The 72,089-nt window shown below is 46.4% G+C and overlaps 1 protein-coding gene across 1 annotated transcript; it reads left to right on the forward strand.

Moving 5' to 3' along the window:
• The first annotated feature begins 3,886 nt into the window (after positions 1–3,886).
• On the forward strand, positions 3,887–31,437 carry LOC119391092 (uncharacterized). Its single transcript, XM_049415077.1, has 12 exons — positions 3,887–4,113; positions 12,514–12,546; positions 14,302–14,478; positions 19,715–19,866; positions 20,113–20,205; positions 20,760–20,990; positions 21,591–21,624; positions 25,756–25,935; positions 26,412–26,569; positions 27,603–27,692; positions 28,686–28,994; positions 31,302–31,437. Exons 1-12 carry the CDS (start codon positions 4,038–4,040, stop codon positions 31,416–31,418), a joined length of 1,650 nt encoding a protein of 549 aa, XP_049271034.1. The 5' UTR covers positions 3,887–4,037; the 3' UTR covers positions 31,419–31,437.
• The last annotated feature ends 40,652 nt before the right edge of the window (positions 31,438–72,089 follow it).

Genomic DNA, 72,089 nt, shown 5'->3' on the forward strand with positions numbered 1-72,089 from the left:
AACATGAATGAGTGCCTGTGAGTGTGATTACACATGAGTATGAACGTGAGTGAGTGTCTGAGTATAAGTAGGCGTGAGTATGAACATGAATGAGTGCCTGTGAGTGTGATTACACATGAGTATGAACGTGAGTGAGTGTCCTGAGTATAAGTAGGCGTGAGTATGAACATGAATGAGTGCCTGTGAGTGTGATTACACATGAGTATGAACGTGAGTGAGTGCCTATGAGTGTGAGTAGGCGTGAGTATGAACGTGTGTGAGTGCCTATGAGTGTGAGTAGACGTGATTATGAACGGGAGTGAGTGTCTATGAGTGTGAGTAAGCGTGAGTATGAACGTGAGTGAGTGCCTATGAGTGTGAGTAGGCGTGAGTATGAACGTGAGTGAGTGCCTATGAGTGTGAGTAGACGTGATTATGAACGGGAGTGAGTGTCTATGAGTGTGAGTAAGCGTGAGTATGAACGTGAGTGAGTGCCTATGAGTGTGAGTAGGCGTGAGTATGAACATGAATGAGTGCCTGTGAGTGTGATTACACATGAGTATGAACGTGAGTGAGCGTCTGAGTATAAGTAGGCGTGAGTATGAACATGAATGAGTGCCTGTGAGTGTGTTTACACATGAGTATGAACGTGAGTGAGTGTCTGAGTATAAGTAGGCGTGAGTATGAACATGAATGAGTGCCTGTGAGTGTGATTACACATGAGTATGAACGTGAGTGAGTGCCTATGAGTGTGAGTAGGCGTGAGTATGAACATGAATGAGTGCCTGTGAGTGTGATTACACATGAGTATGAACGTGAGTGAGTGTCTGAGTATAAGTAGGCGTGAGTATGAACATGAATGAGTGCCTGTGAGTGTGATTACAGATGAGTATGAACGTGAGTGAGTGTCTGAGTATAAGTAGGCGTGAGTATGAACATGAATGAGTGCCTGTGAGTGTGATTACACATGAGTATGAACGTGAGTGAGTGTCTGAGTATAAGTAGGCGTGAGTATGAACATGAATGAGTGCCTGTGAGTGTGATTACACATGGGTATGAACGTGAGTGAGTGCCTATGAGTGTGAGTAGGCGTGAGTATGAACATGAATGAGGGCCTGTGAGTGTGATTACACATGAGTATGAACGTGAGTGAGTGTCTGAGTATAAGTAGGCGTGAGTATGAACATGAATGAGTTCCTGTGAGTGTGATTACACGTGAGTATGAACGTGAGTGAGTGCCTATGAGTGTGAGTAGGCGTGAGTATGAACATGAATGAGTGCCTGTGAGTGTGATTACACATGACTATGAACGTGAGTGAGTGTCTGAGTATAAGTAGGCGTGAGTATGAACATGAATGAGTGCCTGTGAGTGTGATTACACATGAGTATGAACGTGAGTGAGTGTCTGAGTATAAGTAGGCGTGAGTATGAACATGAATGAGTGCCTGTGAGTGTGATTACACATGAGTATGAACGTGAGTGAGTGCCTATGAGTGTGAGTAGGCGTGAGTATGAACATGATGAGTGCCTGTGAGTGTGATTACACATGAGTATGAACGTGAGTGAGTGTCTGAGTATAAGTAGGCGTGAGTATGAACATGAATGAGTGCCTGTGAGTGTGATTACACATGAGTATGAACGTGAGTGAGTGTCTGAGTATAAGTAGGCGTGAGTATGAACATGAATGAGTGCCTGTGAGTGTGATTACACATGAGTATGAACGTGAGTGAGTGCCTATGAGTGTGAGTAGGCGTGAGTATGAACGTGTGTGAGTGCCTATGAGTGTGAGTAGACGTGATTATGAACGGGAGTGAGTGTCTATGAGTGTGAGTAAGCGTGAGTATGAACGTGAGTGAGTGCCTATGAGTGTGAGTAGGCGTGAGTATGAACGTGAGTGAGTGCCTATGAGTGTGAGTAGACGTGATTATGAACGGGAGTGAGTGTCTATGAGTGTGAGTAAGCGTGAGTATGAACGTGAGTGAGTGCCTATGAGTGTGAGTAGGCGTGAGTATGAACATGAATGAGTGCCTGTGAGTGTGATTACACATGAGTATGAACGTGAGTGAGCGTCTGAGTATAAGTAGGCGTGAGTATGAACATGAATGAGTGCCTGTGAGTGTGTTTACACATGAGTATGAACGTGAGTGAGTGTCTGAGTATAAGTAGGCGTGAGTATGAACATGAATGAGTGCCTGTGAGTGTGATTACACATGAGTATGAACGTGAGTGAGTGCCTATGAGTGTGAGTAGGCGTGAGTATGAACATGAATGAGTGCCTGTGAGTGTGATTACACATGAGTATGAACGTGAGTGAGTGTCTGAGTATAAGTAGGCGTGAGTATGAACATGAATGAGTGCCTGTGAGTGTGATTACACATGAGTATGAACGTGAGTGAGTGTCTGAGTATAAGTAGGCGTGAGTATGAACATGAATGAGTGCCTGTGAGTGTGATTACACATGAGCATGAACGTGAGTGAGTGCCTATGAGTGTGAGTAGGCGTGAGTATGAACGTGAGTGAGTGCCTATGAGTGTGAGTAGACGTGAGTATGAACGTGAGTGAGTGCCTATGAGTGTGAGTAGACGTGATTATGAACGGGAGTGAGTGTCTATGAGTGTGAGTAAGCGTGAGTATGAACGTGAGTGAGTGCCTATGAGTGTGAGTAGGCGTGAGCATGAACATGAATGAGTGCCTGTGAGTGTGATTACACATGAGTATGAACGTGAGTGAGTGTCTGAGTATAAGTAGGCGTGAGTATGAACATGAATGAGTGCCTGTGAGTGTGATTACACATGAGTATGAACGTGAGTGAGTGTCTGAGTATAAGTAGGCGTGAGTATGAACATGAATGAGTGCCTGTGAGTGTGATTACACATGAGTATGAACGTGAGTGAGTGCCTATGAGTGTGAGTAGGCGTGAGTATGAACATGAATGAGTGCCTGTGAGTGTGATTACACATGAGTATGAACGTGAGTGAGTGTCTGAGTATAAGTAGGCGTGAGTATGAACATGAATGAGTGCCTGTGAGTGTGATTACACATGAGCATGAACGTGAGTGAGTGCCTATGAGTGTGAGTAGGCGTGAGTATGAACGTGAGTGAGTGCCTATGAGTGTGAGTAGACGTGAGTATGAACGTGAGTGAGTGCCTATGAGTGTGAGTAGACGTGATTATGAACGGGAGTGAGTGTCTATGAGTGTGAGTAAGCGTGAGTATGAACGCGAGTGAGTGCCTATGAGTGTGAGTAGACGTGAGTATGAACGCGAGTGAATGCCCATGAGTGTGAGTTGGCGTGAGTATGAACGTGAGTGAGTGCCTATGAATGTGAGTAGCGTGAGTATGAACGTGAGTGCCTATGAGCATGAGTAGGTGTGAGTATGAGCGTGAGTGAGTGCGAAGGCGGTAAAAATTGGGGTGAGTGAGTATGAGAGAGTATTCTCTTACAGTGCCGACCTATGCCTGTCACTGATGTCTTCCATCTTTTAACGTTTGCACTGATAGCACAAGAAATATGATGAATTACATTCTGTGACGTAAACCGCAGGCGGAAAGGTGAATAGTGTCAGATTACGTGTTCCGTGGGGTGTATAGGTTTATGTGCACGGGCGCGACATGGGCATAGAACAATGCGATGTCATGCGAACATGGCACGACTAACAGCGTTCAGTCCCCGTTATGTCTTTTTTTCCCTCTATCCTTCTTTATTGTTTTGTTGGTGCCTGCCTTGCGCTGCGATGACCGCTTCCCCCACATGGCGCCCGTTGCACCGGAAACAAGAAAGCTGAGTCACGGGACGAATTGCAGCTGTGGTTTAGCTTCCACCTGCGCGTGCGGAATTGACTGCCGTTCGCGAAATAGTTAGCATACACTTCAGTTTTGCTCTTTCTTTGTCCACAATATCGGAATAAGTCTGCGCGCCACGTGATGAATAGATTAATGAGCAGTTGCGCTCCATTACTATCACCAACACCCTCTGAGTAACGGCTCCCTTCGACCGTCAGCTAAAGGCCAGCTAAGCTGGCTCGTTACTGCCACAGAGCTACTCGAGTACAAGAAATATGAGCCGTTTGTTGATCAGACCATTGTATACGACGGTAGTTTCGGTGGGCTACATTCTCATTCTGCTGGCCGCATGTAAGTAAGACTGCGAGTAGTTTTCTAAGATTCGTGGCGAACTTCCTGGTTTAGGTTGGTTTATGGAGTTTACCGTCCCAAGGCCACTCGGGCTATGCGAGACGCCGCAGTGGAGGGCTTCTGTTAATTTAGAGCACCTTGGTTTTTTATTAAATGCGAAGCATTTCTTAGCGAACTTCTGCGACTTTGAGCGTATCTATCTGTCTATCTATCTATCTAGCCCGCCTACGACTTTGTGCTCTCCTAGCCGTTTCGTTAATCGGATGTATACAAAAATCAGTATGGCATAACATGACCGTATTACGAACATAAATGACAGGTCGTAACATGCAGGGCTGGGCAAAGATACCTTGAAATTGTATCGCGATACGATACTAGGTACTCAGGCAAAAAGTATTGTACCGCAATAATTGTATCTGATACGATACTTGCCAATTGTATCTTAAGATATTTTGATACATTCGCAAATTTCTTATTACAGACCCCCATAACGCAGTAGCGACCGCCTATGCACGAAAAGGTTTTCTTGAAAATTTCTTTAATGTGACCAATTTTGTTTCATCTTAATGAAATGTCTGTTAGTATCTCTAAAGTTTTGTCCTTCTTGCTCAAAGTGCATTAGTTTACTTCCGACAGAACTTATTGGGGTTTGTTTTGGCTGCTTAACAGGACAGCTCTTCACTGACAGCGGCTCTTGCTTGTCATTTTTGTAATTGATGGGAGTCGCTGCTCAGCTTGCCGACCAGCTAGCGGGTCGCCATCTAATCACAAGAACTTCAATAATAAGCCTTTGCACGATGGCGCAAATACCGCTGCGGAGTTTTACCTTGTCTGTTAAATACCATTTACGCAACACCGAATCACTGGTGTCCAGCAGCAACAACGCTGCTAGCGACATTGTTCGTGACGCATTGCGTATACGTAGAGCTCATAAAACTGCAGTGACTTTTCATATTCTACTTATGTGCTGGCGTAAAGCGTTAGTTATCAATATATACTAACTAACGTGCAATCTTTAACCATTTTTCTTCAACCCCAGAAATGCCTAATACCTATTGTATTGTCACGTGGTGGTGACGATGAAGAAGGCGGCAGTCACTCTGGTAGAGACGAAGTTGCTCACTGGGCAAACTTGGGCCCAGAAAACTAAGTAACTCAAAGTGCAAGCAAAGCACGCTGTACCCTGATAGCGGCAGTAGGCTTCCAAAGCAACGTCGAGCGGCGGCACTGCTCTTATCGCAACTGGGGGCATCCATGGCCACAACACTGCCGCCCCCGCATTCGCGCACGCGCAGAGCTCTCGCATTGCATCTGTGGTGCGTCACAATGTAACTATTGCTGACTAGCAGTGCTCTGGGCCGAATGAGGAGCGCATGAGCGCACGTGTCCCTGCCGCCGCCGCTGGCAAATCCGGCGACAAACCGCCTTCGCGGGCAGTGTCCGCCCCTATATAAACGCATAGCGCAGCCGCGCGAGCGTCGCGCCAAAACTTGAGCTTGGGTCCCCTATAAAAGTCGTCGGCCTTCGGTATTAATTGTGATCATCGGCGCAACGCGTGGTCTTTTATACATCAGAGATCAAACCTTCCAGCGTTACCGCTGGTGCTCGCGTAAGCTCCCGAATGAACTATAGTGCTCGCCTCCTGCGCATATTTTTAATAATAACTATTGCGATTTTGCATCACAAAACCACGATATGATTCTGATGGACGCCGTAGTGGAGGACTCCGGAAATTTCGACCACCTGGGGTTCTTTAACGTGCACTTAAATCTACGTACACCGGCCTCTAGCATTTCGCCTCGATCGAAATATGGCCGCCGCGGCTGGGATTCGCGCGTAATCTTAACGGAGCAATCTGAAACAATCGCGAGGATTTCGAAACATCGCGGCGCGGCTTGAGCCTAGCGCTGCTAATATTTCTTTTGCGGTTTAAACCCTAATCACACCAAAATAAAGAAATAAGAGCGCGTGGCAGGACACCGATGCTATTCACGCTATTGCCACCTATAGCTCCGATTACCTGGTGATTAGTAATAGTAAAAAAATTAAGGAGACCTCAAAAAGAAAAACAAATATACGTACATAAAATAGAAAAGCCGTTCTGTATCAAACATTCATCGTGAATAAGTATTGAAACACCATACAGGCGGCACCCTTAATAGATATGACAATTAAGCATGAAGCATTGTCAACTTACCTGTTAATGTAAGACAATAAAAATGGTTAGTGCCTTTAAAAAATTGACTGAAACGGCTCGTTGGGACGCTCATGAGAAAAATGGATCATTTAGTATAGCAATGTTTCTCGAATCCCCTTCATAACGACTTTAAGGTGGCTCCTAATTATTTCCATTATTATAGTCCAAACTAAATTTCACTGTTTTACTAAGCAGTAAACACGATGTTGGGTACTGTATACTCGGTGCGCGCCTACATAATTACATATTTGTTTTCAAGATCGCCTTGACAACATTAAACTCAAGTGAAATATAAATGTGTAAACAGTAGCAGAAATAAAGCAGACAGTTCAAAGTAAAAATAAAGGAGAGAGCTTATTTTGGGAGCACGTTACAAGAGACATACTGCTCTGACCAAACCTGAAAGAAACAGTTCAGAGCCCTAGGTAATGTACGGGATGCAAGAGGAGAACAACTAAGAAAGCACTTGTGCTAACAATCAAATTATGATTTCAAAAACTGGGTTGAATAAAGATAGCAGGAAGATAATAATAATAATTCTTCGGGTTTAACGTCCCAAAACCACGATACGATTATGAGGGACGCCGTAGTGGAGGGCTCCGGAAATTTCGGCCACCTGGAGTTCTTTAACGTGTACCTAAATCGAAGTACACGGGCCTCAAGTATTCTCGCCTCAATCGAAAATGCGACCGCCGCGGCCGGGACTCGATCGACAGCAGGCAGAAATATATCCATTCATTAAATTGCCGCTAGCGTCCCGAGACCATGTCATGTAAATCATGCTGCACATGACATGCGTGTCATGATTTGAACGTTAGGACCTGTCATTATGTTCATCATGAACTCTCGTCACGACATACCAATTTTGGTATATATGAAATTAACGGAACGGCCGCAAGAGCCCCAAGGCCATGGAATGTAAATCATGCTGTTCATGACATGCGTGTCATGATTTTCATGTTACCAGTGCTGGGCAGTACCGAAGATACATGTATCTTAGATACTATTTTAGATACTCTTTGGATATCTTGTATCAGTATCGCGATACGTCTTGCAAGATGAGTATCTGTATCTGTATTTCCGATACATTCAATTAACGAAACCTCGAAACCGGCTTTGCAGTGCCTGCGGTCACCTCTCCGACGCGGATGCCACGAACAGCTTATGTACGAAACTCTCGAGATTCATCACTGCGTCAAAGAAAAAGGCCACGAGGTTGACTTTCAGTGGCTACCTGGTCATTGCGGGATCAGTGGCAATGTTCGTAGAAAACCCAAGGAATACATACAGCGATGCTGTATATATGGCTGGAGGTCCACGCACTTTTCCAGTCCGTGGGAGAGTGATTGGTTTCCTCAGGCTGTCCGACATGGCGGTAATCATCCACATTAGAATCGCTGTGCAAAAGTAAATAATAAGATGACATGAAAAGGTCCTGGGGTCTTGATATTTTGAAATAAGACGGCTTATATTGGCCCTCGAAAACGTCTTTCCAGCCATGCATTTGTATTCAGAATTGAAGCGGACTTTCCAGGGATTAGTGTAAGCTTAGTTGCGTGTGCTTCAGGGCAGCAGTAAACAATAACACAATAACAACAGGTCGTAGTGCCTTCATATTTTTATATAAAACGGTTGTATTGACCCCGAAAAAAAACGTCTTCTCAGGAGTGTATGCGTGTTTAGAAGTGAAATCAACTTTAAGGGGATTAGTGTAAGCAGGGTCTTTGTAAGCTGGCTTCCTCACAATGTGTATTGTAGTGAAGCCTACTCATGAAGAAAAATGTGCATGCGTGTCGCGAAGACGTGGATGCGGCCTTGTAAGTGGTCTTGGCGAGCAGACCACTTAATGAGCACCTCGATGGCGGTGTCGCCGTCTATGTGTCCCGGTTTGCTCAGCACAGTTTGAACGTTGACGAGCACGTTAACAACCTGACCTTTGATACCAAACTGGCCTCCAACATGTCACCTCTCCGTCCTGTGCTAAACAGCTTCGCTAGTGATCCACCTTCAGAAAGTAAAATGGCTTACACTTTTATTGCCTTCACTCCAAAACTACACAGTAAATCAAAGAAAAGCACCTGAATATGCCGTTGAACCTGCATTTTTAAGAGGGTGTAAGCTGGGCTAGTTGGTATGTATTCATAGTAATAAACAGCGCGAAAAACTAGAGACAAATAGGAAGAGCAACACACGGGACAGCCAAGCACGTAGCCAGGATTTTTTTTCGCGGGGGCCCAAGGTCTAATTGTTCGAAAGAAAGTCTTTCCATGGCAAAAAGAAGAAAAAAAGTTGCCCGGGAATAGAAAAGGCGCTCAGTTATTAAAAGAAAATGAGAACAAAGTGGAATGCAGCACAAGAGGCGAGTTAATCAGCGATGGAAAGCAAGTTTTTGACACTGCAGTAAAGCTAGTGCGTGTGCACCAGAAAGAATGCTTTCCAACTAAATAATCTCGACCAAGAAGGGCCATACAGAGTCAGTGACGGAAAAAGGAGTGACAAAAAGAAAAAAACGGGGGTTGGGGGAATGCAAGGGAATCGGCCGCCCACGTACGGATGTGCGGCAAAGAAAAAAAAGATGTCGGACACTTTCTCTACCGAACTTCTCACACTCTGTCTCAACAACAGGTCCGCGAGAAGAACGTGAGCCATTTTATGGCAGCAATTCTTAAACAAAGAACAGACACATTCGGGAAAACAATTTTATTGGACAACAAAGAACCAAAACACGGATGCTTTCATGACACAAAAGATGCAGAACGCCAACATTCATTTTAGCAAGCAATTTTAAGGAATGACATTGTGAATGGTTTTACCATATAGTAAAGAGGGTTGCCGAGGAGACATGTGATGACCGACTGCGAAGGAGAACGAACCGTCAGCGCTACTGTCTACGTGGAATGAATTGTCAAGCCTATGAATGTGAAAGGTGCCTCGCGCAGACCAGCGTAACAAGGTCCAGCTATGAGGTAGAGCTCGTGGTAAACATCCGGTTTGTCTTGTTTACAAATGCGACGTCTAAATCACTTCTTGGTCTTCCTGAAGTCAACCATTGCTGCATTGCTGTTTCTGTAAATAATAAATAAAGAACGCTTGAGCGAAGTGCCCTTGCACGGCGGTCGAACCGAACCCACTCATGCTCAGGCTACGATAACTTTCGTCGCCTACATGTGTCAACATGATCGAGTGCATCCAACGAGCACCGATATGGCAGAACGAAAGCATGAGAACAAGAAGCGACGCATTAACTCGCACAATGACGGAGCGGCTCGCCTTTCCCAACGAACGGCGGCGGCCCATTGCTTCCGTCGCTATTTCTCATGAGGCCTTGCTGTAAATGAGTCAAACCGTGTTGCGGGCGAGTTTTTGTAGGTCTTTGAGCACCCCACCACACAGCAATTATTTGACATCCCTTGAAGTTCCGGCCACTACACATACGACGAACGTTGCCTATTTCCTTACGGAGACGCGAACAACGCGGCAACACACGTACAACGACGTTAGTACCAACGGCAGTCGTCTGCTTATTTCCCCGAGAGTGTTGAGCAAGTTCGCCACCTATGGCGCTTCCTTCGGCGCGCACTAGGCGTATAACCGGAGAGCCGCATATCCGCTCATTCAATAGATGGGCGTCCCAACCGTAACAATTTGTTTACCCTGTTTACTCGCTCCGCCACGCGGGCGCCTGCCCATCGACACAGGCAGTGGACAAAGGGTGGTGGGTTTCGCAGTGGCTCCAGTGGGGTCGAACGGGTTAAAGGGGTCATGAAGCACTCCTTGGGCTTGTTGAAAAAACACATCATGCGGAAAGCTGACACGGCTATGAACTGCTCAGCCGAATATTGCAGTCGTGCGCACCGCGTAAAGGCTACAAGCGGAGCGCGAAGTTGCCGTTTTCTCAGGCGCCCTCTTTTCAAACAGAGGCCGGTTCTCACTCTCGTCGGTGGGCGGGGCGCCTGTTAGTTGACGTCACGGATCTGTTTTTCCGCGTCGCAAGAGACGTAGCATCCTTATTGGCCAATAGCCGACATAAATTAAGAGCGGTGTTTGGATCAGATGCGCTTGTTCCCGTTGACACTGTGTACAATAGTTGTTGTAGGTAAATAAACAGACTGAAATATGGAAAAACTTTTTCGCGAGTTTTCAAGAAGGTGACTGACTTCCGGTAGAGGCCAACTGTCGTCTGCTGAACTCAGCGCGTCCGCGCACGTTTGAGCGTAACCTAAGTTTGGCCACACTGCCTTTTCGGTATTCGCCGCGAGATCGAGCTACAGGTGGCAGCACCATCGCCGCGCTAGTGTGGATAGGCGGTTGTCGGCGCGTATACAAACGTGCACAACAGCGCTTCGTTGTGAGCGATGTGACCCGATTTCCGGCAAAGAAAATGCGTTGACTGCAGCTTTGTGGTAATATGTGCGCTCTTCATTCCCGAATTAATGCACGAAGCGCGCCGAACGTTACAATTACTTGTGAGAGAAGCTCATTCTGCCAACGAACTGGTTGCTCGCCTTCGGCGACAGTCGGCGTTTTCGCAATGGGTGACGTTTTCTTGTTGATTTAATTGTACATGTTTAGCTTGCGTTCCACCTACTACACACTGCTGTATCGCGCGACTGAATTAACTATTTACTTCTTGTTCATTTGGATGCCCCTCAACAAAAAGAAAGCCCGTATTCCTGCGCGATGAGTTGAAATAGCACTTTGTGCACTACGTGCTCAAATATTCATTCGCATTTCTTATTCAGTTCTCCCTGAAATGTAGGACAGTTTATAGGTTTATTGAGGAAAGCTATGTGGCTGACAGCGCTTTAGCGCTACGGAGACATCTAACACGCACACCCTTGTTTTTATTCCAGTAAGAGTACACAAAGGTAGCTGTACAACACGGAAATTTCTTCGATTGATTACTTGCACGACAGCAATGGAACAAAGGTCCGGTTATTTCGCGGGACCAAAGTACGCTTTTTCATACGAATAATGTCCGCTGCCTTCTGTCAATCTAAACAACGGAACACAAGCGCTCAAGATAATGTAAAGAAAAAAAGATGTGGCTTCGCGTGAAATCACTACGACATAAATGTAAACTACGCAGTTTGGATTAATTTTGACCATCAGCGCTCTTTAACGCGCACCTTAATCTAAGTACACGGGTGTTTTGTATAAATTTTGCCACAAGGTAAAATTGCGCAAGGCAACTCAGTTTTGCGATTTCCGTGTCATTTCATTTTCTGTTTTTTAGGGATCAATTTAAGTACCGAAGTGACATACGTGACTTAACAGAAATATTTCTCTCTAGTGAGACCAGGATCGTGCACAACTAAAGCTCGCCGCGTAACGTATAAACAACACCTAACCACAACGCTCAAGTACATGCGAATCTTTTGTTTACCACCGCGCCGCTAAAAGGCTATATTCACATGAGATTTAATACTTCTCATCTTTAGGGCAAGGCCAAGTGCACTTTGCAATGCGCTTGAACCACGAGCAGCACCTACACTGATAGGACTCTCGTGAACGGAGGGTACGACGACCACACACAGCACTCTCGACAAGTGCACTCTCTGATATTATTACAGTACATATACAGCCTATCAAGGCCAAATGCTTCTTTACATCGTGTTGGGCATACGTACAAGCGATTAAAGTTGCACTAACGCAACGGAACAAACCGCCTTTTGAGGATCTGCATGACTTGCTCGCACATGCAAACACAACGGGGCTAGCAGACGACGCACGGAGCAATCCACACTAGACGCGGTTCAGCCAGAAGCCGCTTGGCGGCGACTCCGCTCGATCTCGCGGCCAATAGCAGCCTCTTGTGCCTCGCTTGTTTCGATTAGTTTTGAATGTCATAACTGGCCTCAAATCTTACAAAACTTGTGTGTGACGTTGAGTTCTAACGCCACGGATCTCGTGCTGACTTGATCAGTGCGTGCACAGATCGAGTTGCAAGCAGGTTCCTAATTAACAGGCCGGAGAGCGGCCCCTCGTGAACCATGAAGGCTGAGGGTTTTAACACTATTATCCTTTTGACATTATTCTTCCACTTGCCTACGTACCTGGGGACAGTGCTTGTCCCGTGTTGTTCTCCCCTTTTGTCTCTGCATTTTTAACCACTCCTTCTAGATTAGCGTGGACTTAAGTTTTTCAGACTTTAGTTATGGCTACGTGTCCCACGCTAACTCTTTTTTTGTTTCCGACCTCAGGTCGCTGCGAGGATGAGTGGACTTATGGAGAGGGTGAGTGTCATGCTCGCTGTCCTGGTGTATAACGGTTCTGCTACTAGCGTTATGAAATAGACCACAACGAACAGGCATTGAAACGAAGCTCAACTTTAGCAGTCCTGAACAGTACCGCGCGATTCTTCTAAGTTAATTCTTGGAGAAAGTGGTCTCCTGGTAAAAAAAAATGAAATTGAACTGGGCACTTTATTTCTTGCGTATTCTCTGCTAATGACGTCAACGCGCCAGAGCTAAGGTTCCATCAGTGAATGAATGTTTAATATAGGTGTGCTAATCACGGCTTCGGCATTCAGAGCATTTCTCTGTGCCTAAACAGGCAGCAGCTGCCATTCGTCTGTTACCTGGCACCTTAATGATAGTTGTTGGGAGTGACAAGTGCCAACAGAAAAGCTAGCGACCCGTCAATTGTTGGTATATTGCTGCATGTCCGCAAATCTGCTGGCTTGCTTTTCGCTGTTAGTTTATTTCTTATGCATTATTTCTTAATGATGTCAGCATGCCGGAGTGAACTTTCCGTCGTTGCTACAAATGAGCGCTTAATATGCAAAAATGTGTAGTTTTGCTAATCGCTAGCTTATGATTCAGAGGCGTTCTCAATGCCAGAATAGACATCTGTGTTTTTCCCTGACCCTGGTAACTTCAACAGCCATGACTTAATCGCACTTGTTGTTCCAGCAGTCTGTCATTTGTTAGAATGCGTAAGCTGCCACTCGGGCGCATATGCTTCTTACCGCAAGAGGCGATACAACTGTCGACTGTGCCGACAGAATACTTGTCGTATATAGGGCATCATTTTACAGCGAAGGCTATTAGGAGACAATTTCAACGGCCGTTTTTGGCGGCGCCGCCGCCGGTGTCCGTAACCGCTGTCCCGCGAAGTAAGAAAAAATATCCAGGATCGAACGGTGTTCGAACCTGGGACCTCTGCCTGGCTGCCCAGTATTCTACCTCAGAGCCATGCCGGTGCTTGAAACTGTTCTGCAAAAAGACCCTATATAGGCTTCATGTCGGGAAGGAACCACATTAACATATGTAATATAGCACGGTAGAAAAGTAAAATAACAACCAGGCGGTCACACAACGCGAATTCTGGAGCCAGGCGTCACACCATGCGAATCGCGCAACGAGTGGGTTGTTGAATGCTTCCAACCCAATACAAAGCGCTCTGCCATAATTCTTCATCGTCATCAGGTACAGCATCAACAAAGTGCACAAAATGCCTTAAAGGTGTTTAGCAGGTACCACGGTTATCCACAGAATGACTAAAAATGGCATAGTGGTTGCTTCCGCACTTCACAAAAATTATGATGATTTATAGCGTAGTGGGTTCCTCGCAAGTGCACTCCTATTGGTTGCCAAGGAAGCCCATAAGGCCCCCACGATTCATTTCCCCAGGGTCTCAATAAATTTATTTCTCAATAAAAGTTCAAAAGTTCTCGTGTGAACAGAGCACACATAGAATCGCGGTGCATACTTTCAATAACACTTTATCATTGGAGCCTGTATAACAAAGTGAAAACACATGAACAATTCGTTAAGAGTCGAAAATATTTCGTCGGCATGGCTGTTCTTTTTAACGTATAACATGCAACATACAAAAATGTACATGCAGTGTTCCACTACATAGTTGTTCATCTATTATTAAACAAAATTGATTTTCCCCTCTAGTTTTGTCGTAAGGATCTTTGTTAGTCGCATTAGCAGAATACAGTTAGCTTCACAAGTTGAATTTCTCGCTCTCCGATATTTCAGGGGTTGCCCAATGGCCGAATCTTGATTTGGACGTGGAGAACCAGTGCGGCGGATACTATCAATCACCCATTAACATAGTAACTAGAAGGACAATCTACGACACGTACCTCGACATCAATTATTATGGGTACCTCGATCCATCGCGAAATGTGTCCATTGTCCACGATGGGAACACGGGTACGTAGTACACATTTCATTTCTCTTCGCACTCCTGCACAACTGTCGTTATTTCATGTAACGATGGAAAAGTTTAACCCAGAGTCGCATAATTACAAGGGTGGTCAAAGGTTCCCAGGCCACAACGTCCGGCCAAGGAGCAGCAGCTTGCTGCCATCGGGGCACTGCCATGTCAATCACGTCTTGGCGCACGCTGGTGTCGAGCGTGTGCGTGGAGTGGGGGAGGGCATGAAACGGTTTTACGGAAAAGGGCCCATGAAACAGTTTTAAAAAAGTCAGCTAGGGCAAACCATTCGCACCGTAATTTAAGAGAGTCCAGTGATGAATTAGCCACTTGTTGCATTTCAAGTGTTTTAGAGAAAAAGAAACTGGAAATAGAAGAAACCACAACCGGACTTGAAGGACGCTGTGTTGAGCGTAACCAGTAGGTAACGTTGGGCTGGGGGGGGGGGGGGGGGGGGGGGGGGAGTTTACGACGTCTATTTTATTAATCTGTGTTCGTGCGTTTGTTTGTGTGCATATATATCTACAGAGAGAGAGAGAGAAAATGCAGATATACCAGCGGTGGGGGGGGGGGGGGGGAGTGAAGCCTCCCCTTTTCTGGCTACGCCAGTGGGCGCTTTTTCACCTGTCCTCCTTCTCCAGTTGTATCTTCTCTATTTCTGACTTTTCTTTTTCCCTAAAGACGCTGGACATGAATCAAGCGTCACAAGTCCAACTATTCCAGCTTTTCAGCCACAATATGAAATGTAACATTCCACGACTGCCGTGCACAGATCCAAAACACAATCTCTTTATTCTTCTTCTTTGTCTTCCCCCTGTTCCCACCTAATCGGTCCATTGTCGCATCGACGCACTACACTCTCGCGTGCTTTGTTTCATCCCTCCGCTCCAAATAAGGGATGACGTTGGCAATGGCTGCTATCTCCATCGCACCGTTTTCCGTCGTGTAGCCGATGGTCTTCAGCGCTCCTTCATTTGTGGCCAATTTTACCACTTTAAACGGCCCCATAAGTTTTGTGTTCGGACCGCCGTAACCTTTCCGCACCAGAACCATATCACCTAGCGCTATTGCGGGAATATTTGTGTTATGACGTTTGTCAAAAGCTCTCTTCATCGCTTCCCTGTGCTTCTTTTGCTGTTCTACACCTTTCTTCGTTTCCTTCGGGTGAAGCTTCTCTGATATGCCAAGTATGTCTTCCGCAGGTAAATAGGCAGGCTCCCCGAAGGCGGCGTTTGAGGGCTGCATCCAAGAGTGCTTGTATGCGATCTGTTGTGGTGGGACACAGCTGCTTGAAGGCAACACTTCCACCCTCCTGGGAATCCTGGGTACATGCTTATGTATTGTTTTACATCTCGGATGACACGCTCTGCTAGTCCGTTAGCTGATGGATGGTAAGGGGCTGTAAACTTCAGGGTAATGTTTCTTTCTTTTGCCCACCTTGTGAATGCCTGGCTCTTGAATGCGGGTCCATTATCGGATACAACACATTTCACTGCTTTAAACATGTCTCTGCTCAAGAGCGATATGACAGCAGCAGCATTTTCTTTTCCTGGTTTGGCTGCTAGCATCCTTGAGCATTCATCAATGCACACCAAAAAGGATTGCGTTTTCTTCACTCCTTCGCTTTTTTCCTTCAGTTCGGCGAAATCAACATGCACAGTTTCGAATGGGATCTCTGAGTAAGGTGGAAAAATCATGCTGTCTGCTTGTATTTCGCTTTGTTCATTTGACATTGTGGACAAGAGCTAATGTAGTCGTTCATATATTTCTTCATGCCAGGCCACGTAAATCTTCTGCTCATTTTGTTGTATGTTCGCCAGAAGCCGTCATGCCCTCCTGACTCGGGACTGTCGTGATAAAGTCCGAGAAGTTTTGTTCTCAGAGTATCCGGTACGTAAAACCTTCCGTCTGCATACATCAGCTCTTCTGTGCCTTCCCACGTTGTAAGTGAGTTCACACTCTCGTCGTTTTTACAGTTACTGACAATGGGAAGTCGAGAAAGGGCGTCAGCGTCTGACAAATCTTGTCCGCTTCTGTGTGCCACCTCAAAATCAAACTGTTGAATTTCACTTATCCATCGTGCAACTCGGCCTTTAGGTTGAGAACCATTTTAAAAATGAGTAAGAGCCAGACGGTCAGTGAACAGCTTGAATTTCGTGCCTTCTAGGTACGATCGAAAATACCTAATTGCTAGCACAACAGCCAATGCCTCCTTTTCAGTCGTGCTGTAGTTTTGTTCAGCCTTCGTGAAAGTATAGGAGTAATATCCAACTACGTGTCTTTCTCTTTCGCTTCCACTTGTGGCTCTTCGTTGGTACAGGACAGCACCTGCGCCGTAGTTCGATACATCCGTTGTAAGTTCAAATGGAACAGTGAAGTCCGGTAGTGTGAGTATTGGGTCCGAGGATATGGCTAATACCAAATCTTTATACGCCTTCTCACATTCTTCAGTCCATATGAAATCTGTGTCTTTACGGAGCAAGTTGTTCAACGGCTTTGCTCGTGCTGAAAAATCCTTTATGTAACTTCTAAAATGTCCTGCGAGGCCAAGAAAAACTCTGATTGCGTGCACATTGTCTGGCTTCTTCATCCGTCGTACACGTTCTACGGACTCTTCTTTCGTGCTTTTTGTGAATCCGTCCAAAATGCGTCCGAGAAATGTAATCTTGTGCTTAAAAAATTCACTTTTCTTAAAGTTCACTTTGAGTTTGGCGTCACGTAATGCCATCAAAACAGATGTCAAGTGCTCAGCGTGTGATGTTTCATCCTTGGAGTAGACTATGATGTCGTCCACATACACATTGCAGAATAATCCGAGGAATGCCTTGAGAACGCTATTCATCATCTTCTGGAACCAAGCCGCACTGTTTTTTCATCCGAAAGGTAAACGATTGTATTCGTAAACGTCAAATGGTGTGACAAAGGCCGTGTACATCTTATATTTCTCTTCCAGTGGAACCTGCCAAAATCCTTTGCAGAGGTCTATACGAGAAAATATCTTGCAACCTCCGGTTTCTTCAATTATTTCGTCAATCCTTGGCATTGGAAAAGGAAGTAGGTCTGTTTGGTTATTTAAAATCCGGTAATCAGTGCACAGTCGCAAAGATCCGTCTTCTTTCGGCGCCGAAGTAATAGGCGAGGCGAATGTAGACACCGATGGCCGTATTATTCCGGCATCTAACATATTTTGGATTTCAGTTTTCAACCACAGTTTTTTTTCACGGGACACGCTGTAAGGCTTTTTTCTGACCGGCATAACATCTCTCAGCTTAAGGGGAACAGTAAATTTTGTTGTAGCCGGTGGATAGTTTCCTAGGCAGACAAGTTCAGGAAATTTTTCACGAACTTCTTTTTCACACTTAACAAGATGGTCTGCAATGTTCAGGGACGCGCACGTCTCTTGCGTCACAGTTACTTCATCGTTCCAATAAAGATTTAACGTCAGTGTCTTCATATCGGGTCTCGAAAGCAAGAATTTATAATCGCATCCCTTCACGACAAGGGCGTCGATATTAACCCGCCGGCCCTGATAAGAAACATTTGCTTTCACCCATTCACCATATATTTGTCTTGTCCCATCAAAACTCTGTATCTCGTCCGGTCTCCCTCTAATTATTTCGTCACATTTGACAACGACCTGATTTATTACAGATACTGATGCACCACTGTCAACCAATGCATAAACGCCGTCACCATTGATATTGAGTTTAATATAAACAAGGTTAAGGGCCGTTAGAAAAACAGTCAATTTTTGTCAGCAGGTGGGACTGGACACCCTCTTTTATTAGTTTTTTGGTTCCGCTTCCTTTCAATTCGAGGCGGCTTGTTCTGTGTCATTGCGGGTAGCAGACATCAGGTTGACAACTCGATTCTTGCTATGATGATTTTCGAGATCGCGAGACCTCCATGGTGCCCTTTCAAAAGTCTGATCAGTACGGCGCACATTCTGTGGTGTAAAATCGGTGAAAATGTTTCGGAAACATCCCAATAGCTCTTCGACGGTTTTAGGCGACTTCACTTGCACCTGCCTCTGCATTTCCTTAGGTAAGCCGTGAACAATCAGTGGCACTACTGCGGACTCGGGTAATTCTGCATTTGCCATGTGAAGAAGCCGCCTTTTCTCGTAAAAGTATTCTAGTGGCTTCCCTGAACGATATTTATAAAAAATAGCTCGGTCCCACCTTTCAACCGGGTTTTCGTCAAAGGCTGCCAAAAAGCTCGCTCTCCACTGGTCCCACGTGTCCGTCATATGTCCAGCGTAGTGGATGTCGTACCACTTCTTGGCAAGTCCGCTGAGAAACTGACGCATGTTCTTGATGCGCTCGTAGGGTTCATTCCAGGAGTTCTCCTCACACGCTATTTCGTAGAACTGTATCCAAGTCTCTGGGTTTGAATCTTCTCCGTCGAAGATATCGCGCTTTACCACCTGCTTCTGTTGTCGCTGTTGGGCTTGAATAACTGTCAGAATATTTTCCATGAATTGCTGCTGTCGCTCGGCGTGTTGCTGCTGCAAGCGAAGCATTTCTAGCAGGCACGAGTCCATGGAAGAGTCGGCTTTGCTTGGTGAAGTCATTGTCTTCAGCTGCACCAGCGGCGCCATGATATATTCATGAAATTCGGAATGCTTCAATGATATCTTCACTGATGCTTGGCCATCAATCTCCTGCAGCGTCTTTCCAGCCTTCTCGGCGATGAACTCGCGAAGCTTGGGAGTCGTGATGCTTTCAGGGAAATCATACTGGATATCTTCATCCACTTCACAAGTTGAAAAATATGACTGACCGTTTCGGTCTCTCGATACGCTCAGCGTTATCCACATAATAGAGGCTTGTATCCTGTCACAGACTGCGCCAATGTAACATTCCACGACTGCCGTGCACAGATCCAAAACACAATCTCTTTATTCTTCTTCTTTGTCTTCCCCCTGTTCCCACCAAATTGGTCCATCGTCGCATCGACGCACATCGACGCACTACATGAAACAGGCGTACGTGTCTTCTCGATCAGAACATCTCCTGTTATCAAAATTAATGTGGGCCGCTATAATTTCAGAGCAGACACCGATGCATTTACAGTATCGTCTCGGCCACGTTAGTTCCTTCAGGACCGCCATGCACTCTCATGTTCATGGTGGCATTTACGGCATTTTTACTTGCGCAAAAAGTGTGAACTTCAAGCTGAGCGAGATAAATAATTCGCGCTTGTAACCGTGTTTTGACTCTCTTGAAACAGTGAAAGTATCTTCTAGCAAAGGCAACGATGTTGTGAATGCCGGTGTGGACCTGAACGGATGGTACAAGTTTGAGCAACTACACTTCCACTGGGGAAGTAATTCCAGCCTGGGCTCCGAACACCGCATCGATGGCTACACTTTTCCTCTAGAGGTAGGATCTATCTATCTATCTATCTATCTATCTATCTATCTATCTATCTATCTATCTATCTATCTATCTATCTATCTATCTATCTATCTATCTATCTATCTATCTATCTATCTATCTATCTATCTATCTATCTATCTATCTATCTATCTATCTATCTATCTATCTATCTATCTATCTATCTACTTTTCCGCTCTCCCGTATATGCTTTTGCAGTGTTGCTTACGTTAGATGTCCCCACTGTTCCAGATGCACCTGGTACACATGAACACGAAGTACAGCACGGGTGAAGAGGCCCTCAAGCATCGTGATGGTCTCGCGGTGGTTGCGGTGTTCTTCCAGGTATACAACCGTAGACGGCAGTGGGATTTGGTAATCGGATTTGTAATCAACGACTCTGCAGCGGCTGTCCGGTCCTGCTGCTATGCGCGAGATGAAGTGTTCACTTACTAGCCGCTAGTGTTAATGTATATGGCTTCTATAGGAGCTATGTACGGTATATACCTTCTTTAGGAGCCATGTACATTGGGAGCCATGTACTGTATATGGCTCGTTTGCTGTATAGCCTCCCTAAATGGAGCCTGTACAGTAAACGAGCAAGGACGCAAATGTAGGACTACATTCATTAGCGGTAGAATTGGCGCAATTTGGCTCTGTAGCCTCCGCTTCGTTGTCAAGAAGCATTGTCCGCAAGTACAGTGCTCACGTAGTCGGGCCAAGCTCGCCTCGTCGCACCTGGCTCAATGTTAAATAATGCCTCAAATCCCGCTCCTCGCTGAGTGCTTCGTATAGCATCCCATTCCCACAGTGCGTGGGAAAGGGTGGCACTTTTTTATGTATTTCATTTACTCGTCACAGTAGCTGTATCAATCTTGTGTGTCGTGTTTCTTTGGCAGGTCAGCCCGCGCGACAACCCGGCGCTAAGCGCCATCGTGGAAGCTCTACGGCAGATGAGCAACGGAAGTACCACGCGAGTGAACCTGGCCTCCATTCCGCCGCTGCGACAACTGATGCCCCGGGATCTGCAGCTTTACTACCGCTACCAGGGCTCGCTCACGACACCGCCGTGCTCCGAGGTGGTCACCTGGACTGTGCTGGCGCAACCGAGCGCAATCAGCGAAGCACAGGCACGTCGAATGAATAATAATAATAATAATAATAATAATAATAATAATAATAATAATAATAATAATAATAATAATAATAATAATAATAATAATAATAATAATAATAATAATAATAATAATAATTGTTGGAGCACCATAACCACAAGACCACCGCGGCGGGTGTAAGACAAGGTAGCAGTGGTGAGAAGTAAAGTACAAAAAAATATTAACGTAGAGCGACCGCCGACAAGAAACAACCATCCTTACAGGATAAGCTGTTCGGTTAATAAGACCACAAGAAAATAGACGATTTAACTGAGAATAGGATCGAAATACTCCTAAGCAAGCATGCTCGCTTTCGTCATATATCAAAGTGGGGCACGGTAGGAAATGTCAAACGAAATCTATTGGGGCACATCACTCACTTTCCAATTCAATCAATCAATCAATCAATCAATCAATCAATCAATCAATCAATCAATCAATCAATCAATCAATCAGTTAGTTAGTCCATCAATCGCACGTTTTCGAGCCACAACTCTCAGTGCAAGAGGCTCTTTACAAATGTTGTTAGCGTTGCTTGACTGATATTTAAGCTACTTTACTCTTTCTTCTCTACAGCTGCAAGCCTTCCGCAACCTAGTTGTGGACCATGGTAACGGAAGCGGCCCCAAGCACCTCGTCAACAACTTCCGTCCCGTCACTCTCTTGAACGGCCGCCCCGTCTTCAGGAACTTTTGACACGATTTGCAAGCTGACGGGAAAGCCGAGTAAAATGTTCGGCACTGCTACTCAACGTTGAAGGAGAGGATTGGGTGAAAAGATAGGGAGAGAAGGTGTTCATCGCGAGGATAAAATAAAATAGAATAGATAGAATAAAATTCGGAGTCCTTCCCTTCTGTCAAGGTGGGTGACCAGCCGATGTGAGAGGCGCACTCCCGTGTCTGCTCTGCTAGGGGTTCTTCGTAAGTGCGTTCCTCTTCGGGCGTGCTCACAATGTGCGATAGACCCATACTTGCCACACGCGACAGTGCCAGCGCAGAGCCCTAGACTCGACCGACGTGGCGAAACACGCACGAAAGGCGCACCGCTCCACTAAAGTTTTCTGCAATTCCCTTGGTGTCGTACTCCCTCCAGGATCGGCCCACCTGCCTACCGATCCCTGATGTCAATTGATGACTTCATAATATGATATCATAGCTCTCTGGGAGGACGTCACGTGGCCTCATTTTTTTCTGTTCATGGATGTACGCCGCACCTGGTTGATTTTGGTGTACCAATTCCACCTGGTCTTCGGTGTGATGTTCTCAGAACATCACACCGGCTTGTTACTATCAAAGAGCTACGCCAGTACGACAAATATGAGCCGTTCGTTGGCCAGACTGTCGTATTCGATGGCAATTTCGTTGGGCTACGTTGTCGTTCTGCTCGCCACATGTAAGTAAGACTGCGATCAGTTTTATGCGATTCGGGGTAAACTGGACATGGAAAAATTCGGGAACGTGGAAAAAAGAATTGAGAAACTAAGAAAGAAAGAAACAAATAAAGAACATTTCCTTACTAGTTTTTCTCAAACACATAGGTTATTTCATCCGCATTCGCATGTTGAGTCTTTTCTGTCGATTGTACTCCACCCACTACGGGCGATATTGGCCATGAGTAAGCCGATAGTAGGTAAAGAAAAAGAAGCGAAATAAAAGTACAAATAAATAAAAAATACCGATCAGTCGCATATATACTCTAGTTTTCTATGTTTTTGCTTTAACCTACTGATCTTTTTAAACTCTTTCCCACAGACAGGTAATTGGACAATTAGTTCATAAAACGCACACAGTTCCGGCGTTCTGTATGTAGGCCCCAGTCTTAAAGGAGTACTGAAACGAATTTTGAATATTTTCGTGTTGTTGCTCTAAATAAGAACGCTGCTGTTGGGAACCACAAAAAGAGTATTGTGAGGCCTGGGAATGCATCGTATATATTTTTAATACCGCTACATTAAAAAAGCACTTTCGGTTTCGATATCGAGGGGGCGGCTTCTCAGTGACGTGTCATTGCAGTGCGACGTCAAGGGGCGACGGCGATTCGTGACGTACTAGCGGCAGACCTGCCATCTGCCGGCGATGCATGTAAGCAACGATGCATGAATTGTAGTCCAGCGACCCCAACAGTGATTTCTGCGATTTACGCTGCACGCAGGACGCAGAGTTCGCAAAATCAGAGTAACTGTGTTGGCTTGTCGTGATAATGTCCATTCCGGTGGGGCTATCTTGCAGATGCTCAGCGACGAAAACTACAAAATCAAAGTAAAATATTTTATACGTGTTGTCCGACTCCGATGTGTGGAGAGCATTAACAGTGCAAATCAAGGAAACGAGAAATGTCCCTTTTGCGATGTCTCAAAATCGTGTCAGCACTCCCTTAATGCTGTTTATATAGCCTCCTTTCAATGCTTAACGCCTGATTATTCCCGATGGTTTTCTGGAGTAATAGAGGGTAATCCATTATGGACAACGCTGCCCGATTGTCATCTGAACTCATTTAGTGGGTATAGGTCACTGTCTTCGAAGTCATCATCATCATCAACAGAGACGAGCCATCTTTCGTAGAATGATGCTGCAAGAAGAGCAGCACGCAAGTATTACAATGCTGAGCGCTCGCTGCGAGCGAACGTGCTTATTCTCAATCGCTGATTCGTAGTATCTAGCTTCCTTTTCTGCGACTATCACGTACCACCTCGAGTGGCTCCTTCCTGCAACTGGCACAACGAAGCCAATTTTGATTCGTACAACCGGAGTTAATGCAAAGGATTTGATCGTGTCATATTAGTGACATGATCAAATTCATGTTCTTGGATCGTTAAACGGCGCTTGCGCATCGGCTATACTGGTCGTTAGAAAAGTCACTTGCTTGTGCTTGCATGCAAGGAAAACCGTTTTTTGAAGCCTAATCCCCGTATTCACAAACGCTCCTCGACTCGAATTTCGTCCTTCACTTGAACAAGTCGAGCACAGCGCCGCTGTTCTAGCGAAAATGACGCCGCGCTTCTCAAGAATCGCTGCAGATAATCGCTGATGTGCAGTGATTTGTTCCGCCTAGAAACGGCGCTCCCATCGACTTTCTCAAGTCAAGGTAGAGCGTTGAATGAAGGGACGTTCTAGAATACGGGGGTAAGGTATTTTTACATTTCAAGGAGCATGCCTTATTTAACATTTTTACCATATTATAGACACTACTTGTTTAGAGAAAAAAGGCGTTTTTCGAGGATGCAGCCTTCCTTATGGTAAGGAAGCATCACTTGAAGATAAATTTGAAATAAATCACCATCAAGGGATAAATCCGAGTGCTGCTGGATTTAAATCCACTGTCGAAGATTATTGTTTAAACTAGCCGCTAACAAATATGCACTATTTTGTTTTAACTACTACTCCCTTCAGTAACGCCTTTTGGCATTGAAGATAATTAATCTAATTGTATCGGGGTGTGCGTGTTTGTTTGGGAGCAGGGGTACTCGGCCCCTATAGACTTAAACGACTCGAAAAATACCTCGCTGTCTACTCTCAAACATGCCAGTTGTGATGTCCCTTGAGGAGCACTGATAGTAGGCTGAAAGCCGAAAATGGGCATGCGTACAAGCGTGGCTAAGGACGCCAAAAAATTCATGTGCTAATGCATATCGCTCCCTCTTTTTCTTCTTTTCCAATGTTCGCAGGTCGATCATCGCCGGCCCTGCTGTTCAACACTTTCATTTTGTTCTTATTTGCTCATAGACGTGTCGCGAGCTGCATGCTTTGAGTGCTCCCGCTTTTCACAGTGCATTCCTGAAGCTCGCGTAGACTATGATGGCATTTGGGGCTCGTGAGATCTGCATATCGCAGCTTGTGTGCGGTATCTTGCAAGGATTCTTCTACGCCGATTCCGTTCTTCTTTCCTATGAAACGTAACGATAAGAGGCGAACCGGTGATAACGGGAACTCGGATTTGGAAGAATCGTTGCATAATACCGCCTCGGTAGTGTTTCTTTCTTGCCTAAATGTTTGTTTTTCTGTCATTTTTCTTTTCGTTGAAATGTTTCTTCTCTCTCTTTTTCTTTAAGGAATGCAGTGTTGGAACTATGGTGATGACGGTAGGTCTGCATTTACATAATAAATGGGCATCCGTTTTATTAGTTCACTAGAATTTGCGGTAGGGTGGGTATAAGAAAGAGGATAGTTAAAGTTGTAATGTGCGCTTTATTTGATCAAAAATATAAATTACCGCTCGCGCACAATGTCTTTTAACCTGCTTACAAACGGGACAGTGATATCATTCAGTTGTTATATTAGTTATGTGAGTGAGTTGTGGTAGCGTTATCTAATGATCGCGTTATTTTATAAATGTCACTGGGTTGTTATAATGTTGGCTGAATTATAGTAAACAATGGCGAAAAATGCTGCACAATGTCTATTTATGCTGATCATTTAATGTGGTGCATGACTGACAGTTGCCTTGCTGTGTTGCCAACTTGTACCGGGGTCGGGACATCGTCAAGCTGCTCGAGCTTTTAGCCCCGTATGCTCCTCCTTTCCAAATAGAAATAAAATTGATTGATTGATTGATTGATTGATTGATTGATTGATTGATTGATTGATTGATTGATTGATTGATTGATTGATTGATTGATTGATTGATTGATTGATCCGGCCATCCACAGCTACGACAGCAACGTCGTCGTCACTCAAACTCAGCTCAATCACCCAGTTTGTCGTCTTTCATTTTTCCATCGTTCTGCGCACGGTCGATCTCGCAGCGACGTGGTTGTGGCCCGAGTACCAGTGCATCGCCAACAACTCGTGCGGCGGCAAGCAGCAGTCGCCGGTGAACATCGAAACGTTCGGCGTACTGCACGACATCGCCCTGAAGGCGCTCGAGTTCGAGGGTCACGACGTGCCGTTCGAAAACTTCACGGTGACCAACGACGGCCTTTCTCGTGAGTACGCTCGTCGCCTATTTAGACCACACACCAGGAAGATATTACGTTCAATGTTTGAATCATCTTTATAACGTGGGCTTGTCGGCGATAAGCCGTTTTTGATACTGCAATCTGATCTTTCATCGAGGTTATCGAGGTGACTTGTCATTTCACGTTGCTAAATTTCATTGCTGCCTGGTTACGAACGCATGACCGTCGTTGTTGCCTGTAGCAAGTGAAGTGTTACGCTGCTAAACACGTGGATGCCGGTCTAATTCCCGGAATGGATGAAGGAAGCGGTTACGAGGGAGTATCGCGCAATGCGACAAGAAAGAAAGAGAGAGAAAAAGAAAACTAGTACGTCGGGCACGCACACGCCAAGCTTCGCTTGCCCCCATTTTTCCAATAGGGCAAAGCGCCTGATCTTTCTTTTCTTTTTTTTTGTGATACACGTAAGAGAGTTGCATGCGTGATTGTTGAATGTGGCATTGCAGTGATCCTGAAGGCATCGCCACTGGACACAACGAGCAGGACGGTGCAGGGCGGTCGGCTGCCAGGCACGTTCGTGTTCCAGCACGCGCTCTTCCACTGGGGATCCGGCTCGGGCCAGGGCTCCGAACACCATATCGACGGTGTCGCCTACCCCATGGAGGTACACTACAACGCGCTCAGAAGACTATATCATGGTGTAGTTGTCCCATGGTGGTTCACTTGTAACACGCCGATACATGATGCATTCACAGGCGGCAACTATATCCCAAGTTGCTGTGTTAATATATATATATATATATATATATATATATATATATATATATATATATATATATATATATATATATATATATATATATATTCGGTCACATGCATGGGAATGCACGCAAGAGACCTTTCCGCGCAAAAATTAATAATATAATAATATCTGGGGTTTAACGTCCCAAAACCACGATATGATTAATGATTATGAGAGACGCCGTAGTGGAGGGCTCCGGAAATTTTGACCACCTGGGGTTCTTTAACGTGCACCTAAATCTAAGTACACGGGCCTCAGACATTTTCGCCTCCATCGAAAATGCAGCCGCCGCGGCCGGGATTTGATCCCGCGACCTTCGGGTCAGTAGTCGAGCGCCATAACCACTAGACCACCGTGGCGGGGCTTCCGCGCAAAAATTGGCGTGGTCGTCACGTCATGCGTTTCTAATGTGCAACTATAATGCCGCGCTATTCGAGTAGATATCAAAAGCGTGCTTTACAGAGGAATTATTAAGAAAGTGATATATAAATGTTCTAGCAAGCAAAATTTGAATTTAGGACATGAACGTTTTTGGAGACGTTGCAGAAAATACCGTAGGTAGTTACAAAATGAAGTCACGAAGCTTAATCGTCTTTAACACTACGCAAAAAAAAAAAAAGAAAAGAAAAGAGAAACGATATTGGAGATACGTAAACAGCATCTTTGGGAGCGTCGTGGTTCGGGAATGGTATCTTAATTCAGCTTGGCGAAAAATGTCTTAGCGCTCAGTTTAAAAATGCAGACGTGTTAATAAAATTCTTATTATATGTATATGATGAATTGCTTGTGCCTGTTTACTGCAAAGATGTATTTCACACGGTCGCCGCTCGTTCTAACCGATCGATTTTCGCTGCTGATGCTGTATGACCGAGTTGCTTTTGTTTTTATTTCTTAGGTGCAAATGGTTTATACGAACGAGAAATACAGCGCCGAAGTTGCAGCAACGGAAAAGGACGGAGTTGCCATTATTGCAACGTTGTACAGGGTAGGTGCTTTTGCGTTGTACCTTAGTTTTCTCAGTAATGGCGATGCGTACCGCTATGCAAGTGACCACAGCAAGCTGTCCCTCGCCTTAAATAAGGAAGAACGGCTCGCCTTTAATGCGAGGTTAATTTATGGTGACCCTTTCGTTTAAATGCTATCGTGCACGGTCTATGGAGTTAACAATGGACTATAGAGGAAATTTCGTTCTGGTTTTCGTTCCTGATTGGCCAGCACCAGGGCTTAAAGTCAGGAAGGGCTAAGGAGAACTGCGCTATTTCATTAAACATTGAAGGGGGGGTGTAGATAGATACCTATATACTACTGTACTTTTTTTTCCTGCTGAACAGAAAGTCGTCATTACATGCACACACACATACCCCATCTGGTTCCTTGGCCAGTCGGACACGTCTACTTGACTCGCTAGCATCGAGCTCATTTACAACAAAATGTTGGGCGTCCCGTGGGCATGCCAGTTAAGTTTTAATCATCAGGATTACGTTTAACGTACACACCCATATCTACATCGGCCGAGTTTCCTTGCATTTAGTCCCCAATGAAGTGCGTCCGCCGCGGCCGGGGTCGAACCCGCGACCTCAGCCGCTTAACGCCGTACAGCCACTAAGCGACCGAAGCGGCTTAGTTCGTGGAATAGGAAACTGCCACCTCCAATACCCCCCGCAACGTTCTAGTGGTTATGGTGCTCGACTGCTGACCCGAAGGTCGCGCTATCGAACTCCGTCCGCGGCGGCCGCATTTCGATGGAGGCAAATCGCTAGAGGCCCGTGTACTTAGATTTAGGTGCACATTAAAAAAGCCCAGATGGTCGAAATTTCCCGAGTGCTTCACTACAGCGTCCCTCATAATCACATCGCGTTTTGGGGACGGAAAACCCCAAGAATTATTACTATCGCAACCTACAATAGTCACCGATAGTCGCTTTCGTGTCGCGTTCCATCTCACTCGTCCATCGCTAACGCGTCCTTCTTCGGCGTAGGCTACGTTCGTGGACTTCGACTCGGTGAAGGCGATGCGTGCCGTCGTGGCTGCGGTGAACTCCAGCGCACCGAGGAAACGTCATCGACGCCGTCTTCTTCCTTGGATGGCGCGTCGCCTGCGCGTCGGCCGACACGGCGCGTCCGGAGAGTCGGACGACAACCCTCCACGGCTCACGCTGGACAGCCTGTTGCCGTCCGTGGGCCGAAGCGAGTACTTCACGTACCGCGGCTCGCTCACCACGCCCCCGTGCACCGAATCCGTGCGCTGGACAGTCTTCAACAGGCAGGCGTTCATCTCCGAGACGGTGGTAAGGTTTGCACACAAGATCCTCCATTATGCAGGGTCCAAATCAAATCAAAATGTGTTTTATTGAGACGTTATTACAAAGAATGCGTACAAAATACTTTGACCAACAGCCTACGTGGCTAGCAGCTGGTCCAGCATAGAAAGTACCACCGCCCCCAAAAGTTTGCGGAATGCGAAATTTCCGAGAAGGCTATATTCCCGCTTTGCCTGAGAACATAGCCTCCAAATAAGTGTTCCAACCTGTAGTAGTGCCCACGACCTATACAGCTACCCGCTGGGTTAGAAGCGCCATGCGCTAACAGAGCGGAAATTCGCGTGTTCAGTGGAGCCCACGTTCCGCAAACTTTTGTGGGCGGGTGTAAAGGTTCGCAACGCACAAGATCCGTCATGAAATGATAGGTTTTATACAAATACAAGTTTTAATGATGTACAAAGGCGTTACAATTCTCAAGACAAGAAAAAGCATGTACAAGCAAGGTTAAAGTTACGTTACGAGGAGGGCGGGGGAGACAAATTTTCCCGCAGACCCCCTCCCTCTCCTCATAATGGTCAAGTACGAAAGAAAATAATCTTCGCAATGGTTGCTAAAAGTGAAACTGAAGCGATGACGTGCTACTCACGATGGCCTGCCCTCCGTCCCCGGCTTTCGGAAGGTAAAGGTGGGAACTAAACAGTTATTGGAACGCAACGTCGGGGATCCGCGGCAGCATTTACCGTAACAAAAACCTGCATGTCCTTAACCTGCAATTTACACAACGACGGAACTACAGTGAACTAGCAAGAACACTGTAACGGGGCGGATCCGACTGAGAACAGGTATGGGGGCAAACTTGGTGCCCGTCTTAGAGAAAACAGAAAGGAAGGGGGGGGGGGGGGGCGCAACCTCCTACGTTTTCACGTGAAAATCAAAATGACATACTGACGGGCTAGTTAGTTAGTTGGTAGTACATAAGCCAGGCAGTAGCGCAATCACACGGACGGCGAAAGCAAGACGGAACACAGCGCGAACTTCTGGCTTCCACGGGAACTGAGAAAAATCGACTTCGTTCAATTGTTTCGCCAGTACTAAACTACTACATCGCTATAGATAAGGAAACAAACGCTATGAAAGACACGAGCCATAGAACAAACGCATAACTCGCCCGTCGTCCTACTATACCTGCCTAGAGTGCACTTGTGTTTGTTACCAAAGTAATTGAACGTGCGCCGTTTGCGTTGTTTTATGATGTTCGACTAAATCGACCGAATGGCCAATTTGCTCAATTGAACGTAATTGTTTTCAAATGTCATCCTAGCGCATCTATATACCGCATGTACTGCCAAATCGCCAGTGATTTTTTTAACACGAAAGTGTTTTATGCCGGGGTCCACTAAGACTTTCATGACGTATTTCCGTCACAGAAGTACGTCAGCAAAACGAACGCCATCAGATGGCAAAGAAAAAGCTATAAGAAAAAGTTCAGCTGACGGGAATCGAACCCATGGCCTCTCGGTGGGCGTCAATGGCTGGCAGGCGTTTAGCCCACTGAGCTAGCGCCAAACACAAAACGGAGGCTACATGAACGCGCCTTTTATCTTTCACACTTTCCTCTAACAGTGCTCTTCCATGGATGGATGGATGGATGCTATGAGCGTCCCCTTTATAAGGGGGTAGTGAGATGCGTGCCACCAGGCTCGAAAAACAAAACAAAAAAAGGCGCCGTTGCTGCGACCGTCCAATTCGGCGCGTTTCCAATAGAAGTGTAATTTCGTTTAGCACACCGTGAGGTGATGGCTTTTGCCCACGCCTCGCTCATAGCATTCATCCACATCGAATGATAGCTCTCCGACGCTCGCCTGGCTATCGCACCGCGTTCCCCGCTCGCCCTGTGAGAATTAACTGCCAGGCTAGAGGGAAGACAAAACGCGCGTAGCGTTTCTCTTCGCGTTTCACGACGCTTTTGAGGAGTGCATATCGAGCATCAGTGTTTATTATGTGCTTGTTGATGCTATCTTTGCGCGGGATTCACCATATGCGGTGTCCACGTATATGTTAAGAACTTCAGCTACCGCAAGGGTTAAATCATGATCGTGGACGCTAGTCGTCGGTACGGAGATGTGCCACTAGGCGTCAACGTGAGTGCGTCCACATCAAGCGGTGCTACATCTGCCAAACAGTAGTAGACATTATACAAGCCCTGATATACCAATGCACTAAAGCAAAAAGCAATCAACTACTTCTGTGACAACACGTTTCACTTTCATGTTATATCGATTCCTATGACAGAGGGATCAACCATATTTTTCCCTCTTCTTTTCTCTGCAACAGCTTCAAAAGTTCCGCAGCCTCAAGGATTACACGGGCGCCAAGCCTCTTGTGGACAACTTCAGGCCGCCGCAGAAGCTCAACGGTCGCAAGATAATATCATCCTTCGCACCCTTCTGACGTTACCCGATGAAATCAGCGATACTGACACTCGTAGAGACATCCCCCGATTATTTTCATACCAGTGCGCAATCATAGTGTATGTCAAACGATGGCATATACTGTAACATTATCGTATTCGTGTTGCATTGTAGTTACATAAGCGAGGTTATTGCTCATTTATAAACATGCGTTTATCGAAAATTACTATTACAACTCGTTATTGATACGGCGATGGTGCACGGGTATTGTTTTTGTTATGATTAATTTGGTAGCGCCCTTTCACAAGGTTCGCGTGGCTTTACGCATTTTTTCATGACTGTTGAAGAGTGTACGGGGGCGATGCATAAGTGCAACATCATGGTATCTTTACGTGTCGTAAGCTCTGAGACTAATATACTGATTTTGTTTTTGTTTTGAACAACCCTGGTGCAAGCCGTTCTTGGGGCACAATGTACTGCGTGTTTCCGACTTTGATTGTTTGTTTATTTCTTTGTTTTTGTCTCTTGCTGGCACAAGACTCAGTGTCACGTTCAAAAAAGATTGATTTGAGGTTTAGCGCGAACCGTGTTTGTGTCGTCGCTCGGAGCAAGCGTGAATGTCAACATCTGCTTCTGTATTAAAAATTCAGCAAACTGACCGAAACGTCGAAACGTCCTAGTGCGGCCTCTCTCTCTCTCTCTCTGTCTAAGGGCTAAAAGTCATGAGCTAAAATTTTTCGCAATAAATTTGAATTCCAACCTCCTCCGATCCTGCACAAGTTAAAAAAGATAACTATAGCTAAGAACGTTGTCGAAGTTGCGAGTTTCATAGAGCATTTTAAATCGTTTGGCATTTCTTTTAACTCTTCTATGAGGACGACAAAACAGGCTCCACACATTGCAAATGAATAACTAAATTTTTCGCATTTGTAGGTGTAGGTTTGCTTATTTGCCGCAGCGATTCAGGCTTTCTACTTACTACATCATCTTTAACTTTCATGCTTAGCTGCTTGCTCTTTGGGTCACGACGTTGAACAATAATCCCACTTAATTATGTCATACCTATTGGCAGTCAAGATGAGAACATGCATTAAATGTGGGAACATAGCTCGCATTACTTCATTTTTTCCCCGCTTGACCTGTACAAACTATCACGAGCCCTCATTGGCACCTTGTTAGAGTTTCTTACGAGATCCACCAAGGACAGTTCCTATAACAAATTTTAGCTACGGCGACCTTTAGCTATGGCGACAAGGCGTTAGACATATTAAATGCGTAAGCATTTCTACGCCGACTAAACGGGAAAATTGTGCGTCCGTCCGTCCGCCTGTTCCTATATCACGTAATACGAGTCGCTGTACAAGAAAATTCAAAAAAAGTAAACATAAAATAAAATGAAACTTCGCGGTGCTGTGTTTTCAAGTTAGGGACCCCTCACTCACAAGGAAAGCGTCTTACCGTCTAAAAAAAAATTCAACCAGAACCATCTCCGCTTCGCTGACACCGATGAAACAGCAAATCTGGTGGCGTTCCATTCATCAGGCAAACGCATTTCTATGTTTTGCAAGTCTTTCAGATATGTTGTATCACTGGTCTTCATGAAACACTCTTTGTGAAGCTTTTATGTGGTAGTATAGTTTTACTGCATCTCGACCATACAACTCTCTTATACACAGGTTTACAAAGAAGCCTTCGCTTAAGACGCTCCGATACGTTTTATCACTGCTCTTTATTAAACACTCTTTGTTAAGCTTTAAGGTGGTAGTATAGCCACCACGTTTTTTAAACACAAAGTATCACGTGACAGTGGTGTTACTATGGCAGCGCGCACGCCATTTGTTGAGGTAACTGTTGCCTTCTTCATACATTGCAAAGCCAAGGCGGACCACACAGGGTTCCTACGGTGAACGCCAGGATACTCTGCAAACTGCCCTGAGTATAGTGGAAGACTACCTAAAAAAAAGCCGGCATGAGGTGTGCACCGGCAAAGTCAGAATACATTCATATACGACCATATAGGTCCCGGTCTCGACGAGCACCTGAGCTAACATTTTACTTGGGAGGATCCCCACTCAGAAGAGTTAACACCCTTCGGATACTCGGCATGTACATTCAAGAAACAACGAGCGTCAAGGTAGCCCTGGATAAGCTGAGGTATACAATAAAAAGCCTGACAGGACTTATTAGAAGAATATCCAGAGGAAATAATAGCATGACTGAACACGACACGCTGAGGCTTGTGCAAGCACTGGTTTTGAGCCGGCTTACCTACGCCCTCCCTTTCCAGGTAACCCGCAAAACAGAGCAGGAGCAAGCCGACATATTAATTCGACTTGCGACTAAAGCTGCCCTTGGACTACCTACCAGTACAAGCACTCAACACCTGCTAGCACTGGGGGTGCACAATACTTTCGAGGAGTTGGCAGCTGCCACACTCATCTCCCAGCGAGAAAGGCTCTGCGGCACACCACAGGGGAAATTTCTCTTACAAAGACTCGGATTTCCAATCTCACCGCAATATTGTTCAGAAGCCACCGACCTACTCTCACAAAATCTCAGACAACGCATCGTGACGCAGCCTATCCCCCGCAATATGCATCCATATCACCATAAAGGACGCCGCAAAGCTCGAGTACAGAAGCTCCAACGACTAAAGGACCACCCTGACGTTTACTATACAGACGTTTGTCCCTACCCAAAGCAGCAAGGGCAAGCTCCCGCCTACGCTCTCGCTGTAGTCAACCGGGGCAAACTTGCCAACTCCGCGACCATACTTACTTCATCCTCCGCGGCAGCCGAGGCAACTGCTATCGCTCTCGCCATTCGAATGGCAGACCAACAAGGTATCTCTGCCTACGTGGTCGCAGACTCGCAGGCAGCTTGTCGAATGTACCTCAAGGGCATATTACCAACGAAGGCCATCCAGCTACTGGGAAGCGAACTCCTCTTTGATCACGGGATAGTCTGGTGTCCGGCCCATACGGGCCAGGATGGCAATGAACTAGTTCATTGCCAAGCTCGAGTACTCAGCGGCCGAGCCCCAGGACGACCCGCCACTGAAGAGGACACAGATGATGGGGTGACACGGCGTGGCATCCTAGACAAACAAAGATTAGATCGCCGCATCGGGGCACCTCCTCACAAGGACCTCGACAGACACCAAGCGCGGGACTGGCGCCGCCTGCAGACCAATACCTATCCGAATCTGCATAGGCTTCACGTCATGCACCCAGAGAGATATCCCAACGCATGCCCGTGGTGCGGAGATATTCCAACACTCACACACATCACCTACCGCTGTCCCGAGCGACCGGCTACAGTCGACACAGGACATACGCACCCAATACACACGTGGTCGTGGGAGGCGCGACTCGCTGAACGGACTCTGGGAAGCCAACTGGCAACCCCAAGTCAGGCCCGCCGAGCCGCTATAGCCAGTGGAGCCTTGGAAGAAGGGCCCCACCCGCAATGAACCACATATTTTTTTTTTCAATAAATGTTGTTTCTCTCTCTCTCTGTTGCCTTCTTCCTTTTTAGTGGAAGTTGTATGTAGTGGGATTTACCCAATTTCTGCGGCACACACGCGTTTATGATGACGATAGTTTTCTGGTAGGCCGCACAGATTTTTGTCGCACATACCCGTTTGTTGGGCTAACTTTTGCCCTCAGTTTTAGTAGACCAGTGATGAGTAGTGGGATTTACACACTGTCTGCGGCGCATACCCGTTTATGATGCCCACAAGCGTTACCACGGATACCGGATATGAAAGGCTCGACCAAGAACAGCTCCGCTGTTGAAATATTAATGCGATAGCGTTAAAGAGCTCGTATCGCAGAAATTCCGCCGTCGGCGTCGGCGCCGGCACCGTTGGTTGTGAGCGAAAAATCATCTTGTCTGTGACCGAAAAATCGAAAAAGCTGCAAATAAAATAAATAATAAAAATGTTGGGTCCTAGTGAGAACCGAACCCAGGCCGTCTGCGTGGCAAGCAGGTGTTCTACCACTCAGCCACGCCTCTGCTTGGAGCTGCACTGAAAGTAACTTTGATGCTTCCCAAAAATACGCGTCCTGTATACAGGTGTCACAGTACGAGATGTAATATGGCAGTAATATTGCGTGGTACAAGCGTACATTGCCATCGGGCGTCACACCACGTCAGTATCATAACGACTTGGTGGTTTAAAGAGAGCCACCCATTACAAAAGGCACACACATTACTGCACGTATTCCCTTAGGACCACGTAGTGGGTGCATCGCAGCTTTGAAAAAGGTTCTCGCGCATAATTGCTCCTGGTTTAAAGCATGCTACCCATTACATAAGGCACGCACCTTATTGCGCGCATTCTGTTAAACACTCGTAGTGTCCGAAGTGCGCACTAGGGGCAGGATAGTGCCATTGCGTTCAACTCTTAAAGGCGAAGCTTAAGCATCCCCCAATTTTTTTTTGGTGTCACTGCGAAACGAAATAACAGATAACGTTCCGGTTAGGTTTTCGTGACGGTCAAATATATAGTTTTTTTTTTCGTTTTTGGCTTTCGTTACGTCCCGACACACTGCACAAAAGGACCAAGTACCTCATAGTTCGCTGGTGAAGTGGCCTCCTCGAGACAGTTTGCCACCCGGTCCCGCACACTGGCACTGTTAGGCCACGGAGAGGGGTCGGAAAGCGAGGCCAATTTGCTCGAGAAAAGCAAACTATGCGAAACGGTTAAATATAAGAGGCACATAACAACACAAACATAAGCGGTACACAACGTATACACAACTCCACACACAAATGAAACATACACGGAAACATACAAATGGAACAACAATGGAAACACAAGATAACACCCAGCGCTGCTTCGCATCCCCACATGGTTCCCTTTAGTGGGAGATGGCGTAATTTTTCTTTTTCTTCGTGAGAGACGTCGCGTTGTTCTCCTCTTTGATTGCTTGTGTCTTCTCTCGTTTACGCGTCATTTATTAGGGGCGAAGCTCCTTAAGGCGGCACCCGTTCGTCCCTCGTAGTCGTAGTCGTAGTAGTCGTAGTGCGTAACCAGTCTTACGCTTTGACCTCCAAGGTGGTGCCGGTGGGAGATTTTTCCTGTGCGTTGTTGAACAATAAAAAATTCGCAGCGTGCGCGTTAACTAAAAGCCGAATTCTTCTGTCTCTCATTCCCAATTAGCAGCCATTGGCATGTTCCAGTAGGAAACGTTAGTAGAAGTAGAAGTGTAAGTGTTAGCTAAAAGCCGACTTGTTCTGTCTCTCATTCCCATTAGCAGCCATTGTTTACCTCCAAGGTAGTGCCTGGTGAGATTTCTCCTGTGCGTGATTAAACAATAAAAATTTTGTTCAAAACGCCGTTGATTGATTAAATAAACCAACGAAAGACGCCAGATGTTTTGTAAAAGCAAAACGAAAGAACGCCAGATGTTTCTAAAGCAAAACGAAAAGACGCCAGCTGCTTAACGAAAGACGCCAGATGTTTTCTAAAGCAATGGTTTTCTAAACAATGAAAATTCACAGCGTACATGTAAAATTAAAGTGAGCTGCAAGTCGTCATAACTCATCGAACCTTTAGTATAAACGCGCCCGATCTCACGTCGGTGATGATGTACTGGGCAGAATTCACGGAAGATTCACGGTTTACCGATGAACCTCCGCAGCTTCGCCCACTCATCATAATTCACTCCGTGGATATGCTGTGATTTTTTATAAATCCCCTTATTGCATGACAAGAAGAATGCCGTTGTTGCTCGGATTTCGTATATAAAGCCGTCAAGTTCTCACATTTCACAGTGAACCGTGTCTCGACATTCCGTGCGCGTGCTTTCGTGGAGACGAAGAAGAAGATTGAAGAATTCATGCTCAGCACGCGTGTTCTTCGACCTCCCAGCATCTATTTCTTCAGTGGTTATATTGACCGACTCTTTGTCAGTTTGCACTGCTTTGACAGTACCAAAGTCATCGAGCTGCCTGTCAGAATTATATACATATATGCCCAATCATGTACGTATTGTCCGTTTGGTTTGGGTACCAGGTCATACTGGAATAACTCTAAATGAAGCAGCGGACATATTGGCGGCGGCATCAATTCAGGGCCCGGTCCTGAAGGTTCTAAGACCCTCCTCCCAAAATACTATCGCACGATTTCGATATTTTTGTATTCGAGAGGAACACACACGATCTTCTGTTCTAAACGGGGCAGACTTTCAGCACCTTAGGTTTCCATGGCATAGTTCATGGTGTGGCACAAGACAATTAGAAGTTACGTTAACTAGATTGCGATGCAGAATTCCCTCTTTAAATTTTTACTTACACAGGCCTGGATTTGTTCCTTCCCCTCAATGTTGTTATTGTTCACAAGCAGAAATCATAGAGCATTTTTTCACAGAATGTCGCAGATATCAACATCTAAGGCAAAGATTTCTTGAACCTCCTTTCCGAAAACTTGGGCTTGAGCTTTCCGTAACGGCATTACTCTCCCTGGGGGCGTCGGCACTGGGTCACTGCAACAGGGACATATGTGAGGCAGTAATTAACTATATAAACGAATCAAAAAGACTGCCATGCTAATATTTCTAGTACACACCGGTGATTCATTTATTTCATTTATCGTTCATAATTTATTTAATGCTTTTATTTAACTAACTCTTTCTCTTCCATTTTGTTTTATATCTCTTTAGCATTCAATTGGGAAACCGCGAACACAAATAACATTTTCGCTTACCTAAAATTATCTCTTTAGAATTATCCTTTTTTTTTTTTTCTTCCCCCCCCCCCCCCCTTTTTTTTTTTTCACTCACACATCCTACTGCCGCACGATTCGTGGCCGATCCCCCGTGGTGGGTTGTGCCATTCCTCTAGGATCAACCAACCAACCAACCTGGAGTCTGCAGCCCTTTCCAGGTACTGTTCCGTTTTGCGGAGACCAGGATACGGTGGAACATCTTCAAATTTGAGAAGAATGACACTACAAGGAGTGTCTTCCCTGCCTAGAATAGTTCTAAATGTTTCAATTTTACTTCATCTTGGGCTGCCTCGGCTTTTGAGCACAGCGAGAGGAAGACACACAATGCTATGCAGGAGCTTCTTATATGATCAGAGATTCAGACTATATAATCAGACTTTAATGTTTTTTTTCTACCGTATGTTACATCTTTGCTTCAATTTATCCGTCTTCGTTGATTCATGTAACTTACTTTTCCATGTCGCTTTTTTTTACTTAGAAATTTGCTTTGATTTCCGTTACATTTCTTGTTAAACATTTGAGATTAGACATTTAGACATTTTTTTTATAAACCTACCCCTTTATTGGCCAATGCGTCAGAGTGGGTATGGGCAGCTAGCGTCTTCGCTCTGCATCAACATCAACGTATGCCAAGTCAACGGCATAGGCGAGTGCACGAAGGCCTCTAGCATTTCGCCTCCATCGAAATGCGACCTCTGTGGTCGCGATCGGAGCAACAACAAATACAACTACAACTACAACAACCGCTACAACAACAACGACGACGACGACGAAAACAACCCTTTCGCGTCTCTCTAACGCAGGTACAAAAGCGAGCCTTCGCAGCATGGAGCCATCGAAGGACGTTCCCCCGGCGCGGGCTTCGGCGGCTCCGACGCCAACCGGCGATTCCCGCGTTCGACGGGCATTGTCGTCCGACAGGGGGACCGTCCACAGGGGATCCAGGTCTTACAGTATCCATAGTAAGCACGCACGAATCAAAAACACACAAGCAAGTTAAGAAAAATGGTGACGTTTTCTTGAGTACGGAACACCTGTGCTAAAATTTTTGTAAGACATACTTTCAGAGAATCGTGATCTTGAGCATATCGTCAGCGAAGCCTGCTGGCAAATTACAACTAGAATTTACGAACAAAAGGAATTCTTTACTGAATTTTGTCCTTGTTCACTCGACTGAAAGTCTCCTAAATATTGACTGGACATACGGGATGCTATCGGTTCCGAGGTACTGTGACCCTAATGCCAAGTAATGAATCCATTCGAGAAAAATTCAAACAGGTGCGTTGTTTTACTAAATAAAGATTTCAAAGGAAGAAATAAACATTTCTTGCAACACCAACGCGGACAGCGAAGTGAGCAGTCACTGGTCGGTCCGCGCTAGTTGGTATCCGTCGAAAGATGGCTATGTAAAGCTGAGGCCTACTCCCGTCAGCTTTTTGTTATTTCGGAACTGGTTGCTGCTCAGCAACCACACTATAACGCAAGAACCCATCTGTAAATAAGCCGCCCAGAAGTTTTGAATACCGCGCGCATATTCACATGCGTGTTCTGTTTTCCTTAAAACCGGACCGCTGGGTAAGTTCCGCAGATACGTTTATGCAGTTCTTGCTACTTCAATTTACATGCACTATCGCGCTAAGTATGAGCTACACGTGGGAGCGCATGGCCAAGCGGACTGTAAGGTTGTACAGTGGCACCGATAGTGACTTGTCTTAAGTTATCAGGGGAGGATTTAGCTGTTCCTGCGAGTGCGCATCGCCTCCACTTGCTTTCACGCTCGCCCTCATTTTGCCCTGTCGTGATATCAGGGGTGCTATCCTGGACACCGTCAAATTTCGCCATCTTGTCAAATTTTGTAATGGCGGCATTTTAAGCCAATCGGAGGAGCCGTGGCAACCCTCCGGGCCAATAAGACTTGACCAATGGCGGAATTCGACAACACGGCGGAATTTGACAATGTCCGGAATAGCACTCCAGCTTCGAAAATACTAACTGCCGCCTTGGATTCACGCCGAAACTTCGAAATTTTCTTCAGTACAGCTAAATAAATGGCAAAAAGTTCCCTCAAATAAAGCAGGGCGAGGGTGAAAGCAAGCAATTGGTGGCGATGCGCGCTCACAGGAACAGCCAAACACTCTCCCGATAACTCGAAAATATGCCATGATAGGTGTCACTGTACAACCTACAGCACGCGGGCCTCGCGCCCGCGTGCTGTAGCTCATACTGAGCGCAAATAGTACTCATCCTCTGGCAACGCTGCAGGTTTCACCCGGCGCTCGTCGCGCGATCCGCTGCCGCCCGATATGCGGCCTTCGATCGAGCGACTTCAGATTGAGGAGCAGCAGATGTACGGGTCTACCGGCCTACTCATGCCACTCTACCTGTCTCCCTTGATCTACCAGGGAACTCCGGTACGCACGCTGGCGTTAACCTCCTCCTTGACAGCGAGCAAAGGGAACCTACTACTACTACTACTACTACTACTACTACTACTACTACTGATTTTACCACCACCACTACGACAACAACAACACTTTCGTGCCCTGTCGATGCTGAAGTAAAGCCTATAGCATGCAGAGTTCCTTACCAAGCACGAGGGAACGGAGACACGTGCAATATAGCACAATACCGTGGATGCTAATTACGATTAGCCTTCGTTCCACTTAGGAAACAACGGTGATGTATATGAACTTATTGGATGAACTATCCCTTGACATACCAGGGAACTCTAGTACTCACTCTGGCGTTAACTTCCTTCATGACGGCTCTCGAACAAAGGGAGTCGCCATCGCCGCCGCCACCGCCGCCTACTACTACTACTACTACTACTACTACTACTACTACTACTACTACTACTACTACTACTACTACTACTACTACTACTACTACGACGACGACGACGACGACAAGCCTCTGGGTGTAAACGACAAGCCACCGGGTACAACTATCACCACCTAGCGGGTGCAGCGCTCGATCACGTCACCACACAGAACTGTGACTCACTTCCGCGCGGTTCGCGAGCAGTAGGCTGCTGGAGCGAACGCGGCAAAAAAAATGGCGGCTATGACGTCATCATAACTTGTTGCAGCGTGAGGGAAGTAGGGGGGTCACCTAGGGTCACCTTTGAGGGTGTCAATAGCGCGAGGATTTCGATCGCTCACGCAAACTTCAAAATTAATTTAAAATACCTTCCAAGCTATATTCGCTGTTGATATTTTTCAGATATACGCATGTTCACGGGAATCGATCCCGCAGGCTATCTCGGCAGCGAAACTTTGTGTCAGTACCCCTTTAGGATGTCACATGAGCAGTTCACTGACTCACCGTGCGGTATCTCTCACATAGTTCCGACAGCAGGACACCGGTTAAGAAACAGAGTCTTAAATTTCAATTATTCTATAAACTAAATGTTGGCGAATGTAGGCTGATTGTTCTGGTCTGTTTCAATTCACGGCTTCTCTATCTTTCTCTAAGGAGAGTCTGTGCCTGTACTCGGTGCTGCTGCCGCTCAGCTGGTGGGCCACGGGTTCGATTCCCCGCTGCGTGGCCGCACTAGCCCCGATGGTCACGCTGCCCGTGCTGCAAACCATGAGTGCCGACGACGCGGCTGCCGCCTTTCTCACGGTATGTGTTATTCGTCACGGCGATAAACAAGAGATGACTTGAGGGGAGCATGGGAGACTGAAGTGGTGATAAGTGGTCCAACAAGGAACGTCGCTCTACTCGGTACATGTGCTCATCAGGGCAGCTATACTATTTACCTTATAGGTGCTCTACAATCCTCCAAGGTAAAGTGCGACAGCAGCGCCACAACGCACAGCCCAGCGAGCGAAAGACACGAAGCTGGGCCGTGGCCAGACAGCATGGCGAATGGCAGGCGGGTTTCTCCTTTTTAGACCGGCCATCACCGGCGAACCATGGCCGGACTAGAGGGTGGATGCCGCTCGCGCGTCTTTTTCCTTGCACCCCTAGGTGCCGATGTCCGCGACACATGGCCGTAAGATGAGAGCAGCTTAGCGCCTTATGGTCAGTGGACGGCGGCGCCTACAGTAAGCGTTTTTACAGCGAAGATGTATACCCCTACCCGCAACAATTTCGTATCCGTGGGCAAAAAACAAAACGCCAGGCCCCTAAACCACCAACAGACGCTCGCGCTCGCGTGCTCCTCTGTTAGCAGATGCGCGCCTTCCTTGCGTTTTCGCCTCTGAAGCTGAGTAAGGGCATTCGGAGAGGTGGACAGACGAGTCGACGAACGCGTTCGCTGGAGACTCAGGCACAACTGCAACGACACAACTAAATTTCGACTTCTGGCTGAATTCGGGTCCCTTTAACAATTGAAGACAAATGGCATATCTTTTTTTTTTAACACGGAAGTGTTTTATGCCGGGGTCCACCAAGACTTCAGTGACGTATTTCCGTCACGGAAGTGACGTCGTAAAAATTTACACGATCAGATGGCAAAGAAAAAAAGTTCCGTCAACGGGTGTCGAACCCACGACCGCTCGGTCCGCAAGAACACATGCCGGGCACGCTATCCACTGCGCAGACTCTAGAGGCTTTTACAAACGCGCCTTTTATATCTACCACTCTCCCGGTCGGCGGGGTGGTGTTGCTGTCTGGGAGCGGTAAAGTAATTCGTCATTACTGTGGCCTCCTCGAATAGCACCTGCAACGCGTTACACGTCCGTCCCATTCGGCGCGTTTTCAATAGAAGTTCAATTTTCTCAATGCCTTAACACACCGCGAGGTGGCGACCTTAGCGCAAGCGTCGTACGGTCATGTAGGCTCCCTAAAGCGTCGTAAAAGCGTCGGCCTCGCTCATAGCGTCACGCTAATCCAAACCAAAAATAGCTCTACGACGCGCGCCTGCCTCACCTGGCTGTAACACCGCGTTCCCCGCTCACGCACTCGCCCCGAGAAAAATCGCGGCCGGGCTACCAGGGCGGCACGACGCGCTTTGCGTTTCCCTCTAGTCCGGCCGGGGTGTTCAATCACATTTTAACATGCCGCGGGGTCCAATATGCGACGCTCTTCTGGCTATCACACCTCGTTCTCTGATTACGCTTCCACCGTTAACTGCTACAGCTACCACAAGGTTTTGTGTAATCATTTAACATTGACGTTAGTCGTCAGGATGGAGATGTACCACCAATCATCAATATGGGCACATCCACGTTAAACGGTGCTATAGCTGACAGACATCAATATACATTGTGTAAGCTTTCTTATATCAATTTACAGTAAACATTCAGTTACTTCTGCAAGGACACGCTTTACTTTCGTGTTATTCCGATTCCTATGATGGAGGGATCAACCATTTTTTTTTTTTTGCAATCAGGCATACAGCATAGAGCTCAGTATTCGTTTCAGTAAAGAAAACCAGAAAACAAGCATCACAACCGCATGCTGGATGATAAGGCGCCTGTGAACAATGGGAACACCCTCCCACACGTTCCCGGTTAAGATTAGGTTGCAGCTGCTTTGCACTTCACACGAGGGATTCGAATGACGGTGAACGGCCCTTCCTTCTACCCACGTGTGTTTCCCACTTTCATATATAAAAGGTAGACCCCTCTATCAACTCGTTCGATTCACTACCATTACTCTAAAGTAATAGTAAAACATACCACCCCCCACCCCCTCCTTCTATCAGCATGTCTGGTGTTTGATACAGCTTCGCTGGACATTCACGTTCACAGAGCGGGGTGCTGGCCAATTTTACGTAAGCCTTGACAAAGACGAATTTTCTGCCTTGACAAGTAAAAGTCCTCTCGTCGAATCCTTGGCTTCACATACATTCCTCGTTGAAGGACTTCGAGCTTCCATATTCCCTGGAAGTTCTGTCGAGTACGATTGCGTAATGTCATTAAGTTCTATTAAAGCTTCTCAGCTGGAAATTGACTCGTCGCATTGCGCTCGTTGCGCAGCCCGCGTCGCTGATTATCTTCATCTTCCTGGTCATCGTCACGGCGGGTCACACAAGTGGCAGCATGATCCCCAGGCTGAGCTTCAAGATATGCAGCAAGTATGGCGTCCTGGTTCGTCTTACTTCGTATAATATTACAATTGTTTGCTATCGCATTCATTGCTTCGCCCTTGCGGCGAAACTGTGATTTCTTTAAGGTACCTGTTTTGCGCCAAGATACCTTTAGGGTACCTGAGCACAATACGCGAGGATGTCGATCGCTCACGCAAACTTCAAAATTAATTTAAAATACCTTCCAAGGCAAGACAGCAGTTGTGCGATGCGCAGCACAAAAGCGCTGTTGGCGTTTATGAGAAACACTCAGCTTAACCAGTCTGTGAAGGACTCTTCTTATGTATATATGTGTGTTTGTGACTGTATGTACTATTTGTGTGTATATGGTGTATATGTGATCATTGCATATGTACCATAATCACCCGACACCTGGAGTAGCAAGCCAGGCGACAAACCAGGCTAACCTCTCCGGGCATTTCATTAAAGAATCTTATCTCTCTCTCTGAGCACAATGGAAAGCTTAATGTTCAGATGTTCAGAGTGTCTAGTCGCGGAACGGTAACGCGGAGAATGCCGTGAAACAGTTACAATCAATTTGTTTTTCTATCTGCGGCGACTATGAACACGTATACACACAACATATGCTGCAAACAGAGGGAGGTGAGCGCGAGAGCGGTTCGTGTTTGTGCGCGGCGGTTTGATGCGCATTAGTGCACTGTGCGCTTATGCGCCGCAACTCGACATGTCCACTAGCATAGAGTTTCCTAAAATTAACTACAGGGGACTCTGGCGCTGCGATCGTTCAGCCACCATGGGAATGATGGGTAGTACACGGATTTGCCTAGTCTTCGTACTTTCGGGCTTCGAACGCACTTGTGGCTTTGTTTATTGCTGTGTTTTGGCTTTCTTTCGGATAAAAGAATGGATTGTTATGAACTCCGTGACCAGATTTCAATTGGTGAGCCTAAAAAAGTTAAAGTCGTGAAGTGGAACTGCTGACTTTTGCTGAACTTCGTTTTGCGACAAAGCGGATGCAGGCGACGCGGAGCCAAACGGAGCTGAAAGAACGAAGTTTAGACAAATCCGTGTACTACCCATCATTCCCATGCTGGCTGAAGCGCCATGCGTTGCAGCTCCCATAGACACCAGTGCCAGAGTTCCCACCAGTAAGTATTGTAGGAAACTCTATGTCCACTAGTTGGCGCGAAGGCAGCGCCGCTATTCAGCGTGCAACTCTTTTTACCTCGTAAGCAGCACAGAATAGAGCGGGGATGGATAACATACACTGCATGCGGTGACGTCATCTTCGGTGTGCCGCGTCATCTGCAACTGCAGCGCTGCTAAAGCGTGGCCTCAGCTATTATATCCGGCAACGCGCGCAGTTGGAGCTAGTCACGGAGGCCACGGCTGAAGATACGAGAGACGCTTGTTCACATAGCGCTCGGCTGCTTGTCGTTGTGGCAGATATTGTAATCCAATTGCGGAACTTTTGGCATGTCTATACTTACTTGAGCCTCGCGGATACATAAACAGCGCTCTCGCAGTTAGTTCGGATCTGTGAGCGGCGGGAACCTTCCATCGGAGTGCAGCGCGGCTCCGCCAAAGGTACTGAAGATGACGTAGTTTGATTGGTTCTTTTTCACGCCCAGACTTTCCGCGCGTTCGCGTGGGCGGAGCAAGGCGAACTTTTCTTTCGCGTATTTTAAAGCTCCTGCTGCAACAATTGGGGAACCAATTACGACATCGTCGACAATAATGTCGGTCCTTGTTAACCACGAAGTTTTACCGAATTCTAAAACCACTTTAGGTTCCCTTTAGCTCGACGCGTATAAATAAAAACGGAATAAAACTGCCCAAACGAACGCCCTGCGCGCAGGCCTTGCCACTGTTCGTGTGGTTAGCGGCAGTGACGTACGTGACGTCGCTGTTTGTGCCCAAGCCCGTGGTGGCAGTGCTGCTGAACCTGGTTGTGGACAAGATCCTCGGGTGCATCCACCACTGCGAGCGCGACAGGACGCTCACCGAGCACCACGACTCCAGGTATCTAGGCGTAGCCATCATCTTATTTTAGGCTCTTTCTACACTACCGCAAGTGTGCAATACTATATACGTAACATGCGCAATGTGCGTGTTACACAGGCCATCACACACACACACACACACACACACACACACACACCACACACACACACACACACACACACACACACACACACGCACGCACGCACGCACGCACGCACGCACGCGCGCACACACACACACACACACACACACACACACACACACACACACACACACACACACACACACACACACACACACACACACACACACACACACACACACGAGCAAACTGTTCCCAACCTAAGCTGGCATTCGGATCGCCAAGAAGTACCGCTGGTAGCATCATTTCCGACAGTCGTGAGGTATAAGGCGGGCTAATGCTGCAAGTTGCGCTTGTTCGTGATTCTTCATAACAGCCAATGGTATAGCGCATCCAGGGTGGGACAAAACGAGCGACAAAGGAACACTATTTAGCGCTGTGTGTGTTCCTGCGTCGCTCGCTTTGTCCAGTCCTGGATCCGCTATATCATTGGCTAGTATAAGGTGGAATAACTGACGTCATTGTCGGCACCTTGTCGCTGCATCTATACATCCAGGACGACGAAAAGTTACGCTTTGTAACGGCTTGCTTTGTGCAATGGCAAAGCATAAATTTAGGTAGGACAACATGGCGTATGTGACGTCACGTGAACATTCCCCGTACACACTCCATAAGGTTGATCCGAGGCTACAGTGGAAATAATGAACGCAATCAATGGCCCCAGAAGCGCTTTCTCAGCCATGAAGGACATAAACATCTTCAAGGGGCCATGGCACCAAACTGTTTATCATAATCTGTGTTATGTATGTTAATCCTTGTGCGTTCACAAACAAGCTGGCGAAATGTTAGCGCATTCTGTCGCGCATTTATTTATAATTGAAAGTTCTGATAACCATGCGAGTGGCCTGAGAGTTGGGCAACACTGGCGTGAGCCGTGACATAACAAGCTGCCTGCGTGCGAGCGTCTGCATTCTGGCGAACAGTCTTGTTCCCAGGTCAGCTGTGCGTGTAGTCACGCTATTTCAGCTTCGTTCAGTCTGTCATTGAAATTTAACGAATTACAGCTGCTAAAACTATGATAGAAGACGACGGCTCCGCTACATGCAGCGTATGACGTCACACACGCCATGGCGAAATGGCGGTCGTCGCTGGTGGGCGTAGTTCATAGTCGGCTTCTCCTAAGGCATATTTACCTGAATATTATTTTAAAGACACATATGCATAGGCACATTAGACCATCTACTTCTATTTTTCGGTGAGAACTGCAAATTGCTGGGTGACCGCGCCATGGCTCCTTTAATCGTTTCGAGGACTTTCCTGACTTCTTATAGTGACCGCTGCTCTATTGTGACTGTGCTCAGCTATAGACAACGTCTTCGTTACAGTGACAAGGCTGTATAACAACGTGATACAATGCGCGTGCGACTGTCGATGCAGAGAGGAGTCTGAAAAGCAGCCCCCGGCGCCGCTAGTCCCAACCCGCCAGTCTTCTTTGGCTTCGATCAAGCCGGACGATCTTCTTGCGGAGTTGGCAGAAGCCGTCGTACAACTGGATCACGAGTCTACCAACAGCAAACAGTGAGACCGTCGCCTTGCAACTCCACTGTGTAACGCTGTACCACGAAAATGGTGTTCCAGTTACTCTTATTCTTGTTGTGCCAGCTACACTCTGGAAAAAAAAAGGGGGGGGGGATGCGGAAGGGGTGTATCTCGGGCGTCTTTCTGTCACAAAGTGATAAGTCACGTGGCTTGCTTGCGCTACCCTTCACGAAAACGGTTCGTTCGCTACACCCTTGTCAAGGACTCCAAGTCACGCTGATAGCGCGCACGTTATTCGCGACCTGCAAGTATACCGCAGGCGCGCAAGGAAAGACCCCCGATACAGAATCGCCATTATTGTTGTCTGACAAAGGGTGCCCCAAAGACACCCTTCTCCTTTATGGTGTATTCCTGACTTTCAACTCCATTTCGCAGCATATTTGTTCTCTCCCATAGAGTCGTAGTAAAATTTACTCGGTCAAGATTATGGCGTTATGCACGAAGCAAGCCCTAGCATCCTTAAGGTTATACAAAACATATAATCATCAAGAGCATTTGGTGTATTCCATTTGCCAATACCATCGCCTTTAAAAATATTTATTTTGTGCGCTCGCTCTGGAAACATGCAGAGTGAACAGAGAAAGCCGCGAAGTGCAAGGAACTCTCAGAAGTGAAGTTTGGTACGAACTTCTTTTCATAGCTATCAAAAAAAAAAAAAACGGCAGGAAGGGGAAGATGGAAGCTTGCGATGAAAAAAACGTTAAACGGGGGTGGGTGGTCGAGCCGACGTTTCGACAAGTGGACTTGTCTTCTTCAAGGCTGGAACCGATTTCTTTAGCTATCGTGTGTGTATATGCTTCGTGCCCTCTTCACCACAAGAGAGAAGGTGAGGGCAACTCCGAAAGTGCGGGTTCGGGGGGGGGGGGGGGAGGATGATGCCGTTGGCGCGGCCAGCAAATCAGAGCAGCTAGGCGCAGTCCACGCGACTCTGGGGCAGTATACGAGCGCGGGCCTGGAGCTGAGGACGACGAGTTCACACGGATATGATTATTATAAGCGTTAGTCGACGTAGATTCGCGGACGTTTACAGGAGACGGCGCACAGTAGTTAACGCTGTGTGTCGCGACTCGCGGGTCACGCCAAGCTCTAGGTCGGGCGACTTGCGGTCAAAGCAAGTGCGCGTGTGGGCTTTGTGTGTCGTAACTTATTTTAGCGCACACTGACACACGGACACAGAAAAGAAGGGTACACCACCAGCGCTTAAAGTTAAAGTATTCTCACACGGTTTACCATTTAGTATATAATCGCGTTGAAGTGTTTGTGTTTGCGGGCAGACATACTCTTAGGTATTCTTCCATAGCTATGCATGGCTTGAATGTAGCATAGACATGCCCGCTTAAAAAAGTTGCTATGACTACCTTGTTTTCGTTGCTTCCTTTAGCTTACACAGTGACGGGAATGTTTGAAGATAGACATTTTGCCTTTAGTCGTCTACCTGTACCTCGGGTGCTCGCATTCAAGCTTGCGAGAACCCACAATCTATATCTATCAATGAAATTCCTAAACGTCATCAAAATTAGCTAGAGCCTATAGTTAGCTTAGCAGAAAGGTTCGGTCAGATAGGGATACAATCATGAGTTGTACCTTTGCAACGTATTTGCTTGTGCAGTCTTATTTTAGCGCACGAGAAAACAGCCACTATCTCACGTCTATATAGTGTGCCCATGTGCGATAGACACGCTATACTCACAACTCTGATATACCTCACATTACAGCCGCTACACGAAGCCAAACTGTACAGAGGAGTCGAAATTTCTGCATGACCTAAGAGTAGCTAGTTTGGCGCATTGTAGCCGAGCCTGAGTAAACCTTGCCTAGTGTTGCTTTTCCGGGGATTCGACCGCAGGACGCAGAAGGATTCGTGCCTTCCTCCGGAACCACAACGAGAAAAGTGGGAGATCGAGGAACCACCGCTTCCAGCGCCACCTCCTACGCGAACGAAGCAACCACCGGTCTCCGGGTAACCTCAGCCCCTAATCTCTACCCGCAGTAGTTACACACCGACTATCGCGTCTCACAGAGAAGACGAGTTCCAAACACTTATTCAGAACTTACGTACATTTTTCACAGACTTCAAGTTTAGACCATGAGCGTAGCCAGGATTTTTTTTTTGGGGGGGGGGGGGAGGGGGAGGGGGGAGAGTTGGTTTCAACCATACTTTACGTATGTTGGTGAGTGCGTTTGTAAGTGTACGTGTGCATACACACATGCAAAATTGAAAATTTCGGGGTGGGAGGGGGATTTGAATCCCCCTTGCCCACCTTGGCTACGCCAGTGTTGTAGACCTATTTGCATTCTCATAGACTAAACCTGCGTGTCGTCTTATTGATTGATTGATTGATTGATTGATTGATTGATTGATTGATTGATTGATTGATTGATTGATTGATTGATTGATTGATTGATTGGCCTGCTTGTCACAGGAGTGCTTCCAAGAGGCAGCGCAGCGACGGAAACTCGAGGGCCGTTGGTGGTCTCAGCCCTCTCTCCCCTGGTACATTCTCGCCACAAAGCACTATAACCGAGATGCGCCGCTCATCCATGAACCTGAGCCGCTACCAAATGAAGTGAGGCTTAATCTTTTTTTTTTCTTTTTCCTTGTACAGTCGAGCACGTAGCGTAGTGCACATTTCTTCGAGCCGCAGGAAAACTTAGGCGGCACGCCGAAATAATGACTGAAGTTACGCGAATAATACTTATTATCTGAAGTATTACGTGCCAAAACCACGATTTGATGATGAGCCACGACATAGTGGCGGGCTCCAAAAATTTCGACTATCGGGAGGGACTTTCTAACATTACGGTTCTATATCTCTGTGGAAACATTTCCACAGCTCCGATTAACTTGCTGATTTTTTTTTTCTGTTGTCACAGGAAGGAAGCAATGTCTAAACCTGACCTTGTAAGTAAACTGAAGCCAATATTCATCATTTTTGTGCAATCTGTCAGCCCAAGGAAGGAAATAAATGCCTGATAAGAAGAAGAAAGTGCTCTATGCGAGCGCTTAGAACGGTTGATTTAGTTTGGCAAAAACGCGACAGCAGGTGTACAAATCAAACGCGTGTGCGTGCAGTGGGGACGTCACTAACGTGGATTCATATAAAAAAGGTGTATAAGCGACAAATCAGATTGCCTAAGCGACACATCTATCTCAATAATAGTGAATATAACGAGAAGGGTGGGGGCGAGGTGAGTGGTAAGATATGTAAACAGAGATATCGGATGTATGGGCGGCGGTCTCATGACGGTTCAGAAAGCAAAACATTCGCGTGGCCGTCGCGTGATCGATCTGAATTTGCCACGCGAGTGCTGCGTCATTACATACACTTTATCATTTTGCTTGCCGTCTGCCTGTCGGGTCGTCTTAAATGTGGCGCGCCGCCACCACACGCTAGAAAGTGAACGCCGATGTGGCACAACATGGCAAGGCAATTCGGGACAACATGGGTGGCTAAAGCGGGAAAAAACCACTTCCCACACGTAAGCCATTGGACAGTGGGACTTCGGTGGTAAAGAAAGTGCGTGCTTCACTTAAAGTAGCCGTGCAACGCTTATTCAGCATTGTCAGAAAACGCTGCCGATCAGTAGTCAAGGCTCCCGAGAACATATGTGAGCCAAACATAATAGCGCAGCACACGACCTGGCATTTACAATTAATTATCAAAGTCGGCTAGAAAGCGCTCGCTCTTCTGTCGATAAATGATTCCATAAACCTAAATGACCGCAGCAGCACGAAGTCCACGGCCATTGGCCGATTTGTGCATCGTGAGCTGCAAGTGCCCGCGCGCTCACTCTCGGTCACACTAAAATTAAGCCGCGCGTTCGGAGAAAAAAAAGAAGAAAAGAAAGTGCTCAAGGTCATGACGTGCGCTGACGAACGATCGTAGCTTCTTGAACCCTTGTCATACACACCCTCACCCCACCCCACCCCTGCCTAGCTTTCAGCGCGCTCGCTGGTACGAACGGAGAGAAAAAACACTTGAAGCGTGCGACAAATCTAACTCCGCTTGTACTTGAGGGATGCTAAAAATTTTCGCTGCAGTCGATTCGTGAAGCAATAAACTTGTAGCGCCCTCGTTCGGACGGCGCGCAAACCGGAGAGCGCGCGATGGCGAAAGAAGAAAATAAAGAAGGCGCTATAGGCTGTGACACGTGCAGCCACGGTTCACGTTCCTTGCTGGCATCGATTATCGTTCAGGCGCGTCTTTCCTTCGCTCCTGTGGCATAAGCCTACAAACTCATCTAATGAAACCATCCGGTGATTCATTGGAAAGGGGCTGCAAAGCCCCTTTATGATGCGACGTCTGATAGCTTATATTAAACTCATTAGTTTCATAATTAGCTCATGCGATCGGCAAGACGATTGTGCCGTCCACAAGATCTGGTGCACAGCACATCAGGTGGCCATTCTACTTAAGCTTTTTTCCGCCTAACATGTGAAACGGCGATTAAAATATTTGCCTATTTGCCTGTCTTTCAGAAGGTCCACATTCAGGCTGTCGCTATTCTCATTTGTGCAGTTTTCTTTCGTTTAAGGTTTTTTTTTTTACTTTAATCAGCGCGCGTAACACCTTGTTGCTCAACCGCAGAATGCGGCTTCACCTACTCCTTTGAGCGGCAGTGTGTGGAATTGCTCCCAACAATCCGCATCTCGTGCCGAAGTCATGTCCGATGCCTCCGCAACGGCGTCACCGGTTCCTCGCAAGAGCGACACGGACCAGAAAGGGGACGCCGTTTGTCAGAAGCCGCCAAGCCCTAGCTTCCTCACCACCTCGGGCGCCGCGTCCACGCAAGAGCAATTGAAGGTCGATAAAGTTGTGGCCGAACAATGCGCCAAGGATGATCCTGAGCCCAAGAACAAAGATGAGGCCGTCAAGCCATCCGTTCCTGATGCAGTTGCCGAGAGCGCCAAGAAGCAAGACAAGGGCGGCATCCTCACTCCGGTAAGTAAATGGATCTTGCGGAGAGCACCTACCTTCCAGATGCGCAACTAGTGCCCGTAGGCATGTGCAGTTGACGCTTCCACTGCTTCCACTAGCAACTCGCAGATCATCGCGAACTTGGCGCAAGAGGCGTAACCGAATGCAGGAGCAAACTGCAAGACGTTAAGGACGCTGTCGCTTCCAATGCTCCCTGCACAGAACAGCGACGGTAATAGATGCCCCGACGGCCTCGCGCTGAAAGATTTTGTGTGATAACCAGCAAGTCCGTGCAGCGGAAGCTATAAGCTAACCTGCACGCAGGGCCCTCGTTGGTGGCTATATTGCGCCAAATTGGCTACTTTAGGACCGCGTCTGGCTAGAAAAATTTTAAGGTTGGCTCCATTACTTGCTGGCTACTTTCTGACTTTGTTTGGAGCATTTACTAGCCATTTCTTATTATTTGCAGATACAATAACTAGTAACCCATTGTTTATAAGCTTTCATTTGGTTTTCATCGATGCGCGCGCACGTTTTCACCCCGTTAGCAAGCTGGTGCGCATCGCGTGGCACGGAAGTATACTCTATAGGGGCCATAGCGCGGCTGCAGAGACGGCGAGACTAAACTATTGTATTAACTCTACAAAAACAGAGATACGTAACAAAATGGAACTGGGCCATTCATCTTCAACCAGATTTTCCCTATACTTGAAGCTAGGCGGTTGTGTTGGTGATTCTACCAGACATATTTGGCATAAAGTGCCTTCAACGTTTAACGTTCCTTGTGAGTTCTTGGTCTGAATGTGCCAGAGTTACTCTGGTAAGAAATGTCATATTTCAGATTAGCTGTGTGCAAGCGCATTGAACCTATATGTTTACCTGTATCCTGCAGACCAAGCAAAAGGAACAAAAAGTGTGCTCTTAATTCTGTTATCATAAAGAGTAAAAATTTTTCGCTGTTTGTTTTTATTCACAATGATATTACTTATTGCTCGGTAATCAAAAACGCACTCATAATATCGCTTTTGTGCTACAGGTTTGACGCTAAGATTATATGACATAGCTACTTTTGGCTACTTTTCGCTTCAACTCTGGCTACTTTTAAAACCTACCCAGTGGCAACCCTGCCTGCGCGCGAGCACAAAATGCCGCGAATGCTCCCAATCAAGGTACAGCAGGCGGCTCACCGGAAGATAGATGGCGCAGACGAGCACTTTGGCACGCACTTACGTGGTCCGCAATAGTTTGTAGCCGGCTGTACGTATTATGACTTACAGTGCACCGATTCCAACCCAGTTGTCGCTGCTCTGAACAGGAATGCACATGACGGGAGTAGAGCTGAGCTGCATGCAAAAACGGACGCAAGAGAGGACACAAATGCAATGTGTTTGTGTTGATGTGTTGTTGATAAGGCTTCTCTCTTGTGTCCGTGTTTGCAAGCCCAGTCTATTAACATGAATACTGCCAACTTACTCAGCTCTCTGTAGCATAGCTTGAGTCCCACCTAACTGCATTGAGTGAGTAACCACGATTCCGGCTCTTTGACAGACACCGAAGAAAAAGAAGCGCTCCCGTCACTCCAAGGCGCCTCGCGAAAGCAATGGTCCGGTGGCGTCACCGAAGCGTCGCCGCAAGCGAGCTCGCATCGGGGAGAAGAAAAACATAATCGAAGTTCCTCGGGACGACATCGATTCGAAAGGTATGCCTGCGGTTTCGCTCTTACATCCCCAACGCGACCAACATATACGTATCGTAACCGCCAGGGTGTTAAAGTGGTAACGGTGCTCGGCTGCTGACCCGAAGGTTGCGGATTCGATCCCGGCAGCAGCGGCCGCATTTTCGATGGACGCGAAAATGCTAGAGGCCCGTGTGCTTAGATTTAGATTCACATTAAAGAACCCCAGGTTGTCGAAATTTCTAGAGTGCTCCACCACAGCATGTCTCGTTAATCATATCGTGATTTTGAATTGAATTGAATTGAATTGAATCTTTATTTTCATGTTTGATACTACATGAAGGATGGCGGGAGTAAAAGCTGCACTAAAACAGCTTGACTAGCTCCCGCTACCTAAAATGAATGGGCCAGAAGCACTGGCATACAAATAAGGTAACAAAAGCATACTATACAGAAATATGGTAATGTCAATCAATATAATTACATAATCTATACGTAAACAGGATACAACAGTTTCCATGAAGAGAAAACAAAACATCAGAAGCTTAAAAAGGCTATGTATACATGTGTTACAAAATGCATAAGAGGTCAAACTGATACAAAAGGGTAAACGACATCATGATACAATTTATAAGAACAATGATGCAACATTTTTTGTGGTCATGTTTTCTATATTTACATCAATGCTGCTTAAATAATTCAGCATTCTGGGAATAGCATTGCGTACCATTTGGTCACCATATTTTGTGCGTGATCGTGGTATTAACCAGAGGTTATACTTACGGGTATCATATTTATTCTCCGAAGGCTGTAGGTTGGCTAAATCAGATAGTACAGTTTTTTGCTTCAGCTCTTTTTTTATACTCCTACAAATGTTGTAATTGTAAAGATTTTGAAAACTGATTAGTTTATATTTTTGTTGCATGTATATAACTGAGTGATAAGGTTCTTTCTTAGCGATAATTTTTAGGAATCTATTTTGAAGTCTACTGAGCTTATCAATATTTGTTTGTGTTGTGTCACCCCACACCATAAAGCAATAGTTAACATAGGACATAAACAAAGAATGATAAATAATAAGTATTGTTTTTAACGGAAGTAGATAATTGTTGCGATAAATTATACCAAGTACACGTGCCGTTTTTGTCGCTACTTGCTCTACTTGTGCGTCCCATAGCATGCTGTTTGAAAATACGACACCTAATGTTTTCACATTATCCACCATTTGAATCAGATTGTTATTAAGATAGAGCGGAGAAGTTACTTGTACCTGCTTGCCTTTTGCTCGAAACATAACCGCTTTGGTTTTTTCTGCGTTTATTAATAGCCCATTGGAACATGCCCACTTATATATCTTCTCTAGTATATTATTTCCTCTTTGAATCAACTGGTCAGTATCATCATGTGCAAAAAATACGCTTGTATCGTCAGCATAAATAACAAATTTTGCTGAAGGATCTATATTTACAATGTCATTTATGTATAAATTAAACAAAAACGGACCTAATATACTGCCCTGAGGCACTCCGAGATAGTTTGGTTTAGTCGTCGAAGAAAAATTGTTTATACACACGTATTGTTTCCTTTCACTTAGGTATGAGTCAAACAAGTCTAAGGCAACACCTCGTACACCGTATAAATCTAGCTTACGTAAAAGTAACTGTCTATTCAGAGAGTCTAAGGCCTTGCTGAAATCGATAAAGATACCGAGTACTAGTTGTTTACATTCTATGCTATTCAAAATGAACTCTTTCTGATCAAGTAGAGCAAGCTCAGTCGATCGATTTTTCCTGAAACCGTATTGTGCGTCACATAAGATATTATGTTTGTTAATAAATTCTGCCAGCTGGGAATGAAGAATTTTTTCTATTATTTTAGAAAATACTGGCAAAATTGAGACGGGTCTATAGTTTGCTAAATTATTCTTATCTCCCTTTTTGTACAAGATGCACACTTTAGCAGTTTGAAGTATCGCAGGAAAAATTCCTTTCGCCAGACAGAGGTTAATGATTTCAGAGAGTGGTTGTGCAATTATTTCGGCGGCGTATTTAATTGGTTTGATTTGAAAATCAAAACAATCACAACATTTACTGTTTCTAAGCCGCATGATTGTTTTATATACCTCGCTTTCACAAGTAGGTCTTACAAACATAGTACTTGGGCATTTATTCGAAACGTATGACGTTGCATCAAGAGATGTTTCTGGAAAAGCTAAGTTTACGAGATAATCGTTAAATGTATTAGATAGGTTACTACCACTAATAACACAACCATTAATTCTAATTTCTGTAATTACGCTATTTAGGTTGGGTGTTCCTAGCACTTTATTGATGTTTTTCCAAGTAGAAGCAGAATTACCAGCTGATTGCATAAAAATGTTATAAAAGTAGTTTTGTCTAGCCTTTTGGATGTCTTTATTTAGATGATTACGAAATTTTTTGAAGTTGCTAAGTAGCTGTGGGTCACGAGAAACTAGAAATGCATTATACATTACATTCTTTTTATTAATTTGATGCAACAGGTCCCGTGTGATCCATGGCTTCCTAATTTTTTTAGATGGGCGGTGGGTAATCCGAGGGAAGTTATGGTCATATAATTCCTTGAATTTTTCTATGAATGTATTGACAGCAATGTTCGGGTTGTCATTTGCGAGAACGCAAAACCCCATAAAACAAAAAAAGGAAAAAGAAAATCATGTGACTTTTTCGCGCCACATGCGAATGCTAAAAGCTGAATCTTGGTTACAGCTTGGCTCGCGAATAAGGCAGCTGGTTTCGTTTAATACGAGAAAAATTAACTAAATGCAGTGACTGTTAAGGAGCAACGAAAGTAATCGATCAATTACAAAAGTACTAAAAATGTAATTGATTATATGTAATCAATCACATGTGAACTGTAACCGTACAACTCTGGATGCGATCGAACATCAATCCAGCTGTATACACAAAAATGCACAGCCGCGGTTAAAAATATGTTCAATACAGGCCTGTTCACAGTGACACACACTACTTCCAGTCACACCGGCATCACTCACGCCGCTGGCTTCCGCGGTAGTGTCGCCTGTGTTGTCGGCTGTGGCGTCTGTGACGCCTTGCATCGAGGAAGCGCAGAATGCGGCGACGGCGCCCGTCGGCGAAGGCGGCGGCCGCGCGGCAGCCGTGGACATGCGGCGGCCGTCCATCCTCAAGTTGCCCCTGAAGTCCAAGGGATGGGTGCCGGGCCTGCTGTACGGAGCACAGGGCACTGTCGCCAACACCGCGCAACGCAAATCTTCGACGGTCGGCTTCGACATGGCGCACCAGGTCGACGTACCGGGCGGCGAGTGCGAAGGAGAGAGAGAGGAGGAGGAGGTGAGACGTTCGTTATACCGCGTTGTTCTAAGGTCCTGTTCGACTGTATTGCGGTCAGGCTCTGGGTGGGTCAAGGAACAAACGGGTGTTAAGGACATCTTAGTCGAAATCAAGAAGAATTGAGCATGGGCATGTAGCACGAAGGCATTTGAAGACGACTCGAAGGCGAAAGCCATCTTCTTTTTCTTCTCAGTCGACGTGTTGATACTCCCCCGTCCCCCACTGAAAGCTTTCTTCCCGTCCCGTGTCCAGCGCTGTTTCTTCCCTTAATTCTGCACCTAATGCGATTTTGCACTGCCTCCAGGATCTGCGACATTGCGCCTGGTTTTACACTGCCTCTGCGATCGGCCCACCGTTGACCAAACGACAAGGTCATGCGATGACGTCGCGTTATGTTACGTCATTATGACTCCATAGTGACGTCACAAAATTTGGCGATCTGTAGCGTCGTGATGACGTCATATGGTGACGTCCTCACATGATGACGATTTTTTTGCATCACTCGTGTTGACGCCGCGGACAGACAGTTCACGTTCGATGAGGCATATAAGGCTTTTCCCTTAAAATGATTATCAGACTGTGTTTCAAGAGAAGGCAAGCGCGCGAAGGGAAGGCAGAAAGTTGCGGGGGCAGATAAGGTTAGAGAGTTCTAGTACCGGGCCACCAAATCGGCTTGCGTACGCACGCTCTTGTGTTCATTTGTACTCCAGGCCAAACTCGGGGGGAATACGAAGGAACACAAAGGCTTGCGTACGCAAGCCCCTCTGGGGCCCCAACACTAAAGCGCTCCGTTAGAGAGTTTAGTGCCGCGTACAAAGGAACGGTTAGAGCGTGCGTACGTAAGCCGCTTGGGTTTTAAGAAGTTTGCGGCGATAAGACAGCCACAGCAATCGGTCAGGGTTGGTTTGAGTGGCGAAACATGGGAGAGGCCTTTGCCCTGCCGTGGGTCTAGTCAGGTTGATGATGACAATGAATTGCATTGCGACGACAGTCGGACCCGTATATTCCCGGATATATCGAACACCCTACTTCGAACACTCGTGTGAACTAACTACCCCATAGGGAACCGGAGATTTCATATATCGAACACTGGTAGTTTTTGTTCGGTTTTGTTTGTTTGTTTGTTTGTTTGTTTGTTTGTTTGTTTGTTTGTTTGTTTGTTTGTTTGTTTGTTTGTTTGTTTGTTTGTTTGTTTGTTTGTTTGTAGAGCATCTCTATTCGTCCAGGTCCCACTCGAGCGCGCCGAAAATCAACAGCGCACGAGGTTCTCCGTCGACTTGCCGTTGAAGGGGTTCGAAGGTGCCGACACCGTACCTCTCGCAGACTCCGCTCGGCCGACCGACAAAGCGGTCGGCTGGAGCTCGCCCACTTCGCCTACGTCGCCGACAACCGACGAGAGCCGCAATGCGCCGCGCAGCAACGCGCGACGATACAGCGTCGCCATGTGCATAGCGTCGCCTAGAAACGGTGCGATGGCGGATGACGAGTCGGCGCAGCGCAGAGCGCCCGTCAGACGAAAGCTGAGCGCGACAAGTGAGATGATGATAAATATCATGTTTGTGGTTGTCGATGAGGGTTGCGATAACTGGGGGCCTATACTTTATACTATACCACGGGATATTCGGTGTTGGTCTTCCCTGATTGGCCGTCTCGAAATACGTCAGGTCCCCCACGGGGGAAGCCGGCGGCGCGTAGCGGGATGGCACGAAGCAAACAGAACAGTATTCCGTATTCCGTGGTACAGCATGGGCCCGCTGTGCATGGTGGTGGTTACATTTAACCCACTGAGTGCAAAATGTGCTCTGGCCGCACGCTTTAGGTTCATGTTGGTCGATATCAAGTGCTGTGAACGCATTCGGCTTATTCTCGCAGATTACTTAACCGAAAGTGTGGCGCAGAAAAGTATACGAGCGGCCGAGAGGAGCGTGAACAGGCGGACTTCTGTCATCCCTGTTTTTTTTTTTTTTTTTTGCTACGTCACAACTTCGGTAAATCAGCGTGCACGGAGTAAACCAGCGGAATGTATTTCAAAGCGTAAGCGTTAGGGCTACACACCGTGAAAATTCGTGCGTGGTCCCTCAGTCCAACTGGCAAAGAGATGGCAGTAGAGGTCCCACAGATGATTTCTTTACAGCTACCACGACAACTGACTATATTGTCACTTCAGTAATATATTTTCACGTAGTTCTAGCGTTCAAGAATCGGCAGCCGAGACGTCCACCAAAGATTGAACTCTTTACGGGGTGAGCATGTGCCCAGCAAGGCAAGTGTAACTCGCACTCGATAGCGGCAAGAACGGTCGTCGGTCATCAATAAACGGCGCTGCGGGTGAAAGGTTTAAACGCGTCGGCGTTTATGCATACCTCATGGTACCTAAATTAGCGTTATCGCTGGAGCCCCACGCAAGTTCCAGAAGGGACTCGGCTGTACGCCCGTCGGTGCGGTGACGGCGGCGCCACGCTATCCGAGGCACGACGTTGCTATGGCAACAGGTGCTTCGCGAGACAACCGTTTTCAATGACCGACGGTTACGCGTCTTAAATCGGCGCGTCTGGCGGAAGCACGCGAAACAGGCACCTTCTCTGTCCGCCGTTGATCTACTTTCGCCGCGCGGCTCGGTCATTTCGGATTTTCCGAGGAGTGCCAGTGGTATACACTCTAAAAGAGCGAGTAAAAAGGGTGTGGTTTTGTCCCATAACGATAAGCGTCGTCTGGCATGCTTGCGTTTCCCTCCTTGATAAGTCCGCGATCACCAGTTACCCATCAAGAATGCTATGTCACGCTGACAACGCGCATGCCGTTCGGGACTTGGAAGTACCGGACGCACGGCGATATAGCGCAAGAAAAGGCACGCACGTGTCACAATAATTGTTGTGTTACTAAAAAACATGCTTTTTACTCGCTCTGTTTTTAGAATGTAGAGCAATAAAACTATTCGTAATTATGGTAAAGCGCAGCGCTAGATTTGCCCACCTATCCGTTATCTTGCAATGTAGATAAAAGCTTCTCTGCCTAAGTCGTACCGCCGATAGATATCCGTTGCTGTCACCGATACCGATGGGCGGCGACGGCAGCGCATATCTTATCTGCAGCGGACAACTTTACCAGGTCGACCGCACCTTGCAAGCAAGCCGACCAAGTGTCGTACACCGTGGTCTATACCATGGTGGTTTTGCCTGTTCGAGCTTTTTGTAGCCTCTTTCGGTCAGCTTGAATGCCAGCCGATTAAGCACTTTCATGTGGACGACTGATTAACTGTTTTGCTTTGTCGTCAGCGCGATTCCACAGTTAGCTTTAAATTTTCTTTGCCCTTTATGTCGCGTGAATGTTCTTGTGTTGGTGTCATTTGATAGGTGAAGCAGCACGCTAGGCTATAGACGCCAAAGAGGCTTCTCTATCTGATTTCAATAACAACTCTTTATCCCGTTCATGTCAATGTGTTAACGAAGACTATAGGTTTAACACTTAGTTTGCTTCAATAGATTCCATAACAGGTACTTCACTCGAGAAGTTGTAGCCCGCCGGCCTTGCCTGGTTTTGCTAAATTTTATGTGACAATTGCGAACGCAATGAAAACTATCGGGTTATACCCTCCTTTCCAAACTGAGCGACTTTACCGACGACAAAGCAGTGGTCATTGAGCCATAGTCGTTGTTTGCAGATAGCGTCTCTCCCCGGGGCAGGCACGGTAGCATCAAGGACGAGAAGATGACGAACCGATTGAGGTGAGGCTTGAACCTTCAAACTCGAAACCTTGAAATCGAATTCCGGAGTTTTACGCGTTAAAACACCGATATGATCACGAGGCACACCGTAGTATGGATACTCCGGAGTTGTTTGTACCACCTGAGGTTCTTTACCGTGCACCCAGACAATTTTTTTTTCACAAGTGCACAGGTGTTCTTGCGTTTCGCCTCTATTGAAATGCGACCACGATGGCAAACTTCTAGCTAACCCACCTTCACAAAACCCTAACCTTTAAAAAATAACGCTCAACCAAGTCTACGCTCCTGCCCTGTAGCTTCACCTTTCAAAACACAGCAATTATTTGAGGCTGGCTTATTTTGAACCACCCCAGTTTAAATACTGGTTCCCTCGTTAAGCGTTCCCACTTTTAAGGAAAGCAAAGTAGGTATTTTCTCGTGTCGAAAATGAGTAGACGAAAATGCAGCGCCTGATTGCTAGTTCAGGTGCCCAATATTACTTTCCTTTTGTAAAAAGGACAAATTTTTAAGTGCCGCGTAATGTAGCAGGGGACAAATTGCGTAGAAATTATCTGAAAAACACACGGCGCTGTTTGAAAGTTTGTTCAACTGAAGGGCTTCTTGTATCGCTAATGATATTTTAACTTCTTCCCACGGCAACACTTACGAAAAGGCGTCGCGGAAAGATGGTGGTAATTTTTCGACCATTTTATGTTTTTTAGCCTGCGCTTCAATAGGCGACTACGATAACGTTATTTTTGCATTTGACGCTGATAAGATGCGGGATGTGCACGTGGTCGGAAATAGAACACATGACTTTGTGCTTCAGAAGTTAAATATAGAAGTCACTAAATAATACCTGGAGGTTTGCGAGCCAAAATCACGATATGATTATCGGGCGTGCCGTAGTGCAGGGCTCCGGAAATTTCGACCACCTGGGGTTCTTTAACGGGCGCTGACATCGCACAGTACGACATCCCAAAGCCAATGAGGCACCAAAGGTTGCAAGACCAAAAGACAAGCTAGTTGGTACATATAGATCTAAGGAAATTCAAGCGCGATCGCACCACACGGGAACTTGCTGAGGCATTTCACATTCACATTAGGGGGTCAACTTGTATCTGTCACTCGTCATTATCTATTTCCAGCAAGGAAGTGTCACTCCTTAAGGAAAGGGGTTCGTAAATAAGTACGGTGTGATAGCGCCTGGTGTTGCACCTAGGAACGGTGCGGGTGTGCAGCGGGTGACGTGCTATGGTTGGGTATATATGTTCAATCTTTTTTAAGAAAGCTTTCAGTTGATAGTAAACGCTGGTGTCGTTCCCTCTCTGTCTTTTCCCTGTCGCAGTTCGCGCTTGAATTTTCTAAGATGTATACTAAACGCTGACGATTACTGCGGCGCCGACACTTTACGTAAGCAGCTAACTAGAGTATGCACGGTTACATTTTCCGCGATCATTTGATGTCTCATTTTCGACGCCCCCTCTATCGGCCGATGACAACGAAACTGGACGGTCAAATAAGAGCCAGATAGCGCCCTCTGGCCGGTGTACGCGGTGGCTATAACACGTACAAAGGGAAGCTGCAACCCTTGCCACACAGGCTGCAGATGTCACAGCGGACGGCGTTCATACTGTGCTGCTCGCTGGTTACCATGACTGCCAGCCTGTCAAGCTCACTGACGATGGCCGCCAGGGACACTCTCATGCAGCACGCCGTCATGTGAGCCGTGTTTGTCTTCGCGCACTTATGCCATATTGACGGGAGGTGCTGTCATTCCGGAGCATGCGCAAACGCGTTTTGTGTCTGCCTTCTTTTCCGCCATAATGCAACATATCAGTTGACAGTTATCGCTTGCGTGATCTGTACCTCTTGCCATGTTTTCATGTCTGAACACCTTACTGGTGTATACCACGATCAACCACTCGCATTGCAGATGAGCAGTAACTTTAGAAGGAGAAACACCGAACTAGATTATACTGAACGTATTTTTTTAATCAAAACAGGCTTTCTTGCTTTTTTGGTAATATCTTGTGTACTGCACTGGAAAATGAAGACTTAAGTCTCGCGCCGAAATCTGATCGCTGGCACTTCAGCCTGACGTCCCATAGTACATATATTACTTAAGCGTACATGGAGCGTTGTGGCACAGTATATAAATATCCTCAAACAATTGCTAGTTTATTCATCGGTTTATTTGTTGTAGAATGTAATCCATCTTGCAGTAAACCAAAAAGGTTGCGTCTAAGCAGATGCCGTCTACGTCCATGACGGCATCACGCACGCCCACGCCAAACTTCGCTTGCTCCATTTCCCCTATAGGGGAAGGTTTCCTTAATTGTTTCATATTGCAGGAACTATAAATTAGTAACACGGATTAACTAGTCTGTAGTGTTCTGAAGCTGAATTATGAAGTTGCAATTATCAAGCATCCCTTACAAAAATTGGTTTCACCTGTCTGTCACCTATGAGTCACCACCCAGTCACCCCAGTCACCTCCCTGTAGACTTGACCTTTCTGCAGACCTGGTCTGCAGATTTTCTGCAGACCCCGCGCAGACTTTTCTGATAATGTGCTCCCAGAGTGTGTGCGTGTGGATGTATATAGTATATATGTATGTATCTATATATTGTGGACCATGACACATTTGATAATAATGATTAAATGAATTTCACCTTTCAGTCACCCACCAGTCATCCCCATATAGACCTAGTCTGCAGATTTTCTGCAGACGGCAAGCAGACTTTTCTGATAATGAGCGCCCAGAATGCGTGCGCGTGGATGTGTATGATATATATGTATCTATCTATATATTCTGGACCATGACACATTTGATCATAATGATTAAATGGATTTCACTTTTCAGTCACACACTGATAGGGGGTGACAGAAAGTCGGTCACTTGTCTTCACGTGCTCTGCACCTGGGTTGTTCATGGTCTGTAGAATTTCTGCAGAAAGGCTGCAGCTTTTCTGGAGCACCATGCGACAGCCTGCCAGCTGGTAATTGGAATTCGCTAATTAAAATAGCGTTGCATATTGGCGGTTGTTGATTAACAGGTCTGTGTGTTTTATGGCTACCTAACATCCAGCATAAATTTACATGCATTCTGTGAACGCGTAAATTTAAAATTTTGAAGCGTAGGAGTTTTCCCACCGGCACTGAATGGCAGGTCAAGATACCATGGCTATATATACCGGGTGGTCAGTGTTAGGTTGTGAAGCGTATTTACTTTGCTGTTGTTGCGTGTACGCTGTGGTCGTGTGTTGGTGGGTGTATGTACGGTATTCTACCCCTGGATGCTGCATGTTACTTGACTCGTGGTGCTAACGCAAAGGGTAGCTCTTATTTATTTTTTTCATCCGCGACAAAGCTCCGCACACATTCTGCAGAAATTCTGCAGACGCTCTGCAGACGTTCTGCAGACATTCTGCCGGCATGCTGCATCCTGGCGGCTACAAATGCTCTGCAGACTTTCTGCAGAAAGGGTGTTCCAATTGCCTACTGGGAGGTGACAAGGGGTGACAGAAAGTCTGTCACTTTTCTTTCCGCATTCCGAATCAGGGGTGACTCGTGGTCTGTAGAACTTCTGCAGATTGGCTATAAGTTTTTTTGTAAGGGATCGCAAAATATACGGTATATTCTCAATCGGAGTAACGGACTGCCAGGAATGACGTGAAATTGGGAACGTCTGAATATTTTCCTTAATTATCCTGCAAGAACTACTGCGTATTTCTTTCTATCATTCAACGTAATTATAGCGACAGCTGTTTAAGGTATCACTTATAGCAAGAAGTCACTGTCGGCATTGTATTTTCTGAAAACCGCGTGCCCTCATAGGGATTCTAGCAGCCGAGTTTGCTCAATGATTTTACTATGGCATGTAGCAGTTCCAATCTCGAACCAGGATTTGTTGCGTCCATCAGTCTATATTTTACCGTTGTTTAGTCACCGCAATTTACGTCTGCGGATACCCTCTAACGCTCTATAGCCGCGTATGCGTAGTCCGTGGGACATCACGACAACGGCGATGCCGACGGCGTGAACGCGCCTCGAGGAACGTCCGTATCGTAATGAAAACATCGTTAGTAAATCGTCCCAGATGTCAAACTGGCTGAAAGCAGCTGCGCGCTCTACCTTTTGCGTGCGCGAGTATAGACTGGCGCTGTTTCTAAACTGGCCTGGCGGTGTGTTTCTTTGTGCGCTCAGCACGCGGGGAGCATCGGGGCTGCTGACGTGGTTGCTGCTGATGACGCCCACCAGCCTGATGGCCACTGTATTCTGCTGCGTATCCCTGTACATTCTCCACCTTCGAAATCGGTATGCTGTAACGCACATGTTGTGCTCTTTCATGTGCGGTGGCGCTGTTTTCTTTATAAAGCGAGATAACGGGAACGGACGGCTCTTCGTCCAGCATCAACATCCGTGGCGGGAAAACGAGGGAATTCTACATGAGGAAATGCCTAACGATAGAAATATAACCGTGACATTTCATGATAAGCACGTATACCTCTTACTTTGAAGCCTGGTTCGTTCCTTGCGTCTGCCTCGTCACCTCCGGGCTCGCGGATACCTCGCGGATTCGGACACAACTGCAGGTTTACGAAGCGCATAAATTTGGGCAGGACTGCAAAGGGCCTCGCGAGACAAGTGCTGTCCAACGTTGTGCGCTTATAAAACCTGCAATAACGAACCAACACACCCATCAATACGTCATATCGATGTAGATTGCCAATCGCAAGTAACACTGCTTCGAAAGATCACTCAGTTTACCTGTAGTATTGCATCAGGCACTTTATTTATTTATTTATTTATTTATTTATTTATTTATTTACGTCCGAAAGCTGCAGGTTGTACCGTACTGTAAAGAAGTCCGTACGTCTGGATTTTTCTAATGGACACTGGCAAAATAACTTATGGCGGCCGGGTATCGAACATGCAATCTCAAGCTCTGACAACCGAAGGAAATAAAAGATGAGACATTGTAACAGATGTTATTAGGGTAATGGTCACTCCTTAATAATTGAGCAAAAACATTAATTCGTCGTTTTTGTTGATTGTTCCTTTTTCTAACGTTTCAAACTGCGCCATGAAAACCACACCACATTAACAAGTGAACTCGGCGAAGGACCGCAAACGTGTCGAAAGTTACTGCGGTAAATTCTAGGACGCTTATTACACATATTATTCTTCTCATCAACTACACTCTGAAATTAACACCGACACACACGATGTCGTTAAAAAAAGCGTGTGTCCTCTCGATAATATCAGAGAGTTTTGATAGCAGCTGTTTGCCGTACCATCTGTCCTAGAATACTGCAGATGAGTTCTGCGGAATCCCGCAGAACTCACCTGCAATATTCGCAATCATATCTCATAGTCATTATCATAATCTAGCCTAATGTGGCCTCATATACTTCCTCGAGCAGCTGGCTTTATAGCTCCCGAAAGGCTCACTATGGTGTCATCTCTCGCTCTTCACAATTCCACGCAGGACGACGCTGAACGCGGAGGCGAACAGAGAAGTTTGCCTCGTGGCCACCACTCAACTCAACAAGCTCGGGCCCATTAAGTAAGCGGCACAAATCGGACAAGTGCTTCCAGCTAATACAACTTAAAGGAGCAACGAGGACTCAACATTGGCATTACATTAAGCTGAACAAAGATAAATACATGATTTGTTTGTACATACATGTCTTTCTATATTCCGAAGAACCCACGCTACCGGCCCAATGCATTTCTAAAATATTGTCAGGACCGCTTCAGAGTCCCTTTAACTGTTCTCAGATATCCTCGGGTGACCCGCCATATGCATAAAGCAGTTTATCGCCTATGGTTGTCACACTTATAGAAGACATATCATTTCGTACGGACGCCGTCGGAGCCCTGCAGTCATTCTGAAGTCGCGCTCTTTTTCAGACACAGCGACCTGCTGCTGCCATACGCTCTTACGAGCTACGCTCTCTTTGTGTGCCTCTCGTCCATAATTGGCTACAACAGTGGGTGAGTGGACGAAACCCGTTTCACCGTCTATATATACACGACAGGGATCAACTGCGCCTCGTGTGACTGAGCACATACACTTTTCTCGCCACTACAGTGAACGAACCAGCTCTAAAAACAATGAACTCGTAGATGTTCCTCGAGTTGCGCTCCAAAAGCAACAGCTAGCTTATTTTAACAGCAGTGTTAAATTGTTGTCCACGAGGGTCTAAGTATCGTCCATGTGCGTAGGCGTGCGCACAAGGAGGCACCCCCACCCCCCCCCCCGATCCTCAAAGGGGGGCGCCAATTCTGCCTTACACCTTTGCTCAGTGGGACCGATCCCGTCATCGTTTAAAGTGCAGAGTTATGACCACAAAGTCGGTAATAATAATGGTGGTCGAGTACCCCTGATGTTGCGTTCCACGAACAGTTTACCACCTCTACCTCTGAAAAGCCTGGGACCAAAGGCAGGCCATTGTGCGAAATACGTCATTGCTTAATTTTTATTTTTGCATCCAATGAAGCACTGTTTTCTGTAGGGGCTCGACCAGCGAGGGCGGGGAGGCTGGGGGGAAACTTGGCCACCCCCTAATGCAGGACCCTGTGCACGCCTGTGCGTGCGTCGCTAGCAAAACACTGTAGGTGCCCAACGACTTCTACAGTGTCATACCGTTTGAAGTGTACCTCCGTATGAACGACGAAAGACGGAATATATTCTCCGGCAGGCCTCCTGTAAAGCCGGTCCATCGTCTTTTTCACCTTGGTTTTTTTTTTTTGCTTTCCACCGATGTTTTCTTCAAGGAATGTACCGACTATAAACCAGCTCATTGCATTGCTACACGCAGCAAGCACATGTTGTCCTTCCTAAACCTGCTGCTGCTACTGTTCAGCGTGATGCCAGCGACAAGGAAGGAATGCTGCGCCCCCAAGCGGCGCATGATTGTCTGGTCGGCCATGTCCCGCGACGTGCCCTGGGCCGTGCTCGTCATCCACGGCACCGTACAACTCACTACCGGCATCGTACAGGTATAGACCTGCTGCAAGCTACGGCGTCGTACAGATAGCTGCCCGGAAGCGGCTAGTTCTAGTATAGGCATGATATGATTCTGTTGGTCCCGAGCCTCCATTGTATCCATCAGGGCTTTCTTCTTTCGATGAATGAACGAAAAACTTTATTAGTGCAAAGAAATTCTCCCGGCGACGGTGGAGCCCTCAGTCCAGGGCCCCTGTAGCCTTTGCCATCTTGCGAGCTCTGTCGATCAGCTTGAGCTGTTCTTCAGGCTTCGAGCAGGACAGCGCAGCCTCCCACTGCACCGGTGTTGGTGTGTTGTTTATTGACACAGCCTTTTGAGTGTTGGCACGCCCATGTAACGTGATAAAGCGTTGCATGTTCCCCGCATAGCGGGCATTTGTTGTCGTATGTAGCCGGATATATTTTGTTAATGCAGCCGGATAGATGTTGTTAAGTAGGCTGAGTTTTGGGTATGTATGTATTAATAAACGTCAATAAATATTTTACCAACCACTTTCTAGGACATACGAGAGCACCAGCGATCACTCTGGAAATGTGCAGTGATGCATGGTGAAGTTGTGGATATAGTGAAGATTGTGTATCGGAACACGAATGTACGAGAAAAAACGCCCCGTTCCCCCATTTCAAAAGGCATATGTAATATTCTCACCATATATTATTTAAAAATATTTAGATCAGTAATGTTTAGACCCCATCGAATTTTTCGTTGGGACCCTTTGACAATACCGTTGGGTCCCGAAAGAATGATCGTGTAAGTCTACTGATCTTTCTAATACAGTCCGAACTTCGAAGGCCTTAGATTCAATTCTGAAGCGGCATGAAAAATGAGGTTGTGAAATCAGTTTGATAAATAGTTCTAATAAAGTTGTTCACGCTTTATCTGTATTGGATAAGAGCATACAGATGAAACAAGAACATGTGGTGCAGTTAGTCGATCGCCCTTCTGCGCAGAGCAACAAGCTTCTTCCGGCTGGTTTCGCCTTGCTGGGCAGCGATTTCTGGTCGAGAAACTCGCTGGTGACCAACCAGGCCGTGATTGGCGCCATCGGTAGCGTGCTCGCTGAGACTGTCAACAACGAGTTCCTCAGCGCCGACCTCGTACCGCTGGTATTGCGAATTGTAAGTACCGAGTGTCCCAACAATCATGCACGGAGATCTTTTTTTTTTTAAAAGAAATGATGGGTGGGGAGCAGGGTGTGATTACTAGAGGCCGCATTTTTAGGCATTAAAAAGCGTAGTTTAGGCAGGCAAAACACGTTTTAGGACTCCAACGTCGTAACTGCCACAATAATTTTTTACATATATGCGAATAATTTCAAAACAGAGACGTGCGCGACCTGTGTCTACGACAGCAAAGCAAAAAAAAAAAAGGAATTGTGGCAGCTTAGCACTAGTGGTGCCAAGCCTGAAGGAAGAGCGAAGCTAACTTCTTCACTTCATACACAACACCGGCCTAACGGCGCACATTTAATACAAATATACGCAACAAATATTATGCCTTAAGGGGCAAGTCTATGTCGCAAAACAAAAAAAGCGCAGCAGGGCGACCTTCCTTGTCTTTCTTTATTTTTCTCTTTCTTTCTTTCTTTCTTCCTTTCTTTCTTTCTTTCTTTCTTCTTCTCTTCCTTTCTCTTTCTCTCGATTTCTTGTATATCACTTTTTTGTATCTGTTGGTTTCTATTTCTTTCTCACTCTTTCTATTTCTTTCTTTTCCTTCCCTTTCTCTCTCTCTCTTTCGCTTCCTCCTTTCTATCTCTTTCTCGCTTTCTGTTTCTTTCTCTCTCTTTTCTTTTTTTTCTATTTTTATCTTCGTCTTTCTTTCTACCACTTTCTCTCTTTCTCCCTATTTTCTGTCTGTTTCTTTATCTCTCTCTTTTCCACGTGTTCGTTTTCGTTTGACACTCGCACTTGCTAGTAGTGGGGCTTGCCCAATTGCTGTGGCGCATACCCACCCGAGGAGCTTTGCACGACAGAGCAAAAGTTACCGATAACTTAAACACCTGCACTGTAAAGAGAATGAAGAGAACGCGTGCCGGTTCATAATGATGATAATTTTTTAAGACGGAGCACAAGCTACCGACAGCTCAAACAGCGTCGCCGTTAAAATGTTAATTGTTTGCGATGGCACAAAGGCAACAACAGGTGAACATAGCTGCCCAACTGTCCTTTTTCTCACACGATTCGCAGAATACGGTCTCCCCTTTTATTCTGTAGCATGGTGAGTAGTGTCCACTGTCCAGTCAACACACTCCTGGGCCTCTTTCTTTTGCGTATGGCTGAAAAGGGCAGCACAGGAGCCGATAGCCAGACCGCTAGAAGACCAGAAGGGAGGGATGCCTTGTATTGGCAAGGTATAATCGCGTAGGATTAGTTTCTCCTCTGTCGGTGAACACCTTAAGAAGTAAATTACAAAACAGAACAAAAGCCGCGTGCACACCACGTTTTTCTTTCGCTCTTCACTGTCCTTTCCCCTGACGGCTCTCCACGGTTTCGCATTCGCTAACCGTTCGAACCATGTCAACGAGGCTTCGGATGGTGGCCAGCGCGTACCATTTAACTGCTGCTATCGGTTGTTTTCCGGAAATTGGTTCAACCCCATAGAGGTCCAAATAGTCAATGTTGCCCGGTAACTTGAATAGCGGTCTCAAACTGCACTTGACAGCGAAATTTGAGGTTAAATAGTCCTCATATGGGCGCCGATTTTGAAAATAGGCATTTATACGCACTTATATACACTTAAGCACAAACGCCAATAATAGGCACTAATATACACTATAAAAACATTATAAAAACGCTTCTTAACCTCTCATTCATACTCATATATCAAAGTGGGGCGATAAGAACGCAAGGAACAAAATAGGCATTTGTCTAAAATCCAATTACATCGATTATTAAAGGGGCCATGACAAGGTCCCCTTACAAGTTGCGGTTTTCAGCGAAGAATAGAAGTAGAGGGTCTAATTGTGCCTGTACATATATGATAAATGGGCTGTAAAAGAATATTTCGATGTAAAATAAGCCCTAGAAGTCGCCAGCTGTAAACGCCGTCCACCACCGGCGATAGCCATTTTGCCATAGCGTGTATGACGTCATGTGTTGCATTGAGCGGAGCCGTCATCTTCTACCAAAGTTTCAGCCGCTGGAAGCTGTTCAACTACTATATGCAAAGCTGAACAAAGCTGAAATATCTCGAGTGCACGCACAGCTGACCACGGAACAAAATCGTTCGCCGGAATGCAGACGCTCGCACAGCAAGCAGCTTGTTACGTCACGGCTCGCGAGTGCGCCAATGTTGTCCGACTCTCAGGCCGCTCGCATGGTTATGAAAAAATAATCAATTATAAATTAAGTGCCAGACCAAACGCGCTAAAATTTCGCCGGCTTGTTTGTGAACGCACAAGGATCAACCCACATAACACAGATTATGATCGAAAATTGGGGTGTCATGGCCCCTTTAAAGATGAGAATATCACATCATCACCTGATACCTATTGAATTTTCGCAGGCCCAGGACAACGACGTTCCAGGCGCAGCGTACGCAGTTCCGGCCGCTGTAGGCGCCTCATCCAACATGATCCTGCCCATAAACCTGCCCATGATCGTCGCGCATGAGGTTATCGAAGTGCCCA

The sequence above is a fragment of the Rhipicephalus sanguineus genome, chromosome 4 (genome assembly GCF_013339695.2).
Source record: "Rhipicephalus sanguineus isolate Rsan-2018 chromosome 4, BIME_Rsan_1.4, whole genome shotgun sequence".
In the NCBI taxonomy this organism is placed as follows: Eukaryota; Metazoa; Arthropoda; class Arachnida; order Ixodida; family Ixodidae; genus Rhipicephalus; species Rhipicephalus sanguineus.

Bases quoted from the DNA above. Each gene is read 5' to 3' on its own strand.
- LOC119391092 (XM_049415077.1), top strand. From the start codon at position 4,038: ATGAGCCGTTTGTTGATCAGACCATTGTATACGACGGTAGTTTCGGTG. The intron at 4,114-12,513 runs GTAAGTAAGACT...TTCCGACCTCAG, and splicing joins TCTCATTCTGCTGGCCGCAT to GTCGCTGCGAGGATGAGTGG. The intron at 27,693-28,685 runs GTAGGTGCTTTT...TCTTCGGCGTAG, and splicing joins TTATTGCAACGTTGTACAGG to GCTACGTTCGTGGACTTCGA.